Source organism: Podarcis pityusensis (genome assembly GCF_964106645.2).
Source record: "Podarcis pityusensis genome assembly, chromosome: 13".
NCBI classification, from domain to species: Eukaryota; Metazoa; Chordata; class Lepidosauria; order Squamata; family Lacertidae; genus Podarcis; species Podarcis pityusensis.
Window position 1 is genome coordinate 47958799 of NC_138038.1, and position 72089 is coordinate 48030887.

Consider the following 72089-nt stretch of genomic DNA (forward strand, 5'->3'; position numbering starts at 1 on the left):
AGATCCATTCAGGTCATTGTTCTCAATATTGACCAACAGCAATTCCTTTGTTTTCAAGGAACGGGTGCTATCACAGATGCACAGCAGAAATATGCAATCAAAAGGAATTATTCACATCCAAATTATGCATCCAGACAGAGAAGTGACCCCCTATGTCTGCCTCCCTATTTGTTTTCTAGAATCCCCACCTGGTTAAAACCTTTGTGCCAAACAATTACATCCTCATTTATGATGAATCTGTTTGCTTCAAGCGAACTGGGCTCCTCCACCCTTCCAACTTTCACACGAAGGAAGGAATTGTTTGGGAACATGATCATATTAATTATGTCAAATCCACTACCCCATTCCCTTTTTTCATTAAAGAACACTGTTTCTCCAGCTGAGTTGTTAAAGGAAATGCCTTGAAGGAATGGGTGAATCTGAGTAAAAAACATACAGACATGAAATGAATGAACATTTTTGTGCCATAGGTTGCAACTATAACATGCATAAAGAAATGAATATTATATTTAAAATATTAATGTTTTAGACCAGCGATGTCCAACCGGTTGACCACGATTGACAGGTCGATCTCTGGATGATCATGGTCAATTGCAGTCAATCGCAGGATCCTTCTTGATCTGCTGCAGCGAAAATAAATGCAGTGAAAGTCCTTGCCCCCTCCTCTGTCGCTCTTTTACTCCATTGCATCAGTTGGGTGGTTCTTAATCGTAGTTCGCCAACAAGTCAGGAAACAAAAGTAGTCGTTCCCACTGCGTCATTGTTATAGGTGAGCGATCCCCATCCCCAAAAGGCTTTGCCACTCCAAAAAAGGTCAACAACTTTTGCTTCCTACCCCCCCCCAAAAAAAATGGGTAGATCACTGCCAGTCTTTTATACTGGGAGTAGATCACAGTATCTTGGGAGTTGGATGTCCCTGTTTTAGACCTTGAAGGTCATGATAATATATTCAGTTGGCACGCATATTTTTGGTATGAGAAGGTCAAAGTTCACAAAGATTTTCTGAACCATGTAGTAAGGAAATTGGTGGGTGAAGTGTGGGGAAAATATAAAAATTTATTAGAACAAAAGGCACCATGGTGGTTCTCTCCACTTGAATCAATAGCTTTCGGGGAAAATGAAAAACAACTGGGTAACTTATAAAGAACTATTAATAGGAATAACTCAAGAGTTGAAATTAAAGAGGTTTGAAAATGCAAGAGGATTATTGTTTGGTTACAATACCATCAACTCAATCATATATATAAGTTGGACAAAAAGAAAGTTTTCTTAACAGCGACCTTGACATAGCAGCGCCCGCATACCTGTGAAGAAAAGTTAACCTGAAAAATAAGACATTAACTGAGGGTGGGTAGGGTGGGAGAAGCTCTGGAGCCAAGTGAGGATTCCCAGGTAAGATCCCCCCCTCTATTGTGTGGGCAGGTAGTCCCTCCCCTACCTGGCCTGGTCTCCTTGGCAACGCTTCCCCCAGGCGGGATTGGACAACTGACTGAGGTAGGCGGAGATGTCCAGGTATCCCACCTGAGGGAAGGTGAAGCCAGGCCTATGATGATGGAGCCGCTCCAGATCCAGGGACTGCGCACGTCCACGCAAAGGGCGCTGCCTGTTTTTGTGCGGGGAGCGATCATTGTAAAATGTATAAATTATTATTGGAATGGCATACGAAAGATGAACAGGTCAAATCAGTGATGATACACTGCGCAAGAGATTTTGGTTCTAACATCCAACTGCAAGTATGGGAGAGGTTATGGAACCAGGATTTAAAGTATACGGCATGCTATATCCTGAATAAAAATTATGTATTGTTGGCATTTGACCCCTAGGAAACTAGCCAAGATGTATAAATCAAGATCATATGCAGGCTGGTAAAGCAAAGAGAAAAAGTACACGTTTTATCATATATAGTGGATGTGTGAAGTAGTAAAAACATTCTGGCAGATGATATACAATGAGTTGAAAAAAATGTTAAAGATGACCTTCTCTAAGAATCCAGAAGCTTTTCTATTAGGAATTTTATATGCAGAGATTCCAAATGACCAAAAGAGACCATTTGTGTATATGACTACAGCTGCCTGAAATCTTTTAGCTCAGAGAAATACAGTCCTTACCAAGGAACAATGGCAGATAAAAATGATGGACTATGCTGAAATGGCAAAACTGACTGGAAGAATTAGGAACCAGGAAGAATAAAATGTTAAAGAACGGGGAAAGTACATAATGTATCTGAAAATATTATTGTAAACAATTAAAATCATTAGTAGCATTGATATAATACTTGTACATAAAAGTTGAATCATGGACTATTTAAAGTTTTGATAAACTTGGAGTAAAAGAGGAGATGCAGGAGAAAAATGTTGGAATAAGGATCAAAAAGGGAGGAGGGAAGTCAAAGTGGATTTACTGATTATATTCTAATTGTTTTCTTTGTTCTTGTTTACAAACCTGAAAATGCAAAAGGAAACTCATAAGAAAGGAAACGTGTTATTGCATACCCAAAATTCAGAATGAATTTCAATAGCTCTTCACCAGCAAGCAGAAGGTTCACAAAATGCACCCTTGTCCTAGCTGGCAAAAAGTTTTAACCAGCCTGAAATTATTAGAGAGGGTATGGGAGGAATGGACCTAAAACTATGATTCCTCTCCAATATTGTTTAAATGGTTTCATTTAAGAAATACCAAATATGAACAAGAAGGCATTTTGATATGGCAGATGGAAAGTTTGTAATACAGTTGCAGAAAGCTACAATTCTTTCCCATTTCAATGGACAGGAGGAAAGGAGAATCCACAAACCATCATGGAACAAGTGGTTACTGATGGATGGAAATCTGGATATAATGTCACCTTGGATTAAGCCAACATAACTGAAAGAAAAAAGTCCCCAGACATTACCTTCCAAAGCTGCAATACCTGAAGTTCAAAGTTTTTTCCACTCCCCATTGGTCTATAGTTTGACCAAACAGAATATATGGTGTGCAGTGCATGGGCCACAACATAGACAGCATTATAGATACTGTAGCTGTGGGCAGTCATGCGCATTTCAAACTGAGGCCCAGGAAGGCTCTCCAGAGTCTCTTCCCCAGTGCAGGTTTTACTGCCTTCCATTGAATCATGGGATTTTGGAAGTTTACACTCAAATGCTTTCTCCCAGAAGTCCATGAGAAATCCATCTCTCAAGTTACAATAAGGTTTTCTACTCTGAAGAAAATCCTTGAACCACAGATGATCATTTGAGTGAATTGTGAAGCAAATGGCACCTTCAAAATGTTGAAGTTCCCAACCCCTTTGAAAGTCTAATAATATGAAATCAATCTCAGATGTCATAATCCACACTTTTATAATTGATTTAAGTCCATCATCTGCAGCTTCTCGCAAAAATATAACTGTTCTCAACCATGCGATTGCCAAAGATTCTCCATGGATTATGTATGTACTGACGGTATTATCCGTGAATACTGCATACAATCTCAAGCACTTCTCATACATTTCATCAAGGTTATCTAAATGTGGCTCTTGTGGGATTCTCTCTCTGAAGGCTGAACAAATTCCATTCTGGGTAAGCAATGTGTCCATATAATGCAGGAAATATTCTCCAGTGTTATCATCCTCTGCAAAGAGTCCAACCCATGTCCATCCAAAATGTTTAAGCAGTCTTATGATTCCTGTGCACTGAAGAGCTGAGTTGGGAACCATGTAGTAGAAGGATCGCGTATGACTTGTGAGACTTTCCTCTGGAGGAAAGGAGCCGTAGGGGAGCTAGGAGAAAATGAATTGATATTATAGAAGTGTTTCTGGAGGAGAGGGCACAAGGCCAAGTCAGATTGCAGATGACCATTTAGAATCAAAGCTCCTCTGCAGCCACTTGCAAAATTGGCTTGGGTGTAGACCCAAACCAGCAAGAAAATCTCTAACCCTGCAAAACATTGAGGGGAATGAATTACAATTCCAAAACATCTAAAAAGGATCTTACAAACTTTTTTTTCAACTCCAAGAGCAAAGGCAAATTCAAACACAATCATGAGGAAAAGAAGCAGGAAAAATGGTGGAGAGATCAGAGGAACCAAAGCTGGTGACTGAACAGGAGTCAATGGCAGACATAATTTAGAAACCTATTAGCAAAACAACAAGAAATACTTAAAGACACAATTAAGACTCTGCTGTTTCCTTTGGAAGCAACACTTCTGGAATTTAACAGCAAGTTGGAAGTCTTAGTGCAGTCCACAACAACTATAAAACTGTTAGATCAGGTTCAGGATGAAGAAACTGCCCTGCTTACAGGAGAAATGTTGAAATTAACAATAAATTAATGGACTTGGGGTCGTGCCATGGCCCTAGCCACCAGCAAGGGCGTCGGACAGGATCCACGACTGCCGGATTCCTTTACCGGAATACCCATAAAGTGCAGGGGCAAGCGATGGCCACAACCTGCCCTCCAATACACAAACATATCCCAATGCCTAACCGCCAATACTAAAAGTTGTGACAATTTGCTACGAGGTAGGCAGAAAACCAAGTGGCTGGTGCCAATTTGCCAGTTGGATAAAAATTCCTACCAGGCCCCTTGGACAACCAAGGTGACCAACCACAGGTCCATAGCAATGTCAAGAACCAAGCAGTGAACTAAAGGGAGGGTGGGTAGGTGATCCGACGAAAACCAGCAACGGAATGAAAGGGAAGTGCTGCCGCGGCCACATTTAAGCGGCAAAACCCCGCCCCCAAGCCTCCACCTGGTTGGTTGGCTACCTGGGTGCATGGTGTGGCAGCCAGGCCAGCTGGGCAGGGGGCTGGAACGCCCCCTGCCAACGCAGGAAATGGCTCCTGCTCACAACTCCTCCCCTCTGTAAGGAGGAGAGGCTTTAGCATATTTTTTCATGCATAACACGCCCCCATGAATAAGTCACCCTCTATTTTTGGGGACTCATAATTAAGAAAATGGGGGGAGATTGCCTCCGTGAATAAGAATATCTCCCCTTTTACAATTATCTTTAGTATATATATAAAAAACTAGTCATACATAGAAAAGTATGGTGATTGTTTTCTTTGTTGCTGTTTACAAGCTTGAAAATGAAAAAATAAAGTCATAAAAAAAGAAATGTGTTACTGCCTATACTGCCTATAGCTCTTCACCAACAAGCAAAAGGTAATATATTCACAAAAATGCACCCTTCTCCAGGCTGACAAAAAGTTTTAACCAGCCTTTAATTATTAGAGATGGATGGGAGGAATGGAACTAAAACTACCATTCCTCTCTAATATTGTTTGGTTTCATTTAAGAAATACCAAATATGAACAAGGAGGCGTTTTGATATGGCAGATGGAAAGTTTATAACACAGTGGCAGGAAGTTACAATTCTTTCCCGTTTCAATGGACAGGAGAAATGAAGAATCCACAAACCATCATGGAAGAAGTGGTTACTGATGGATGGAAATCTGGATATAGTCTCACCTTGGATTAAGCCAACCAAACTGAAAGAATACAGTTCACATACATTACCTGCCAAGGCTGCAATTCCTGAAGTTCAAAGTTTTTTCCACTCCCCATTGCTCTATAGTTGGACCAAACAGAATACATGGTGTGCAGTGCATGGGCCACAACATAGACAGCATTATAGATACTGTAGCTGTGGGCAGTCATGTGCATTTCAAACTGAGGCTCAGGAAGCCTCTCCAGAGTCTCTTCCCCCGTGCAGGTTTCACTGCCTTCCATTGAGACATGGGATTTTGGAAGTTTACAATCAAATGCTTTCTCCCAGAAGTCCATGAGAAATCCATCTCTCAAGTTACAATAAGGTTTTCTACGCTGAAGAAATTCCTTGAAACCCAAAGGATCATTTGAGTGAATAGTGAAGCAAATGGCACCATCAAAAAGTTGAAGGTCCCAATCCCTTTGAATGTCCAATAATATGAATTCAGTCTCAGATGTCATAATCCACACTTTTGTAATGGATCTAAGTCCATGATCTGCAGGATCCCGCATGAATATAACAGTTCTCAGCCATGCGATTACCAAAGATTCCCCATGGATTATGTATGTACTGACGATATTATCTGTGAATGCTGCATACAAACTCAAGCACTTCTCATACATTTCATCAAGGTTATCTAAATGCGGTTCTTGTGGGATTCTCTCTGTGAAGGCTGAACAAATTCCATTCTGGGTAAGCAATGTCTCAATGTCATGCAGGAAATTTTCTCCAGCGTTATCATCCTCTGCAAAGAGTCCAACCCACGTCCATCCAAAATGTTTAAGCAGTCTTATGATTCCTGTGTACTGAAGAGCTGAGTTGGAAACCATGCAGTAGAAGGATCGCGTATGACTTGTGAGACTTTCCTCTGGAGGAAAGGAGCCGTAGGGGAGCTAGGAGAAAATGAATTGATATTATAGAAGTGTTTCTGGAGGAGAGGGCACAAGGCCAAGTCAGATTGCAGATGACCATTTAGAATCAAAGCTCCTCTGCAGCCACTTGCAAAATTGGCTTGGGTGTAGACCCAAACCAGCAAGAAAATCTCTAACCCTGCAAAACATTGAGGGGAATGAATTACAATTCCAAAACATCTAAAAAGGATCTTACAAACTTTTTTTTCAACTCCAAGAGCAAAGGCAAATTCAAACACAATCATGAGGAAAAGAAGCAGGAAAAATGGTGGAGAGATCAGAGGAACCAAAGCTGGTGACTGAACAGGAGTCAATGGCAGACATAATTTAGAAACCTATTAGCAAAACAACAAGAAATACTTAAAGACACAATTAAGACTCTGCTGTTTCCTTTGGAAGCAACACTTCTGGAATTTAACACCAAGTTGGAAGTCTTAGTGCAGTCCACAACAACTATAAAACTGTTAGATCAGGTTCAGGATGAAGAAACTGCCCTGCTTACAGGAGAAATGTTGAAATTAACAATAAATTAATGGACTTGGGGTCCAGATCAAAAAGATCTAACCTTCATATTTCATTTTTCAAAGAAGATGCAGAAAGACGAGACCCAGCACAATTTATTTTTTCAGAGTTAACAACTTTGATCCTTGACCTAAAGTTGTCAACACTGAATTTAGAAAGAGCAGATAGAGCAACTCACCCTAAACTGAAAATATCCCTTCTCAGAATATTATAATATGCTTTGCTTGTTATAAATAGGAACTATGTTTTTGCACCTTAAAATTACAGGAAGGGAAAATCAAATACAGCTGGGGGTTTCCCTTTAAGCTGATAGTTATGCTAGGATCAGCTTAACTTACTGCTACAAACAGAGAAGCTAATCAAAGTGAGAATTACTGGTTTGTTGTTGATCTTAATTTAAATATGTATTTTGTGGTTTTTATATTGCAGTTTTATCTTTTGAACTGTCCTGTGATCGACACGCAATGAAAGTATACAAATTTAATAAATAACAATTAATAATATATTCACTAGACCCAGAAATACTTGAACTGCAAACTCAAGATTTAGGCTATACAGAACAGAAGAGTAACAGTCAAACTGGATTTATGGATCAAGATAGAGAGTGGGAAACGGTGGTGAAAAATAAACAATTCCGCAAAAATACCAACAAAATAAGTCCAAAGATTTACTACAGACATATCCCTTTGTCTGCAATTCTCAAAGCCCTGCTGTGTGATTGAGTACCTTGTATATTTACCTCTTGAATGCTGCTTCTCTTCAGTTAAAATAATTACTAGTCAACGCAACTGGTACTTGATTAGCTTTCCAAAAGATTCAGTTGTCCTTTTCTTTCCCCTTTTTCATTTCTTTTCTTACTTTCCTCAATTTTGATTCCCCACTTTCAGTTTCTCCACATTCAAGTCTTTATCTTTTAAACCCTCTAAATTCCTTTTCTTTGATTTCCTGTTCACAAGTCCCATTGCGTTAGGTATCATATATTTTTCAGCAGCCCTTCCCCCCCCCCCCCAATAATGTTTAAGAAGAGTCAAGAACATAACAGGTGCAAATGGAGGAGAGCTATGATATGTTATTTAGTTACGTTATTTTAGCATCAACACTTCTACCTCTGTATTCTGTACACTTCAATAAATATGTATACTGCCCCATACCTGCAACTCTCAGGACAGTTTGCAAAATAAAATCACAATATAAGAAGACAAAATACATAATCAAAATTAAAACATAATCAACCCAATAGCACACAAACCCACATACAAACATTTCCTTTGAAATCTCAACTCAACCTATGCACAAATATTGGCAACAAGATTAAAGACAGTTTTGCAGGATTGTATAAATAAAGAGCAGGCAGGGTTCTTGCCGGGCAGGAAAATGAGTGATAATATAAGAACAGTGATTGATATGATCGAATATTTAGACATGAAACCAAGTAAGAAGGTAGCCTTTGTTTTTGTGGACGCGGAAAAGGAGTTTGACAAAGTATCATGGAAATTTCTAAAAATATTATTAGACCAGATGGACATGGGAGACCAAATTACAAGAGGGCTAAAAGCAATTTATGAACAACAAGAAGCAAATATAATAATAAATAATGATACGACTGATTATTTTAAAATACAGAAGGGCACCAGACAAGGATGCCCACTCTCACCTTTATTATTCATTTTGGTTTTGGAAATATTAAATCAAGAAATCAGATTGGATCAAGAAATAAATGGAATATCCCTAGGAGAGAAAATATACAAAATAAGGGCATTTGCAGATGATCTAGTCTTAATGGTGGAAAATCCAAAGGAAAGCATAGCAAAGGCTCTAGAAAAAATGGGAAACTTTGGAAGGGTATCAGGTTTTGCTTTGACTAAAGAAAAAACGAAACTAATGGTAAAAAACATGGGAGATCGAGAGAAAAAGGACCTCGTAGAAAAATTTGGATTACAAATTGTAAAAAAAGTGAAATATTTAGGAATACAAATAACAATGAAAAATATAAATTTGTTTGAAGATAATTCTAAAAAAAATTGGGAAGAAACAAAAAGAGAAATGGAAATTTGGACAAGATTGAATTTAACACTCTGGGGTATACTGCAGTTACAGTCAGTAAGTAGGATGACAATTTCTTGGCTGGTCTCTGTTTCACTACAACAATCTGAATTTTAAGAACATTGACCTAGAACTTTCACAGGGAGTGCAAGCCCTTCCAGGTTAAACCCATCCCCTGGAACTTGGCAACAATCCATCCAATGTCTATGATTAAGCTCTTTCACATCCCTCCCACGTTCTGAAAAGCAGAAGTACTCCTAGAATGGCGAGAGTAAAATTTGTGTGGGTGGGGAATCCCAAAGCCACACTCGTGACTCTTACCTGTGGAATCTTGTAGTGGCCTATGATCTCAGCCATTTGGAAAGAGGTATCAGAGCCAAATCCCCCAATGATGCTTATGAGATTTTTCTGGGAATCACATTTGTAGTTGGGAACAAATTTAGAGGATTTGAAAAGGAGTTTGAGAGTGCTAAGGTAGGTCATCTTTGCATTGTAGTAGCTGTCGTAGATATGGAACCCGAGTGTGACATTTGGCAATATCCTGGGATTCTCATTTATCTCTTTCACAGCAAATGCCAAGGCCAGGATGTGTTGATAGAACTTTGTCACCATACTGAAAGAAGAGTCCATTTATAATTTCAGAGGAGAATTCTGCCCTGCATTAAGTTGGAATACCCCATGGTTGGCCATTTTAGTGTATGACTGATTTAGATGGGGGGGGGGAATCTATTCACTATATGGTCAGATTTCTGAGCTGATTTAAGCCTTCATATTACACTGAAACACCACAGTTATGTCTTATTTGAAATTTCTTTGTAAAAGCAAGTGTGTTGGGCTTTGGGGGTATTATTATTCTTTATCTTTATATACCACCCTTTATCAAATGGGGTATTCATCTGAGTGAGAGTTTCCTTCTATTCAGATCTACGAAGTGAGCTGGTGTCCTGTAAGAATATTTATAACAGGTGAGATTATGTACCAAAAACGTCAATATTATGAGAAATTTCAATGCAGATGATGATTAATTTTTATTATGCCTTTTAAAAAGAAAAATCAAACTGAAGTGCATATATGGAGAACTCAGCTTAAGACTAGAAAATGAGAAACTTAAGCAACATGAAATGAACAAATTTGCTCATCCCTATTTTGAACCCAATGTCCAGTGTTTATTATTCTTTATGTTTGTCAGGATGGATACAACAAGCATGGAGGCTTGGACTGCATTCATTTTTCCTCTAGGTTACAACATGTGAAATTTGCCAGCCATACAACAACATCTTAGGATTTCTATAAATGTTTCTTTTCAACTAGCCAAGCCAAGAAGATGCAGAGAGAGAAAGGATCCTTACTATGGAATGTTAAAGAGCTTCTGCGATGGCTTTTCTTTGAAGGAAACATCATCGAAAATGTAAATGATATGCGAAGCAATCCCACCGATAACAAGGTCACCAGTCTCATACCATTCATGCAGAACAGGGAGGGATTCAGGCATTGGGCCATTCGTATTATCAATTTTGCCCACTACGTGAGGCAACAAAAACAGCATCAGAAAGAACCACGGCATCATCCCATCCATCTCTAGATGGAGAATCTCCTGTGTCCACCCATCAAAACTCCCAGACTTAATCAGGCTATGGTGAGGAATCCCTGCCTCTGGCAACGCAGCTATAAAAGACAAATTAGCAAGCAATGTTTTGCGAACTGAAGGATTACAAATATTTACCTTGATTACTCACTGGGAATGCCAAAAATCTGATTTAAAGTGTGGCCAGCAAGATGAACAAAACTGCTAGAAATCAAATTGACAGAAACATACCTGTTGTTTGAAACCTACTCCCCAGCTCTCCATGATACAGCTGTATATCAATATCTGCTTTAAGGCTTGCTTTTTTATTCATCTCTCCTGCCTTCTAGAAAGCCTATGGAGCTCTCGTCAGGGGAACAAATTATAGTGGATTGGATAATTAAAGGGGGAGATGATTACGTCTTTGGAACGAGGACTGTTGACTGGGATTTCTGTTTCTGTGCTTGAAATCTGACCCCAACAATGTTCTTCTACAGGGGCAGAAACAGTGGCAACTTTCTTACAGCAGGGCTATGGAGAATGTTGATCATGCTCATTACCTCTTTGTGGGTCTGCCACAGTCATCTGCTGGACACCTACAGAGCAGATTGCTGGATGAGATGGGCCTTTGCCTTGAACCAGCAAGGTTCTCTCTCTTTTTTTTTTTTTTTAATAAATGTTTATTAGGATTTAAAATACAAGTAGATATAATAAACAATATAACATATGTCTTAACATAGTTTCACATCTTCTTTGGACTCCCTCACGTCTCCCGCTCCCACTTTCATCGTTATAACTTTTTGCCAGCAATTTATCATCTTGTTTGTATTCTTATGTCCCATCTGTTTATTTTAATCTTGTAATTCTCAAAAAAAATTATATTTTCTCAATCTCACTTATCATCTTAAATCATCTAATTTAGTGGTGCTCAATTGTTTATGATCTAGCATCCTGCTTAACATTCCCTCAAATTACAGTATTTTTGTAGATAAATCTTGAGTTTCTTCCAGTCCTCCTCCATCCTCTCCTCTCCCAGGTCACGGATTCTGCCGGTCATCTCAGCCAGTTCCATATAGTCTATCAGTTGCATCTGCCATTCTTCCAGTGTGGGTAGATCTTGAGCTTTCCAGTGCTTTGCAAGAAGTATCCTTGCTGCTGTTGTTGCGTACATAAAAAATGTCCAATCCTTCTTTACCACCCCTTGGCCGACAATACCCAAAAGAAAGGCCTCTGGTTTCTTTGTGAAGGTATACTTAAATACCTTTTTCAGTTCATTATAAATCATTTCCCAGAACGCCTTCACTTTAGGGCAGGTCCACCAGAGGTGGAAGAATGTTCATTCACTCTCTTTACATTTCCAACACTTATTATCAGACAGGTGGTATATTTTTGCAAGTTTGACTGGGGTCATATACCATCTATATATCATTTTCATTACATTTTCTTTCAAAGCATTGCATGCAGTAAAATTCAACCCCGTACTCCACAACCTTTCCCAGTCCTCAAACATGATATTATACCCAATGTCCTGCGCCCACCTTATCATAGCCGATTTAACCATTTCATCTTGTGTATTCCATTTTAACAGCAAGTTATACATCCTTGAAAGTACCTTAGTCTTTGGTTCTAACAGTTCTGTTTCTAGTTTCGATTTCTCCACCTGGAACCCTAGTTTCTTGTCATTTTTAAAAACTTCTTTAATCTGAGCGTAATGTAACCAGTCTCGCACTTTATCCTTCATTTTCTCCAAACTCTGCAATTTCCAGTTGTCTCCATCTTTTTCTAGTATTTCCCAATATTTTGGCCATTTGGCCTCCATATTGGGTCTTTTTCGGGCCTTAGCTTCCAAAGGTGAAAGCCACCTTGGAGTTTTATTTTCCAACAAGTCTTTATATTTTGTCCAGACATTAAACAGTGATTTTCTGACAATATGAACCAGCAAGGTTCTCACCTACCACAAAAATTAAAACACAACAGCAGTGACCACATGCTCCTGATATCTGAGTGGTGGATCTCCCTTGATAGTTCTTTCAGCTCCTCAAGACACGAGCCCAAGCACTGTGTAATGTAACCCATTGTTCACATTACACCAAAAAGGATGGGTTTGCTGATCAGAGCAATACATAGGCAGAATGCTGCTCAAAGACATAGCAGGTGCTACGCATGCCTACACAAGCAAAGACATTGATCCCACAATGAAACACACCCTGGACCCCCTTTCAAGGGAAATGGGCAGGAACAACTCAGCATGGCAAGGGAGTTGGCTCACTTCCAAGCCCACAGGATCACTTTCTGTGGTCATCTGTGGGCAACTCCTCTTCTCTGTCATAACCCATGAAACAGAAACAGCTTCCAACTTCCCCTTCCAATTCATTTTTTTAAAAAAAGTTTGGAGTAATAAGTGAGCTCTTTAAGTACAGAGCCACACCCACACCCCATGAGTGAGTGATTGGTGATCGATTGGTTTATTCTGTTTCAAAAATTCATTGTAGAAAAGGAAAACCAAAAGCACATTATACATAAATGAATCATTGGAAGGGGAAAACATAAGGAATAATGTATACAAGCAAAATCTTAGAAGTCGGGTCTTCCATCATGGAGGGCACGTGTTGTGGTGAGATCACCAGAAACTGCCTTCCTGTTTTGGGGCGTGACTGTTTGGATGGCCACAACACCCCATTATTTGCCCCTCTGTTGCTGGGGCAGAAATTTGGTCATTTGGGTTGGCTATTGGCTGCTGAGGGGCTACTTAAGCAGCTGCACATCACTGGAGAGTGTCACTTCCTTGCGATGTGCAGCAGATCACCTGCTCTCCTCTCCCAATATTTAGGGTGGTTCTTGTGACCTTGCTATGCCTGTGTAGGGGTCATCTGTTTTGGAACAGGGGCCCGGTAAGAATTTTGCCATTTGGCCGATTGACTGGTGCCACTTGGTTTTTGCCTACCATGTAGCAAATTGTCACAGCTTTCTAAGGTTGGCAGTTAGGCATTTGGTTCCATGTTTTGCGGAGGGGACGTGGTTGGCTGTGCCTGCCCCTCCATTGCTGCTGCTAGGGAATTCCGTTAAAGGAATCCAGGGACTTGCCTTGCTTTCATCCGAACCCTGTCAAAGGGCTAGGGCCACGCCAGAGCCCTTGGGAACATCTGGGGTGAACTGTGAGATCGAAGGAGTTCTTGCTCCCCCAGGATGCTCTCCCTTACTGACATATGGTCATGCCCACTGTCAATCCTGTTCCTGCCACTGTGCAGGTTCAGGTAGTCTAGAACCAATGCATAAGCAACCACTCAAATGCTGTAATCAATAAAGTCACGGCCAAAATCTAATGCCAAAAACCTTAAACTAAAATCTGTGTCTATTGTGTCTTAATTTGGGGGTGGTTTGGGGGGTCTTCACACGCAATACAATTATTACAAGGTAAAATAAAGAAATAAAGTGGGGGGTTTATTAAAAAAAAAACCAACCAAAAACAACCAACAACACTGTACTGTATTGATAAACCTTCAGGTAAACTATAAATTAAATACCTGGAGTGCAGTAAATAAGATTAACAATAACTACAAACACCACTACACCCTGCATTGCCCACTTAAACCCTACCAGCCCTCTATTTAAAACATACTACATTATCATCCACCACTGTTACAAAATTTGGACAAGACCTGGAGACCTCAGAAACCCCTTGTTTCCTTTTTTCTCATTTTACAATCCAGAGATCCCAAACAAGACAAATATTTGCCCTTCATTGAAAGAGGGAGCAGACATGATAGTTCAAATCAAAAATTTATTGCATTCCATAGTCCAGTATCCCTGGATGAATCAAAATAAGAGGAGACCTATGGGAAGTTCAAAATCATTTGGAGGAAGGCTATGCAGCTAATTTGGTGGAATACTCTGCCTGATTTGGGGGGAATCTGCACACTATTTCGTTCGAGAGCTGCATCAAAAAAATCAAATTTAAATTCAAAGATCTTCCAATTTTGAAATACTGGTGTGTTCTGTTGCATCTAATGTTTCAGGACTTGTGAATGAGTTTTATATTAAAATGTTATAGAAGGCTCTTGCATCCTAAGTCTCTTACCCCCACTGATACAGCAATACACTAGCATATACAATTCTTCAATTCTTTTTCCGTATGAGATGCTCCTTACTATTCATCTGAGGCCTCAGCATTATTATGAAGCATTTAGGGGCAAAGATGCAGCCCAGTAATCCAGCACTGGAGGACAGGATGGAGAAGATCTCCACCACTACCATATACTTCCCTTTGGTGCTCAGATAGGTTGGAACAAAGGACAACCAAACACTGCAAAAGAGCAACATGCTAAATGTAATGAACTTGGCTTCATTAAAAGTATCTGGTAATTTGCGGGCTAAGAATGCCACAATGAAGCTGGCAATAGCCAAGAGGCCCAAGTAGCCCAGGACAGAGTAAAATATTGCAACAGAGCCTTCATTACATTGCACAATGATTTCCTGTGCTACAGAGTTCATGTCTAAATCAGGGAATGAGGGAGCAGTGGTCAGCCATACAGTACAAATACTTGCTTGGATGACAGTGCAGGAAAGGACAATGGAGTTGCTCAGTTTTTTCCCCACCCACTTCCTCATGTTGGACCCTGGTTTGGTAGCCATGAAAGCTACAACCACTGTGATGGTTTTGGCCAACACACAAGAAACAGCCATTGAGAAGACAATGCCAAAAGTTGGTTGTCGGAGGAGGCAGGTCACTGTGTTAGGTCTTCCAAGAAACAGCAACGTAGAGAGGAAGCAGAGCAGGAGGGAGATGAGCAGCATGTACGTGAGGTCCCGGTTGTTGGCTTTGACTATGGGCGTATTTCTGTGCCAAATAAAAGTTCCCAACACCCAGGCTGAGATCAGGGAAAAGAAAACAGCAACCACGGCTAAACTAATCCCTAAAAGCTCTTGGTAAGATAGAAAGGTTATTGTCTTAGGGATGCATTCACTTCTGTCTTTGCTTGTATGCTCTTCCTCTGGGCATCTGAAACAGTCATCAATATCTGAAAGAAACATGGAAAGAGATAGAATTTAATGATCAAGTTGTTGTTAATTCCAAATGAGCTGATGGTCATATAACAATGCCGCTTAACATCTATTCAATTCTTCTTTTGCTTCTAGTTGCTTAGTTTATCTTGGGTAATTAGTCAAAATAAAAAAATTCCTTCCAATTCCTTTTTTTTTATTTTGACTATGGCAGACCAACACGGCTACCTATCTGTAATTGGGTAATTAGATCATGCTCAGTGTGATGGAGGTCACCCCCTTATTAGGATGCATTTGACTGCAGCTTTATTGAAAGTCTTCTTCAGCAATCCTGAGAGGCAGAAACTTATTTACACACCATTCTTACTGAACACTTGTAAGTTGCCAATTTGACCCCATAAGGAATTAGCTCTGTATAATGTGGAAACTGATGTACCAAATCACTTACCAATCTGGTTTGAAACCTTCCCTTCTGGACATGGAATGCAATCATAGCAGCAAAATTGTTCTCTTTCTTTCCGTTTCTTCTGATAACCAGGCTGGCAGTGTTCATTACACACAGAAAGGGGAGGCACCTGCAGTTAAACAGGAAAGGATTGCACAGGGAGTTTTTATTTTATTTTTATGTTGTGCAAGTGCTTATCTTCAAATTAAACAACAACAAACAACAACAACCATGAGCAGTCAATCAACCCAGTGTCTTTTGCTTGGGATTATCCCTCATAATCAATGCAGCCATAGATCCATTCAGGTCATTGTTTTCAATATTGACCAACAACAATTCCTGTTTTCAAGGAATGGGTCCTATCACAGATGCAAAGCAGAAATATGCAATCAAAAGGAATTATTCACATCCAAATTATGCATCCAGACAGGAAAGCAATCCCCTCCATCTCCATCCCTAGGAGTGTTCTAGATTCCCCACCTGGTTAAAACCTTTGTGCCAAATAATTACATCTTCATTTATGATGAATCTGTTTGCTTCAAGCGAACTGGAATCCTCCACCCTTCCAGCTTTCACTCGTAGGAAGGAATTATTTGGGAATATGATCGTATTAATTATGTCAAATCCACTACCCCATTCCCTTTTTTCATTAAAGAACACTCTTTCTCCAGCTGAGTTGTTAAAGGAAATGCCTTGGAGGAATGGGTGAATCTGAGTAAAAGAGAAAAACATACAGACAAGGAATGAATGAACATTTTTGTATTATGGTGTGCAACTATAACATCCATAAAGAAACCAAGTATAAAATATAAATTGTTTATAGATTCCAAAGAGAGAGGTGGATTCTCCATGCCTTTGCTGGTTAAAGGAATGGATATTATTTTTTAAAAAATACTGAAGTTTTAGACCTTGAAGGTCATGAAGATAGATTCAGTTGACACACCTATTTGTGGCATGAGAAGGACAAAGTTCACAAAGGTTTTCTGAACCATGTAGTAAGGAAAGTGGTGGGTGAAGTGTGGGAGAAATATAAAAAATTATTACAACAATAAACACAATTGTGGTTCTCTTTGTGGTTCTCTCCACTTGAATCAATAGCTTTCGGGGGAAATGAAAAACGACTGGGTAACTTATAAAGAACTATTAATAGGAATAGCTCAAGAATTGAATTTAAAGAGGTTTGAAAATGTAAGAGGATTATTAACTGTTTAGTTACAATACCATCAACTCAATCATATATTTAAAACAAAGTTTTCTTAAATGAAACCTCTCAATTTGAAAAGGAGCTGTTAGAAAGCAAGATTATTATTTTTTTTATAAATGTTTATTAGGGTTTAACATACAGAATAGATATAATAAACAATATAGCATATGTCTTAACATAGTTTCACATCTTCTTTGGACTCCCTCACATCTCCCGCCCCCACTTTCATCGTTATAACTTTTTGCCAGCAATTTATCATCTTGTTTGCATTCTTATGTCCCATCTATTTATTTATAATCTTGTAATTCTCGAAAAAAATTATATTTTCTCAATCTCACTTATCATCTTAAATCATCTAATTTAGTGGTGCTCAATTATTTATGATCTAGCATCCTGCTTAACATTCACTCAAATTACAATATTTTTGTAGATAAATCTTGAATTTCTTCCAGTCCTCCTCCATCCTCTCCTCTCCCAGGTCACGGATTCTGCCAGTCATCTCAGCCAGTTCCATATAGTCTATCAGTTGCATCTGCCATTCTTCCAGTGTGGGTAGATCTTGAGCTTTCCAGTGCTTTGCAAGAAGTATCCTTGCTGCTGTTGTTGCGTACATAAAAAATGTCCAATCCTTCTTTACCACCCCTTGGCCGACAATACCCAAAAGAAAGGCCTCTGGTTTCTTTGTGTAGAAAGCAAGATTAAATTACTTTCTAAACTGTGTAAACTATTATTGGAATGGCATACGAAAGATGAACAGGTCAAATCAGTGATGATACACTGTGCAAGAGATTTTGGTTCTAACATCCAACTGGAAGTATGGGAGAGGTTATGGAACCAGGATTTAAAGTTTACAGCATGCTATATCCTGAAAGAAAAATATATGAAAATGATGTAATGGTATTTGACCCCTAGGAAACAAGCCAAAACGTATAAATCAAGATCATATGCAGGCTGGTAATGTAAAGAGAAAGAGTGCAACTTTTATCATATGTGTTGGATGTGTGAAGTAGTAAAAGCATTCTGGGAGATGATATACAATGAGTTGAAAAAAAATGTTAAAGATGACCTTCTCTAAGAATCCAGAAGCTTTTCTTTTAGGAATTTTAGATGTAGAGATTCCAAATGGCAAGAAGAGACTATTTGTTTATGTGATTACAGTTGCCCAGAATTTTTTAGCTCAGAGAAACACAGTCCCTACCAAGGAACAATGGGATATAAAACTGATGGACTATGCTGAAATGGCAAATCTGACCGAAAGAATTAGGAACCAGGAAGAATAAAATTTTAGTAAGGAATGGAGAAGGTACATAATGTATCAGAAAAATTACTGTAAACAATTAAAATCATTAGTAGCATTGATAGAATAGTTGTTGGTAAAAGTTGAATTATGGACTTTTTAAAGTTTTGTTGGAATTGGAGTAATAGAGGAGATGCAGGAGAATAATGTTGGAATGAGGATCAAAAAGGGGAGGAGGGAAGTCAAAGGGGATTTACTGATTATATTTTGTGATTTAAGGACCCGCCAACTGCTTGGGGATAAGAAAGACACATGGACACAGTATATTAGGTTAATGGGCTAAAAAAGGCCACAACTTTATTGATTAGAGCATGTGAGAGGTATTGGCTTAGGCATTGGATAAAACAACAGAGCGTGACTCCACCCCCTCAGGAAAGGGTGAGTCTAACAAGGGTTAACCACCAGTGGGAGGAGCCTGTTGATGCAAATACAACTGAAAGCTCTCCCTGATGTCACCAGAGGTCGTGCCATGGCCCTAGCCACCAGCAAGGGCGTCGGACAGGATCCACGACTGCCGGATTCCTTTACCGGAATACCCATAAAGTGCAGGGGCAAGCGATGGCCACAACCTGCCCTCCAATACACAAACATATCCCAATGCCTAACCGCCAATACTAAAAGTTGTGACAATTTGCTACGAGGTAGGCAGAAAACCAAGTGGCTGGTGCCAATTTGCCAGTTGGATAAAAATTCCTACCAGGCCCCTTGGACAACCAAGGTGACCAACCACAGGTCCATAGCAATGTCAAGAACCAAGCAGTGAACTAAAGGGAGGGTGGGTAGGTGATCCGACGAAAACCAGCAACGGAATGAAAGGGAAGTGCTGCCGCGGCCACATTTAAGCGGCAAAACCCCGCCCCCAAGCCTCCACCTGGTTGGTTGGCTACCTGGGTGCATGGTGTGGCAGCCAGGCCAGCTGGGCAGGGGGCTGGAACGCCCCCTGCCAACGCAGGAAATGGCTCCTGCTCACAACTCCTCCCCTCTGTAAGGAGGAGAGGCTTTAGCATATTTTTTCATGCATAACACGCCCCCATGAATAAGTCACCCTCTATTTTTGGGGACTCATAATTAAGAAAATGGGGGGAGATTGCCTCCGTGAATAAGAATATCTCCCCTTTTACAATTATCTTTAGTATATATATAAAAAACTAGTCATACATAGAAAAGTATGGTGATTGTTTTCTTTGTTGCTGTTTACAAGCTTGAAAATGAAAAAATAAAGTCATAAAAAAAGAAATGTGTTACTGCCTATACTGCCTATAGCTCTTCACCAACAAGCAAAAGGTAATATATTCACAAAAATGCACCCTTCTCCAGGCTGACAAAAAGTTTTAACCAGCCTTTAATTATTAGAGATGGATGGGAGGAATGGAACTAAAACTACCATTCCTCTCTAATATTGTTTGGTTTCATTTAAGAAATACCAAATATGAACAAGGAGGCGTTTTGATATGGCAGATGGAAAGTTTATAACACAGTGGCAGGAAGTTACAATTCTTTCCCGTTTCAATGGACAGGAGAAATGAAGAATCCACAAACCATCATGGAAGAAGTGGTTACTGATGGATGGAAATCTGGATATAGTCTCACCTTGGATTAAGCCAACCAAACTGAAAGAATACAGTTCACATACATTACCTGCCAAGGCTGCAATTCCTGAAGTTCAAAGTTTTTTCCACTCCCCATTGCTCTATAGTTGGACCAAACAGAATACATGGTGTGCAGTGCATGGGCCACAACATAGACAGCATTATAGATACTGTAGCTGTGGGCAGTCATGTGCATTTCAAACTGAGGCTCAGGAAGCCTCTCCAGAGTCTCTTCCCCCGTGCAGGTTTCACTGCCTTCCATTGAGACATGGGATTTTGGAAGTTTACAATCAAATGCTTTCTCCCAGAAGTCCATGAGAAATCCATCTCTCAAGTTACAATAAGGTTTTCTACGCTGAAGAAATTCCTTGAAACCCAAAGGATCATTTGAGTGAATAGTGAAGCAAATGGCACCATCAAAAAGTTGAAGGTCCCAATCCCTTTGAATGTCCAATAATATGAATTCAGTCTCAGATGTCATAATCCACACTTTTGTAATGGATCTAAGTCCATGATCTGCAGGATCCCGCATGAATATAACAGTTCTCAGCCATGCGATTACCAAAGATTCCCCATGGATTATGTATGTACTGACGATATTATCTGTGAATGCTGCATACAAACTCAAGCACTTCTCATACATTTCATCAAGGTTATCTAAATGCGGTTCTTGTGGGATTCTCTCTGTGAAGGCTGAACAAATTCCATTCTGGGTAAGCAATGTCTCAATGTCATGCAGGAAATTTTCTCCAGCGTTATCATCCTCTGCAAAGAGTCCAACCCACGTCCATCCAAAATGTTTAAGCAGTCTTATGATTCCTGTGTACTGAAGAGCTGAGTTGGAAACCATGCAGTAGAAGGATCGCGTATGACTTGTGAGACTTTCCTCTGGAGGAAAGGAGCCGTAGGGGAGCTAGGAGAAAATGAATTGATATTATAGAAGTGTTTCTGGAGGAGAGGGCACAAGGCCAAGTCAGATTGCAGATGACCATTTAGAATCAAAGCTCCTCTGCAGCCACTTGCAAAATTGGCTTGGGTGTAGACCCAAACCAGCAAGAAAATCTCTAACCCTGCAAAACATTGAGGGGAATGAATTACAATTCCAAAACATCTAAAAAGGATCTTACAAACTTTTTTTTCAACTCCAAGAGCAAAGGCAAATTCAAACACAATCATGAGGAAAAGAAGCAGGAAAAATGGTGGAGAGATCAGAGGAACCAAAGCTGGTGACTGAACAGGAGTCAATGGCAGACATAATTTAGAAACCTATTAGCAAAACAACAAGAAATACTTAAAGACACAATTAAGACTCTGCTGTTTCCTTTGGAAGCAACACTTCTGGAATTTAACACCAAGTTGGAAGTCTTAGTGCAGTCCACAACAACTATAAAACTGTTAGATCAGGTTCAGGATGAAGAAACTGCCCTGCTTACAGGAGAAATGTTGAAATTAACAATAAATTAATGGACTTGGGGTCCAGATCAAAAAGATCTAACCTTCATATTTCATTTTTCAAAGAAGATGCAGAAAGACGAGACCCAGCACAATTTATTTTTTCAGAGTTAACAACTTTGATCCTTGACCTAAAGTTGTCAACACTGAATTTAGAAAGAGCAGATAGAGCAACTCACCCTAAACTGAAAATATCCCTTCTCAGAATATTATAATATGCTTTGCTTGTTATAAATAGGAACTATGTTTTTGCACCTTAAAATTACAGGAAGGGAAAATCAAATACAGCTGGGGGTTTCCCTTTAAGCTGATAGTTATGCTAGGATCAGCTTAACTTACTGCTACAAACAGAGAAGCTAATCAAAGTGAGAATTACTGGTTTGTTGTTGATCTTAATTTAAATATGTATTTTGTGGTTTTTATATTGCAGTTTTATCTTTTGAACTGTCCTGTGATCGACACGCAATGAAAGTATACAAATTTAATAAATAACAATTAATAATATATTCACTAGACCCAGAAATACTTGAACTGCAAACTCAAGATTTAGGCTATACAGAACAGAAGAGTAACAGTCAAACTGGATTTATGGATCAAGATAGAGAGTGGGAAACGGTGGTGAAAAATAAACAATTCCGCAAAAATACCAACAAAATAAGTCCAAAGATTTACTACAGACATATCCCTTTGTCTGCAATTCTCAAAGCCCTGCTGTGTGATTGAGTACCTTGTATATTTACCTCTTGAATGCTGCTTCTCTTCAGTTAAAATAATTACTAGTCAACGCAACTGGTACTTGATTAGCTTTCCAAAAGATTCAGTTGTCCTTTTCTTTCCCCTTTTTCATTTCTTTTCTTACTTTCCTCAATTTTGATTCCCCACTTTCAGTTTCTCCACATTCAAGTCTTTATCTTTTAAACCCTCTAAATTCCTTTTCTTTGATTTCCTGTTCACAAGTCCCATTGCGTTAGGTATCATATATTTTTCAGCAGCCCTTCCCCCCCCCCCAATAATGTTTAAGAAGAGTCAAGAACATAACAGGTGCAAATGGAGGAGAGCTATGATATGTTATTTAGTTACGTTATTTTAGCATCAACACTTCTACCTCTGTATTCTGTACACTTCAATAAATATGTATACTGCCCCATACCTGCAACTCTCAGGACAGTTTGCAAAATAAAATCACAATATAAGAAGACAAAATACATAATCAAAATTAAAACATAATCAACCCAATAGCACACAAACCCACATACAAACATTTCCTTTGAAATCTCAACTCAACCTATGCACAAATATTGGCAACAAGATTAAAGACAGTTTTGCAGGATTGTATAAATAAAGAGCAGGCAGGGTTCTTGCCGGGCAGGAAAATGAGTGATAATATAAGAACAGTGATTGATATGATCGAATATTTAGACATGAAACCAAGTAAGAAGGTAGCCTTTGTTTTTGTGGACGCAGAAAAGGAGTTTGACAAAGTATCATGGAAATTTCTAAAAATATTATTAGACCAGATGGACATGGGAGACCAAATTACAAGAGGGCTAAAAGCAATTTATGAACAACAAGAAGCAAATATAATAATAAATAATGATACGACTGATTATTTTAAAATACAGAAGGGCACCAGACAAGGATGCCCACTCTCACCTTTATTATTCATTTTGGTTTTGGAAATATTAAATCAAGAAATCAGATTGGATCAAGAAATAAATGGAATATCCCTAGGAGAGAAAATATACAAAATAAGGGCATTTGCAGATGATCTAGTCTTAATGGTGGAAAATCCAAAGGAAAGCATAGCAAAGGCTCTAGAAAAAATGGGAAACTTTGGAAGGGTATCAGGTTTTGCTTTGACTAAAGAAAAAACGAAACTAATGGTAAAAAACATGGGAGATCGAGAGAAAAAGGACCTCGTAGAAAAATTTGGATTACAAATTGTAAAAAAAGTGAAATATTTAGGAATACAAATAACAATGAAAAATATAAATTTGTTTGAAGATAATTCTAAAAAAAATTGGGAAGAAACAAAAAGAGAAATGGAAATTTGGACAAGATTGAATTTAACACTCTGGGGTATACTGCAGTTACAGTCAGTAAGTAGGATGACAATTTCTTGGCTGGTCTCTGTTTCACTACAACAATCTGAATTTTAAGAACATTGACCTAGAACTTTCACAGGGAGTGCAAGCCCTTCCAGGTTAAACCCATCCCCTGGAACTTGGCAACAATCCATCCAATGTCTATGATTAAGCTCTTTCACATCCCTCCCACGTTCTGAAAAGCAGAAGTACTCCTAGAATGGCGAGAGTAAAATTTGTGTGGGTGGGGAATCCCAAAGCCACACTCGTGACTCTTACCTGTGGAATCTTGTAGTGGCCTATGATCTCAGCCATTTGGAAAGAGGTATCAGAGCCAAATCCCCCAATGATGCTTATGAGATTTTTCTGGGAATCACATTTGTAGTTGGGAACAAATTTAGAGGATTTGAAAAGGAGTTTGAGAGTGCTAAGGTAGGTCATCTTTGCATTGTAGTAGCTGTCGTAGATATGGAACCCGAGTGTGACATTTGGCAATATCCTGGGATTCTCATTTATCTCTTTCACAGCAAATGCCAAGGCCAGGATGTGTTGATAGAACTTTGTCACCATACTGAAAGAAGAGTCCATTTATAATTTCAGAGGAGAATTCTGCCCTGCATTAAGTTGGAATACCCCAATGTTGGTCATTTTAGTGTATGACTGATTTAGATGGGGGGAAATCTATTCACTATATGGTCAGATTTCTGAGCTGATTTAAGCCTTCATATTACACTGAAACACCACAGTTATGTCTTATTTGAAATTTCTTTGTAAAAGCAAGTGTGTTGGGCTTTGGGGGTATTATTATTCTTTATCTTTATATACCACCCTTTATCAAATGGGGTATTCATCTGAGTGAGAGTTTCCTTCTATTCAGATCTACGAAGTGAGCTGGTGTCCTGCAAGAATATTTATAACAGGTGAGATTATGTACCAAAAACGTCAATATTATGAGAAATTTCAATGCAGATGATGATTAATTTTTATTATGCCTTTTAAAAAGAAAAATCAAACTGAAGTGCATATATGGAGAACTCAGCTTAAGACTAGAAAATGAGAAACTTAAGCAACATGAAATGAACAAATTTGCTCATCCCTATTTTGAACCCAATGTCCAATGTTTATTATTCTTTATGTTTGTCAGGATGGATACAACAAGCATGGAGGCTTGGACTGCATTCATTTTTCCTCTAGGTTACAACATGTGAAATTTGCCAGCCATACAACAACATCTTAGGATTTCTATAAATGTTTCTTTTCAACTAGCCAAGCCAAGAAGATGCAGAGAGAGAAAGGATCCTTACTATGGAATGTTAAAGAGCTTCTGCGATGGCTTTTCTTTGAAGGAAACATCATCGAAAATGTAAATGATATGCGAAGCAATCCCACCGATAACAAGGTCACCAGTCTCATACCATTCATGCAGAACAGGGAGGGATTCAGGCATTGGGCCATTCGTATTATCAATTTTGCCCACTACGCGAGGCAACAAAAGCAGCATCAGAAAGAACCACGGCATCATCCCATCCATCTCTAGATGGAGAATCTCCTGTGTCCACCCATCAAAACTCCCAGACTTAATCAGGCTATGGTGAGGAATCCCTGCCTCTGGCAACGCAGCTATAAAAGACAAATTAGCAAGCAATGTTTTGCGAACTGAAGGATTACAAATATTTACCTTGATTACTCACTGGGAATGCCAAAAATCTGATTTAAAGTGTGGCCAGCAAGATGAACAAAACTGCTAGAAATCAAATTGACAGAAACATACCTGTTGTTTGAAACCTACTCCCCAGCTCTCCATGATACAGCTGTATATCAATATCTGCTTTAAGGCTTGCTTTTTTATTCATCTCTCCTGCCTTCTAGAAAGCCTTTGGAGCTCTCGTCAGGGGAACAAATTATACTGGATTGGATAATTAAAGGGGGAGATGATTACGTCTTTGGAACGAGGACTGTTGACTGGGATTTCTGTTTCTGTGCTTGAAATCTGACCCCAACAATGTTCTTCTACAGGGGCAGAAACAGTGGCAACTTTCTTACAGCAGGGCTATGGAGAATGTTGATTGTGATGGGACGATGAGCTGCTTGTGTGTAAAATCCTAGTCCCTCAGAGTTTGGTCAAGTTTGCAAACCTCTGTCTGTAACGGAGCCCCTTAAACATGGCTCCGTCAGTCGCTGGCAGATTCCGACAGTGGTTGCTTTCGGAATCGCTTCCAACATAAAAGCTCCTTAACGGAAACACGTCTTCTGGACTCTCTGCGTGACAGTTTCCGGCGAGGAGTGGGTGTCCCTACAGGAGGTCCTGAAACCTCCCCACTGTTTTCGCTGGAAGTGTCTCTGAGCCATCCCTCCAGCTCCCTTTCCCTCAGCTCAGCTCCTCTCCCCCTACTGGTTCCCTCTTCAGCTGCTGAGTCTCTCCCAACCTGTGTGAGCCCTTTCACTTCCCTTCCTTCCGATGGCAGTTCCCTGACATCCACCTCCCCTCCAGGGCCCCCTTCATCCCCTCTCGCCCCCTCCTCTACGGGCGGTGAGGAGGCAAAACCCCGGAATGAACTTCCTTCATCTTCCGATGTCCCGAACACTTCTCTCCACCTGTTGCGGTTCCTGGTCTCGAAGTACTCCTCCTCCTCAGAGTCCATCTCCCCTTCCCCTTCCGATTCCGAGAATCCTTCCAACTCCTCCTCCTCATCGGTGGTCCCAAAGTATTCCCTCCGGAACCTCTCCACAGGCTGAGGTTTCCTTGGGAACCTTTGATGGAACGTTTCTATCAATACCTCGTCATTGATATCTTCTGCCATTACCCAAGTGTTTTCTGACTCCGGTTCTCCTTCCCACGCTACCAAATACTCCACCTGATCCCCCTTCCATCTGGCGTCGAGGATTTCTGCCACATGGCTGCTGCATTCCCTTTCTTCTATGACCGGTCCCCGAGTGGCCATCCCTTCTCGTCCCCCCTCATACGGTGACAGTAACGACCTGTGAAATACTGGGTGCAGTTTCATGTGGTTGGGTAACCGGAGCCTGAAAGCCACTGGGTTGACCTGTTGAATGACCTCAAAGGGACCCAATCTCCTGGGTCTTAATTTCTTACAACCTCCTTTGAACGGCAACCCTTGGGTTGACAGCCACACCCTATCTCCCACCCTTATGGTTTCACCTTCCCTTCGGTTCTTGTCTGCCTGCCTCTTGTATTCTTCCTTCGCCCTTTCTAAGTTGAGTTGGAGCTGACGATGGATTGCTTCCATTTCTTCTACAAAATGCTCGGCTGCCGGGACACCCCATCTCTCCCCTTCTCCCCCTGGGAAAGCCCTGGGATGACACCCATAATTAGCCAAGAAGGGGCTCATCCCTGTGGACACATTCTCGGCATTGTTGTAGGCAAATTCCGCCAGCGCCAACTTTTCTACCCAGTCATTCTCTCTGTCATTGACATAACACCTCAGGTATTGCTGGAGGACCCCGTTTGCTCTTTCCGCCTGCCCGTTGGTTTCAGGGTGCCGGGCAGTCGAAAAGTTGACCTCCACCTGCAGTAAGCTCATGAGCTTCCTCCAGAACCTGGAAGTAAATTGTTTTCCTCGGTCTGAGACCACCCTCAATGGCACCCCGTGCAACCTAAAAATGTGTTCTACAAATAACTTCGCTGTCTCTTCCGCCGTGACTGCATGCGAGCAGGCTACAAAGTGGCACATCTTTGTTAGTAGGTCTACCACCACCATGATGGCTGTTTTCCCCTTGGACTTCGGCAGATCAGTCATAAAATCTATCGACACTGCCTCCCAAGGTCGTTCTGGGGTTGGTAAGGGTTCTAATAGCCCCGCCGGTGCCCGCCTCTCCCCTTTGGCTCGCTGGCATTGCTCACACCCTCTTACATACTCCCGTACATCTTCCCTCACCTTAGGCCACCAAAATTCCCTGGTGACCAACCACATGGTTTTGTGTTGTCCAAAATGCCCCGCCGTGGGGCTGTCGTGCAACTGCTTGAGTACCCTCCCCCTTAAGTCTCCTTCAGGGATATACAGTGCCCCTTTGTAATACAAAGCTCCATTTCTTTCCTCGAAACCCCCTGGTTCCTCTCCCTCACCCCTAAGACCTCTGAGCTTATTCTGGGCGTATTCATCATTCTCTGTTTCCTCTACCAGTTCTCTTTGTCCCACCAATGCCGCCCCACACACCCAGCGGTCCTCTGGAATGACATGTCTCTCTTCGGGTGCTCCCTCCCCCTCCAAATATTCAGGTTTGCGTGAGAGAGCGTCCGCCCTAATGTTCTCTGGGCCTGGCACGTAACAAATCTCAAAGTTAAATTTGGAGAACTCCTGGGCCCATCTCACTTGCCGTTGGTTGAGCACTCGTGCCGTCCTCCAATACTCTAGGTTCTTGTGGTCAGTGCACACTTGCACCTTATGTTGTGCGCCAATTAGCAGGTGCCTCCATCTCCGGAACGCCTCATGAATGGCTAGTAGTTCTCGGTCATACACCGTGTAGTTCCTCTCGGATTTGTTCAGCTTTCGCGAAAAAAAGGCACACGGTCTCCACTCTGACTCCTCCTTCCCTGGCTGCAGAAGCACCGCCCCAATAGCTCTGTCTGATGCGTCAGTTTCCACTCTCATCGGTTTTTGTAAATCCACATGCAGGAGTTGTTGTTCCGAGGCGAAGGCCCTTTTTAGTTCCTCAAATGCTCGCTCCGCCTCCTCAGTCCAAACGAACTTCTTCTTACTGCTGAGACAGTCCGTAATGGGCGCCGTCAGGTGGGCAAAGTTTCGGATGAACTTACGATAGAAGTTCCCAAATCCTAGGAACCTCTGCACATCCTTCCTTGTTTTGGGTGTTTTCCATTCCAGCACCGCCTGGACCTTGCCGGGATCCATGGCCAATCCCTTGTCTGACAGGCGATACCCCAGGAATTCCACCTCCTTGGTATGAAACTGACACTTCTCCAGTTTCACCCACAGCTGGTTGGCTTGCAGCCTGCTCAACACTTCTCTGACGTCTCTCACATGCTGCTCCTCATTCTCAGAATACACCAACACGTCGTCTAAGAAGGCCACACAATTCTTGTAAAGCAAAGGCCCCAGGACGTGGTTCATAAACGATTGAAAGCACGCGGAGCCTCCTTGTAGGCCGAAGGGCATAACTAAATATTCAAATGCCCCCAAAGGGGTGAACATGGTGGTTTTCCATTCATCCCCCTTCCTTATTCGTATCAGGTTGTACGCCCCCCTTAGGTCCAGTTTAGTAAAAATCTTTCCCTTCCTGACCCTTGTCAAAATGTCGTCAATCCTGGGCATAGGGAAAGCCACTGGTTCTGACACTGCATTTAAGGCCCTGAAGTCACACACAAGCCTCGGCTTGTTCGTGTTTTTTTTATCCACAAAAAACACTGGGCTGCCCCCCACCGCCCTGGACTCTCTGATGAACCCTCTCTTCAGGTTCTTGTCAATGAACTCTCTTAGCTCCTGCATCTCTCTGTCTGACATGGCGTACAGCTTGCCTACAGGGAGCTGTGCCCCAGGGAGTAAATTGATTTGACAGTCAAAGGGTCTATGCGGGGGTAGTTGGTCAGCTTCCCTTTCGCTGAAGACGTCGCGGAGATCTGCGTATTGTCGTGGTACCTTCACGTTCTCCGTTACTTCAGTCCCTGCTAGGGTGGCTTGGGCCCCTGCCAAACCCTTTCCCTCTTTGCAGTGTTCTAAGCAATGTGCTGAACCAAAAGAAACCACTCTCTGATGCCAGCCCACCAGCGGATCATGTAACGCTAGCCAGCTCATCCCCAATATAATGGGAGCTCCTCCCAAGGTGGCCACATTAAACGCTATCAGTTCGGTGTGCCTTGCCACCTTCATTATCATTGGGACGGTCTGCAAGCTGACTTCTCCTCCCAACAGCTCCCTGCCATCGATCGTGGTCACCTGCAGGGGGTTGCTTAAAGGGATCGTCTGTATCTGGTGTTCAGCTGCAAACTCTTTGCTCATGAAATTGCAGGAGCTGCCTGAGTCCAACAGCGCCTTTATCTTTAGAGGGTGTCCGTTTGGCAGCTCTAGCGCCACTTCTATCACTAGGGCGGGTTTAGGAGGTTCTGGCGTGGGCACTTTCACTGCTCTTTGGCCTGGCTGCTGTGCCCCGACGGTGGCAGCCAGGCGTTGGCTTTTACTTGCTTCGGTATTTCTTCCTCTCTTCCCTCCACAGCTCCTACCATCCCTTGCCATTCCTTCCTCTGGGGGCAGACTCTGGCAAAGTGACCTGGCTGTTGGCAGAGATAGCATTTCCGGGCGCCTTTTCCCTCCTTCTTTCCCCCCTCACTGGGCTTTGAAACTGCGCGCGCGCGCGCTGTTCCGATTTCCATCGGCTCTGCCGGCGGGAAAGTTGGCTCTGGAATGTCTGGAATGCGGAACTCCTTCCAACGTTCCCCCTTCCCTTCCCGCCTCTCCAATGCTCTCGCCTCCTGGCGCGCTCCTATGGTCAGCGCTGATTTGGTCAGCTGGTCCATAGACTCCGCCCTGGGCGCCCGGGAAAGTTCGTCTTTCACAGCCGAAGAAAGCCCTTCTTCAAAGAGCATTTGAATGGGTTCCGCCGATAGATCCCACCCCAATTTATGGATCAACATGGTGAACTCAGTCCAGTACTCACGGACAGATCGGCTCCCCTGTTTGCAAGCCATTAACTGTCTGCGGACCACTCCCTGTTCAATATCGCTGGAAAACATCAGATCCATGGCGCGAAAGAACTTCATCGTGTCCTTTAGGACGTCACTATTCGCTGCCATCAGGGGTCTAACCCAGTCTCTCGCCCCCTTTTCAAGATGCCCAATCACGAAAGCCACTCGTGATTCCTCGTCAGGGAATTCATCAAACTGCAGATTGAGAGCATATTGCATCTCTGTCCGAAAGCCATGATAGTCTTTGGGCTCCCCCCCAAACTTCTGCACCAATCCTGGTACCTTTCTGACGAGCTGGGTGTCTTTCCCCTTTTTGTCTGCATCCTGAGCCCTCCTCTCCTCAAGCCTCGCCGTCTGCAGCGCTAGCTGGACCTCCAACACCCGGTACCTTTCTTCCAGGCTTGGACCCGCTCCAGCTCCTGCTTCTCCGGTTCCGGCTGGGTTGCTCATGATGCCTTCTCCTGCACAAGCTGCTCACGAAGACTGTCGGAATGCTGTGATGGGACGATGAGCTGCTTGTGTGTAAAATCCTAGTCCCTCAGAGTTTGGTCAAGTTTGCAAACCTCTGTCTGTAACGGAGCCCCTTAAACATGGCTCCGTCAGTCGCTGGCAGATTCCGACAGTGGTTGCTTTCGGAATCGCTTCCAACATAAAAGCTCCTTAACGGAAACACGTCTTCTGGACTCTCTGCGTGACAGTTTCCGGCGAGGAGTGGGTGTCCCTACAGGAGGTCCTGAAACCTCCCCACTGTTTTCGCTGGAAGTGTCTCTGAGCCATCCCTCCAGCTCCCTTTCCCTCAGCTCAGCTCCTCTCCCCCTACTGGTTCCCTCTTCAGCTGCTGAGTCTCTCCCAACCTGTGTGAGCCCTTTCACTTCCCTTCCTTCCGATGGCAGTTCCCTGACATTGATCATGCTCATTACCTCTTTGTGGGTGTGCCACAGTCATCTGCTGGACACCTACAGAGCAGATTGCTGGATGAGATGGGCCTTTGCCTTGAACCAGCAAGGTTCTCACCTACCACAAAAATTAAAACACAGCAGCAGTGACCACATGCTCCTGATATCTGAGTGGTGGAACTCCCTTGATAGTTCTTTCAGCTCCTCAAGACACGAGCCCAAGCACTGTGTAATGTAACCCATTGTTCACATTACACCAACAAGAATGGGTTTGCTGATCAGAGCAATACATAGGCAGAATGCTGCTCAAAGACATAGCAGGTGCTACGCATGCCTACACAAGCAAATACATTGATCCCAGAATGAAACACACCCTGGACCCCCTTTCAAGGGAAATGGGCAGGAACAACTCAGCATGGCAAGGGAGTTGGCTCACTTCCAAGCCCACAGGATCACTTTCTGTGGTCATCTGTGGGCAACTCCTCTTCTCTGTCATAACCCATGAAACAGAAACAGCTTCCAACTTCCCCTTCCAATTCATTTTTTTTTAAAAAAGTTTGGAGTAATAAGTGAGCTCTTTAAGTACAGAGCCACACCCACACCCCATGAGTGAGTGATTGGTGATCGATAGGTTTATTCTGTTTCAAAAATTCATTGTAGAAAAGGGAAACCAAAAGCACATTATACATAAATGAATCATTGGAAGGGGAAAACAAAAGGAATAATGTATACAAGCAAAATCTTAGAAGTCGGGTCTTCCATCATGGAGGGCACGTGTTGTGGTGAGATCACCAGAAACTGCCTTCCTGTTTTGGGGCGTGACTGTTTGGATGGCCACAACACCCCATTATTTGCCCCTCTGTTGCTGGGGCAGAAATTTGGTCATTTGGGTTGGCTATTGGCTGCTGAGGGGCTACTTAAGCAGCTGCACATCACTGGAGAGTGTCACTTCCTTGCGATGTGCAGCAGATCACCTGCTCTCCTCTCCCAATATTTAGGGTGGTTCTTGTGACCTTGCTATGCCTGTGTAGGGGTCATCTGTTTTGGAACAGGGGCCCGGTAAGAATTTTGCCATTTGGCCGATTGACTGGTGCCACTTGGTTTTTGCCTACCATGTAGCAAATTGTCACAACTTTCTAAGGTTGGCAGTTAGGCATTTGGTTCCATGTTTTGGGGAGGGGACGTGGTTGGCTGTGCCTGCCCCTCCATTGCTGCTGCTAGGGAATTCCGTTAAAGGAATCCAGGGACTTGCCTTGCTTTCATCCGAACCCTGTCAAGGGGCTAGGGCCACGCCAGAGCCCTTGGGAACATCTGGGGTGAGCTGTGAGATCGAAGGAGTTCTTGCTCCCCCAGGATGCTCTCCCTTACTGACATATGGTCATGCCCACTGTCAATCCTGTTCCTGCCACTGTGCAGGTTCAGGTAGTCTGGAACCAATGCATAAGCAACCACTCAAATGCTGTAATCAATAAAGTCACGGCCAAAATCTAATGCCAAAAACCTTAAATTAAAATCTGTGTCTATTGTGTCTTAATTTGGGGGTGGTTTGGGGGGTCTTCACACGCAATACAATTATTACAAGGTAAAATAAAGAAATAAAGTGGGGGGTTTATTAAAAAAAAACCAACCAAAAACAACCAACAACACTGTACTGTATTGATAAACCTTCAGGTAAACTATAAATTAAATACCTGGAGTGCAGTAAATAAGATTAACAATAACTACAAACACCACTACACCCTACATTGCCCACTTAAACCCTACCAGCCCTCTATTTAAAACATACTACATTATCATCCACCACTGTTACAAAATTTGGACAAGACCTGGAGACCTCAGAAACCCCTTGTTTCCTTTTTTCTCATTTTACAATCCAGAGATCCCAAACAAGACAAATATTTGCCCTTCATTGAAAGAGGGAGCAGACATGATAGTTCAAATCAAAAATTTATTGCATTCAATAGTCCAGTATCCCTGGATGAATCAAAATAAGAGGAGACCTATGGGAAGTTCAAAATCATTTGGAGGAAGGCTATGCAGCTAATTTGGTGAAATACTCTGCCTGATTTGGGGGGAATCTGCACACTATTTTGTTCGAGAGCTGCATCAAAAAAATCAAATTTAAATTCAAAGATCTTCCAATTTTGAAATACTGGTGTGTTCTGTTGCATCTAATGTTTCAGGACTTGTGAATGAGTTTTATATTAAAATGTTATAGAAGGCTCTTGCATCCTAAGTCTCTTACCCCCACTGATACAGCAATACACTAGCATATACAATTCTTCAATTCTTTTTCCATATGAGATGCTCCTTACTATTCATCTGAGGCCTCAGCATTATTATGAAGCATTTAGGGGCAAAGATGCAGCCCAGTAATCCAGCACTGGAGGACAGGATGGAGAAGATCTCCACCACTACCATATACTTCCCTTTGGTGCTCAGATAGGTTGGAACAAAGGACAACCAAACACTGCAAAAGAGCAACATGCTAAATGTAATGAACTTGGCTTCATTAAAAGTATCTGGTAATTTGCGGGCTAAGAATGCCACAATGAAGCTAGCAATAGCCAAGAGGCCCAAGTAGACCAGGACAGAGTAAAATATTGCAACAGAGCCTTCATTACATTGCACAATGATTTCCTCTGCTACAGAGTTCATGTCTAAATCAGGGAATGATTTAGATTTAGTACTGTCAGCCATACAGTACAAATACTTGCTTGGATAACAGTGCAGGAGAGGACAATGGAGTTGCTCAGTTTTTTCCCCACCCACTTCCTCATGTTGGACCCTGGTTTGGTAGCCATGAAAGCTACAACCACTGTGATGGTTTTGGCCAACACACAAGAAACAGCCATTGAGAAGACAATGCCAAAAGTTGGTTGTCGGAGGAGGCAGGTCACTGTGTTAGGTCTTCCAAGAAACAGCAACGTAGAGAGGAAGCAGAGCAGGAGGGAGATGAGCAGCGTGTACGTGAGGTCCCGGTTGTTGGCTTTGACTATGGGCGTATCTCTGTGCCAAATAAAAATTCCCAACACCCAGGCTGAGATCAGGGAAAAGGAAAAAGCAATCATGGCTGAACTAATCCCTAAAAGCTCTTGGTATGATAGAAAGGTTATTGTCTTAGGGATGCAGTCACTTCTGTCTTTGCTTGTATGCTCTTCCTTTGGGCATCTGAAACAGTCATCAATATCTGAAAGAAACATGGAAAGAGATAGAATTTAAAGATCAAATTGTTGTTAATTTCAAATGAGCTGATGGTCATATAACAATGCCGCTTAACATCTATTCAATTCTTCTTTTGCTTCTAGTTGCTTGGTTTATCTTGGGTAATTAGTCAAAATAAAAAAATTCCTTCCAATTCCTTTTTTTTTATTTTGACTATGGCAGACCAACACGGCTACCTATCTGTAATTGGGTAATTAGATCATGCTCAGTGTGATGGAGGTCACCCCCTTATTAGGATGCATTTGACTGCAGCTTTATTGAAAGTCTTCTTCAGCAATCCTGAGAGGCAGAAACTTATTTACACACCATTCTTACTGAACACTTGTAAGTTGCCAATTTGATCCCATAAGGAATTAGCCCTGTATAATGTGGAAACTGATGTACCAAATCACTTACCAATCTGGTTTGAAACCTTCCCTTCTGGACATGGAATGCAATCATAGCAGCAAAATTGTTCTCTTTCTTTCCGTTTCTTCTGATAACCAGGCTGGCAGTGTTCATTACACACAGAAAGGGGAGGCACCTGCAGTTAAACAGGAAAGGATTGCACAGGGAGTTTTTATTTTATTTTTATGTTGTGCAAGTGCTTATCTTCAAATTAAACAACAACAAACAACAACAACCATGAGCAGTCAATCAACCCAGTGTCTTTTGCTTGGGATTATCCCTCATAATCAATGCAGCCATAGATCCATTCAGGTCATTGTTTTCAATATTGACCAACAACAATTCCTGTTTTCAAGGAATGGGTCCTATCACAGATGCAAAGCAGAAATATGCAATCAAAAGGAATTATTCACATCCAAATTATGCATCCAGACAGGAAAGCAATCCCCTCCATCTCCATCCCTAGGAGTGTTCTAGATTCCCCACCTGGTTAAAACCTTTGTGCCAAATAATTACATCTTCATTTATGATGAATCTGTTTGCTTCAAGCGAACTGGAATCCTCCACCCTTCCAGCTTTCACTCGTAGGAAGGAATTATTTGGGAATATGATCGTATTAATTATGTCAAATCCACTACCCCATTCCCTTTTTTCATTAAAGAACACTCTTTCTCCAGCTGAGTTGTTAAAGGAAATGCCTTGGAGGAATGGGTGAATCTGAGTAAAAGAGAAAAACATACAGACAAGGAATGAATGAACATTTTTGTATTATGGTGTGCAACTATAACATCCATAAAGAAACCAAGTATAAAATATAAATTGTTTATAGATTCCAAAGAGAGAGGTGGATTCTCCATGCCTTTGCTGGTTAAAGGAATGGATATTATTTTTTAAAAAATACTGAAGTTTTAGACCTTGAAGGTCATGATGATAGATTCAGTTGACACACCTATTTGTGGCATGAGAAGGACAAAGTTCACAAAGGTTTTCTGAACCATGTAGTAAGGAAAGTGGTGGGTGAAGTGTGGGAGAAATATAAAAAATTATTACAACAATAAACACAATTGTGGTTCTCTTTGTGGTTCTCTCCACTTGAATCAATAGCTTTCGGGGGAAATGAAAAACGACTGGGTAACTTATAAAGAACTATTAATGGGAATAGCTCAAGAATTGAATTTAAAGAGGTTTGAAAATGTAAGAGGATTATTAACTGTTTAGTTACAATACCATCAACTCAATCATATATTTAAAACAAAGTTTTCTTAAATGAAACCTCTCAATTTGAAAAGGAGCTGTTAGAAAGCAAGATTATTATTTTTTTTATAAATGTTTATTAGGGTTTAACATACAGAATAGATATAATAAACAATATAGCATATGTCTTAACATAGTTTCACATCTTCTTTGGACTCCCTCACATCTCCCGCCCCCACTTTCATCGTTATAACTTTTTGCCAGCAATTTATCATCTTGTTTGCATTCTTATGTCCCATCTATTTATTTATAATCTTGTAATTCTCGAAAAAAATTATATTTTCTCAATCTCACTTATCATCTTAAATCATCTAATTTAGTGGTGCTCAATTATTTATGATCTAGCATCCTGCTTAACATTCACTCAAATTACAATATTTTTGTAGATAAATCTTGAATTTCTTCCAGTCCTCCTCCATCCTCTCCTCTCCCAGGTCACGGATTCTGCCAGTCATCTCAGCCAGTTCCATATAGTCTATCAGTTGCATCTGCCATTCTTCCAGTGTGGGTAGATCTTGAGCTTTCCAGTGCTTTGCAAGAAGTATCCTTGCTGCTGTTGTTGCGTACATAAAAAATGTCCAATCCTTCTTTACCACCCCTTGGCCGACAATACCCAAAAGAAAGGCCTCTGGTTTCTTTGTGTAGAAAGCAAGATTAAATTACTTTCTAAACTGTGTAAACTATTATTGGAATGGCATACGAAAGATGAACAGGTCAAATCAGTGATGATACACTGTGCAAGAGATTTTGGTTCTAACATCCAACTGGAAGTATGGGAGAGGTTATGGAACCAGGATTTAAAGTTTACAGCATGCTATATCCTGAAAGAAAAATATATGAAAATGATGTAATGGTATTTGACCCCTAGGAAACAAGCCAAAACGTATAAATCAAGATCATATGCAGGCTGGTAATGTAAAGAGAAAGAGTGCAACTTTTATCATATGTGTTGGATGTGTGAAGTAGTAAAAGCATTCTGGGAGATGATATACAATGAGTTGAAAAAAATGTTAAAGATGACCTTCTCTAAGAATCCAGAAGCTTTTCTTTTAGGAATTTTAGATGTAGAGATTCCAAATGGCAAGAAGAGACTATTTGTTTATGTGATTACAGTTGCCCAGAATTTTTTAGCTCAGAGAAACACAGTCCCTACCAAGGAACAATGGGATATAAAACTGATGGACTATGCTGAAATGGCAAATCTGGCCGAAAGAATTAGGAACCAGGAAGAATAAAATTTTAGTAAGGAATGGAGAAGGTACATAATGTATCAGAAAAATTACTGTAAACAATTAAAATCATTAGTAGCATTGATAGAATAGTTGTTGGTAAAAGTTGAATTATGGACTTTTTAAAGTTTTGTTGGAATTGGAGTAATAGAGGAGATGCAGGAGAGTAATGTTGGAATGAGGATCAAAAAGGGGAGGAGGGAAGTCAAAGGGGATTTACTGATTATATTTTGTGATTTAAGGACCCGCCAACCGCTTGGGGATAAGAAAGACACATGGACACAGTATATTAGGTTAATGGGCTAAAAAAGGCCACAACTTTATTGATTAGAGCATGTGAGAGGTATTGGCTTAGGCATTGGATAAAACAACAGAGCATGACTCCACCCCCTCAGGAAAGGGTGAGTCTAACAAGGGTTAACCACCAGTGGGAGGAGCCTGTTGATGCAAATACAACTGAAAGCTCTCCCTGATGTCACCAGAGGTCGTGCCATGGCCCTAGCCACCAGCAAGGGCGTCGGACAGGATCCACGACTGCCGGATTCCTTTACCGGAATACCCATAAAGTGCAGGGGCAAGCGATGGCCACAACCTGCCCTCCAATACACAAACATATCCCAATGCCTAACCGCCAATACTAAAAGTTGTGACAATTTGCTACGAGGTAGGCAGAAAACCAAGTGGCTGGTGCCAATTTGCCAGTTGGATAAAAATTCCTACCAGGCCCCTTGGACAACCAAGGTGACCAACCACAGGTCCATAGCAATGTCAAGAACCAAGCAGTGAACTAAAGGGAGGGTGGGTAGGTGATCCGACGAAAACCAGCAACGGAATGAAAGGGAAGTGCTGCCGCGGCCACATTTGAGCGGCAAAACCCCGCCCCCAAGCCTCCACCTGGTTGGTTGGCTACCTGGGTGCATGGTGTGGCAGCCAGGCCAGCTGGGCAGGGGGCTGGAACGCCCCCTGCCAACGCAGGAAATGGCTCCTGCTCACAACTCCTCCCCTCTGTAAGGAGGAGAGGCTTTAGCATATTTTTTCGTGCATAACACGCCCCCATGAATAAGTCACCCTCTATTTTTGGGGACTCATAATTAAGAAAATGGGGGGAGATTGCCTCCGTGAATAAGAATATCTCCCCTTTTACAATTATCTTTAGTATATATATATAAAACTAGTCATACATAGAAAAGTATGGTGATTGTTTTCTTTGTTGCTGTTTACAAGCTTGAAAATGAAAAAATAAAGTCATAAAAAAAGAAATGTGTTACTGCCTATACTGCCTATAGCTCTTCACCAACAAGCAAAAGGTAATATATTCACAAAAATGCACCCTTCTCCAGGCTGACAAAAAGTTTTAACCAGCCTTTAATTATTAGAGATGGATGGGAGGAATGGAACTAAAACTACCATTCCTCTCTAATATTGTTTGGTTTCATTTAAGAAATACCAAATATGAACAAGGAGGCGTTTTGATATGGCAGATAGAAAGTTTATAACACAGTGGCAGGAAGTTACAATTCTTTCCCGTTTCAATGGACAGGAGAAATGAAGAATCCACAAACCATCATGGAAGAAGTGGTTACTGATGGATGGAAATCTGGATATAGTCTCACCTTGGATTAAGCCAACCAAACTGAAAGAATACAGTTCACATACATTACCTGCCAAGGCTGCAATTCCTGAAGTTCAAAGTTTTTTCCACTCCCCATTGCTCTATAGTTGGACCAAACAGAATACATGGTGTGCAGTGCATGGGCCACAACATAGACAGCATTATAGATACTGTAGCTGTGGGCAGTCATGTGCATTTCAAACTGAGGCTCAGGAAGGCTCTCCAGAGTCTCTTCCCCCGTGCAGGTTTCACTGCCTTCCATTGAGACATGGGATTTTGGAAGTTTACAATCAAATGCTTTCTCCCAGAAGTCCATGAGAAATCCATCTCTCAAGTTACAATAAGGTTTTCTACTCTGAAGAAATTCCTTGAAACCCAAAGGATCATTTGAGTGAATAGTGAAGCAAATGGCACCATCAAAAAGTTGAAGGTCCCAATCCCTTTGAATGTCCAATAATATGAATTCAATCTCAGATGTCATAATCCACACTTTTGTAATGGATCTAAGTCCATGATCTGCAGGATCCCGCATGAATATAACAGTTCTCAGCCATGCGATTACCAAAGATTCCCCATGGATTATGTATGTACTGACGGTATTATCCGTGCATACAATCTCAAGCACTTCTCATACATTTCTTCAAGGTTATCTAAATGTGGCTCTTGTGGGATTCTCTCTCTGAAGGCTGAACAAATTCCATTCTGGGTAAGCAATGTGTCCATATAATGCAGGAAATATTCTCCAATGTTATCATCCTCTGCAAAGAGTCCAACCCATGTCCATCCAAAATGTTTAAGCAGTCTTATGATTCCTGTGCACTGAAGAGCTGAGTTGGGAACCATGCAGTAGAAGGATCGCGTATGACTTGTGAGACTTTCCTCTGGAGGAAAGGAGCCGTAGGTGAGCTAGGAGAAAATGAATTGATATTATAGAAGTGCTTCTGGAGGAGAGGGCACAAGGCCAAGTCAGATTGGAGATGACCATTTAGAATCAAAGCTCCTCTGCATCCAATTGGCTTGAGCATAGACCCGAACCAGCAAGAAAATCTCTAACCCTGCAAAACATTGAGGGGAATGAATTACAATTCCAAAACATCTAAAAAGGATCTTACAAACTTTTTTTCCAACTCCAAGAGCAAAGGCAAATTCAAACACAATCATGAGGAAAAAAAGCAGGAAAAATGGTGGAGAGATCAGAGGAACCAAAACTGGTGACTGAACAGGAGTCAATGGCAGACATAATTTAGAAACCTATTAGCAAAACAACAAGAAATACTAAAAGACACAATTAAGACTCTGCTGTTTCCTTTGGAAGCAACACTTCTGGAATTTAACATCAAGTTGGAAGACTTAGTGCAGTCCACAAGAACTATAAAACTGTTAGATCAGGTTCAGGATGAAGAAACTGCCCTGCTTACAGGTGAAATGTTGAAATTAAAAATAAATAATGGACTTGGGGTCCAGATCAAAAAGATCAAACCTTCATTTTTCAAAGAAGATGCTGAAAGAAGAGACCCAGCACAATTTATTTTTTTCATAGTTAATGACTTTGATCCTTGACCTTAAGTTGTCAGCACCAGGAAGGGGTTGCATTCCCTGTGAAAGTTCTAGGTTAATGTTCTTAAAATTCAGATTGTGAAACAGAGACCAGCCAAGAAATTGTCATCCTACTTAGTGACTGTAACTGCAATTTAGGACTGTCCTTGTATGGTGCAATAAAAAGCAAGCTTGAGTTGAGATTTCAAAGGATATGTTTGTGTGTGGGTTTGTGTGTTATTGGGTAGATTATGTTTTAATTTTGATTATGTATTTTGTGTTCTTATATTGTGGTTTTATTTTGCGAACTGTCCTGAGAGCTGCGGGTATGGGGCAGTATACAGATTCAATAAATAAATTCAATATCTCAAAAGGTGTTGGATTCAAGTATCCCAAGACCTATTGATTGCTTCAAGGAATATTTGTTGTATCAAAAATAATGCTGCAAAAATAGGTGGTTGGTTTTTTTTTTAAAAAAGAATATATTTAGATATATGACATGCAACAGTTTTACGTAAAATGATAATTTAAAACAACCACTGTATATGCTCAGATTTTTCTTTAAAAAAATGAAAAGGAATATTTTTAAAACCAGAAATTTTAAAGCAATAACCATGGAGATGAATATAAGCAAAAATTGGACTTTTAGGCATCCTGCACAGCGATCTACACCTTTAGCTAGTTTAATGAGTGCTGCTCAAAAAGCAGATCCCCTACTCTGCTACTTGTGGTGGGAGGTAATAAGTACAACTTCACCAAACTCACCTAAGGAATCTAGTGTATCGTCATGAAAAACAATCTCAACATTAACACGGTGGAGGTAGAAGTGTTGATGCTAAAATAACGCAACTAAACAACAATCCATCCAATGTCTATGATTAAGCTCTTTCACATCCCTCCCATGTTTTGAGAAGCAGAATTACTCCTAGAATGGAGAGAGTAAAATTTGTGGGGGTGGAGAATCACAAAGCCACACTGCATGACACTGCATGTCATATATCTAAATGTATTCTTTTTTTAAAAAAACAAACACCTATTTTTGCAGCATTCTTTGTGTGCATATATCTTTTGATACAACAAATATTCTTTGAAGCAATCAATAGGTCTTGGGATACTTGAATCCAACACCTTTTGAGTTATTAAATTTATTTATTAAATCTGTATTTTGCCCCATGCCTGCAGCTCTCAGGACAGTTTGCAAAATAAAATCATAATATAAGAACACAAAATACATAATCAAAATTAAAACATAATCAACCCAATAACACACAAACCCACATACAAACATTTCCTTTGAAATCTCAACTCAACTTTGCTTTTTATTGTATCATACAAGGGCAGTCCTAAACTGCAGTTACAGTTGCTAAGTAGGATGACAATTTCTTGGCTGGTCTCTGTTTCACTACAACAATCTGAATTTTAAGAGCATTGACCTAGAACTTTCACAGGGAGTGCAACCCCTTCCAGGTTAAAACCCATCTCCTGGAACTTGGCAACAATCCATCCAATGTCTATGATTAAGCTCTTTCACATCCCTCCCATGTTCTGAAAAGCAGAATTACTCCTAGAATGACAAAAGTAAGATTTGTGGGGGTGGGGAATCCCAAAGCCACACTCGTAACTCTTACCTGTGGAATCTTGTAGTGGCCTATGATCTCAGCCATTTGGAAAGAGGTATCAGAGCCAAATCCCCCAATGATGCTTATGAGATTTTTCTGGGAATCACATTTGTAGTTGGGGACAAATTTAGAGGATTTGAAAAGGAGTTTGAGAGTGCTAAGGTAGGTCATCTTTGCATTGTAGTAGCTGTCGTAGATATGGAACCCGAGTGTGACATTTGGCAATATCCTGGGATTCTCATTTATCTCTTTCACAGCAAATGCCAAGGCCAGAATGTGTTGATAGAACTTTGTCACCATACTGAAAGAAGAGTCCATTTATAATTTCAGAGGAGAACTATACACTGCATTAAGTTGGAATACCCCATGGTTGGCCATTTTAGTGTATGACTGATTTAGATGGGGGGGGGGGAATCTATTCACTATATGGTCAGATTTCTGAGCTGATTTAAACCTTCATATTACACTGAAACACCACAGTTATGTCTTATTTGAAATTTCTTTGTAAAAGCAGGTATGTTGGGCTTTGGGGGTATTATTATTCTTTATCTTTATATACCACCCTTTATCAAATGGGGTATTCATCTGAGTGAGAGTGTCCTTCTATTCAGATCTACCAAGTGAGCTGATGTCCTGCAAGAATGTCTATAACAGGTGAGATTATGTAACAAAAACATCAATATTACGAGAAATTTCAATGCAGGTGATGATTAATTTTTATTATGCCTTTTAAAAAGAAAAATAAAACTGAAGTGCATATGTGGAGAACTCAGCTGAAGACCAGAAAAATGAGAAACTTAAGCAACATGAACTGAACAAATTTGCTCATCCCTATTTTGAACCCAATGTCCAATGTTTATTATTCTTAATGTTTGTCAGGATGGATACAACAAGCATGGAGGCTTGGACTGCATTCATTTTTCCTCTAGATTACCAACATGTGAAATTTGCCAGCCATACAACATCTTAGGATTTCTATAAAGCGTGTTCTCATTAAAGGAGAGCACGTGTTGCGGCTGGGGCCAGGCAAAGCACCCTGTAGTTGCCAGGCAAAATTGAAGGAAAGGGCCTGGCAAGGATTGGTGATGGTGTTGCTGGGGCAATTTGTATGTTGCCACTTTGGGGGTGGAGATCAGAGGATATTTAAGGAAGGCCCACAGAGAGTTGCTTTCTCTTTCGCTGTGGGCATCGGATCGAACACAGCTAAAGACCGGTTGTATAAATCTATATCTCATTCCTCATTTTCTCCTATTTTATTTTATTTATTTATTTGATCTTGGCCTTTTGTGTTTATCTCCCCAAAGTCTACCCCCCCCTTCTTTAATTTATTTTCCAGGTTCTTTGTCTTTAGTTTTCAATTTTTATTTGTTTTTGTTCTGACTCTTGTTTCCATTTTACTAGCCTTCCCCCCCCAACTTTCCTCGTGGGCTTTTGGTCCCGTGGGGCTGCTGGGGGTGGCCGGGAGGGGGGGGCGGACCCTAGGCCTTTCGGCCCGGTTCGTAGCCGAGGCGCCGGGGACGGGGCTGGTTGACCTTCGGGCCCTCGGAGCTTTACCATTCCCCCCCCCCCACTTCGTAGGGTTACTAGAGAAAAAAGCGGGTGCTTACCGTAGTCCTCCCCTGGCCTCTCACGGCGGCGGCCCCCTTTTTGCGCGCTTCGGCGCGCTCTTACTAGCCGGGGCGGGCCGGCTGGCGCGGAGGCTCCGCGCAGGCGCCGTTGGAGCCGCCGATTCGCACGCGGCGCTCGGCGCTTGCTTATTCGGCCCTGTTCGGGCCGGGCTTGGGGAGGCTTAGTCAAGCCTTTCCCCTCTTGGCCCGGGTATAGCGGGGAGTGCCTGGGGGAGCTGGGGGAGGCCGTGGGACGTGCCTTGGGCTCGGGGCCTATTTGGGCACCCCCCCCACCCGGCTCCGAGCGGTAGCGGCTTTTGCCGCGCTTCGGCGCCTGCGGCCTGCGGAGTTGGGCCGTTTTAGGCTGCGGGGGGGCCCTCCTCGGATGTTCCAGCTTTAGCCGGTGGCGCTTAGCGCGCACAGCGGCTTTGGTGGTTGGAGGCCTGCTTGCGGCCTGCTTTGGGCATTGGGGGAGGCCTTCTGCCTGAAGTCAGTTGGGAGGCCTCCATTTTGGGGAATTTTGGCGGGAGCGCCATTTTCTACTGCCTCCTCATTGCGTGCTGGCCTCTAGTGGCCGTTTATTGAAACACAGCTATACCATTGGCCTTGATTACTGGCTGCGCCACCTGCTGGTGAGCCATATAGTTGCACCTATCGGGATTGATTGTTTTTCAGGCTGATTGACTATTCATTATAACAAAGAGCACTGGTGTAGCCTTGCATTAATTCTATTATTTGTCTTTTTTACTAGTAGCAGGTATGGCTCCAAAGAAGAAGGTGTCACGGAGGCTTGATCTCGCTTCCTCAGCGAAGCGGCCCATAAAAGGCCCGTCCCAAGCTTTGCGTTCTCCAGTGCCACAGCGATCTTTGAGACGCCTTCAGTCCATGGTCACTGGCTTGGCCAGTGACCCAGTGGTGTTAGCACGTGTTGAGGCTGAAATGGATGGTTTGATTCAACGCTGCTCGACTCCGACGACTTCTTCTGCTAGTCCAGCTCCGCCTGTTGACGCACCTCCTTCGGTGTCATCTTCGGCTGAAGATGAGGGGGAGGATTTGTTAGCTGGGGGTCTTTCGCGTACTAATCAATTGTCCCAGTCGTCGGTCTCACCTGTCTCCCAGGCTGCAGCGCCAAGGGTACGGGGCGGCCCCAGGGGTCCGACCAGGCGGAGGTCATCCGCCCGGATTCGGGCGGCACGGGGTTCAGTTGTACAGTCCTCATCAGTGGTGAGGTCTGTTCCTGGTCATTCACCTGTAGTCTCTTCTCAGTCAGTTCCAGGCGTTGTGCTGCAAGGCGACGCATCTGAGTCTTCGGTGGAGGACAGCCTTCCTCTCCCTCCAAAGTCGTCTTCTGGTGGGCTCCGTCGCCGGAAAAAGAGTTCCAAGAAGCGTGCTAAGAGGAGACGGAGAGACACCTCATCCTCTTCCGCAGGTACTTTGTCTCAAACCTCCAGTAGTGATGAGGAAGCTTCGCTTTCGCTATACTGGGGCTTTGGGGAGACATCAGGACTTCCAAAATGGGCTTGGGAGCGGAGGGCAAACTCTCACAGGACAAAGTATGGGGCGGTGCAGGACTGTCTGGAAGGGGTCCTCATGCCTGATGTGAAAGTTTCCACCAACTCAGCTAGGGATATTATACCAGGTGCCCACTTGACTACAAAGCTGCGATCTAGGATTCTGGATGGCCGTTACATTGATATATTTAGCTTGGCACCCCCTCAGGAGTGTCAGGACTCCCAGGATAGAGGTTTGGCAGCCACGAAAAAGAGGGTGGTTTTGCCAAAGGTTGAAAGGACCTTCGAGCGATGGCTGGATAGTTTCCAGGTGTTCGCTGGAGTGGTGGCAGCGGCCTACCCACGGAGGTCCATGCATTTATGGGTTTATTTGTCCATAGTTCGCTCAGCATTTACGATGGCTGGAGCGTCTGCTGCGATTTCTTATGATGAGAATTTCAGACGCAGGGCTGCCAAGATCCCCACTGCCCGCTGGGACCGAAAGGATTTAGATGTATGGACCACTTATGTGGCTCCACGTATTGACAATAAGATCCCTGAATCGCAAAAAACTAGGATTGTGCCAGCTAAGACGGGTCGCAAGTTCTTTTGTTGGGATTTTAACAAAGGAACCTGTCAGCGCCAATTCTGCAGATATTCTCATAGTTGTGAGAAGTGTTCAGGGAACCATCCAGCTTCTGCCTGTGCAGGGGTTCGACGGCCCTTTCGGAAGGGGTGGGGCTCACAGCAGCCCCCGAAAGCCGCGCCCCAGGCTGCAGCCGCCGGTGCAGGAAAATAGTGTACTTTCCTCCTTAGCTCATACCCCGGTTAGGCTACAGCCGTTGTTGTCATTGTTACAGTTATACCCTCTTCAGGAGGCAGCATCTTATTTGCGTGACGGTTTTTCCCTGGGTTTTCGAATCCCAGTGGCGGCAAATCCTGTAGCTAGAAACCCTTCAAACCAGAAGTCTGTGAAGGATATGCCTGACGTGGCGCGTAAGAAAATTGGGAAAGAACTGGCTCTACGCCGTATGGCAGGCCCTTTTGCCGTTCCACCCTTTCCTAATCTGCATATTTCACCCTTAGGTATGGTTCCTAAAAAAGCTCCGGGGGAATTTCGCCTGATACACAACCTTTCACACCCTAGGGGCACATCAGTAAATGATGTTATTCCCCCGGAGCTTTGTTCGGTGAAGTATGCCTCGCTTGATCAAGCGATCAAAATGATAAGAAAATTTGGACAGGGTGCCCTGCTAGCCAAATGTGACATTGAGTCTGCATTTCGGCTGCTTCCAATTCATCCTGATGACTTCTGGTTGCTGGGATTTCAGTTCGACGGGGAATTTTACTTTGATAAGGCCATGGGCTGCTCGGTAGCCTATGCGGCCTTCGAGTGTTTTAGTTCATTTCTGGGCTGGGCTCTGCGCAAAAGAACTGGTTTGGGCGGAGTCACTCATTATTTGGATGGTTTTTTGTTGGCCTCAGCTAGCGATACGGGGAATTGCGTGGTGTTGCTGCTGGCCTTTGCTGCCTTAACCGAGGAACTGGGCGTGCCGTTAGCTGCGGAGAAAACTGAAGGTCCTTCTACGCAGCTGACTTACCTGGGTATTTCGTTGGATACGGTGGCGCAAACTTCCAGTTTGCCGGCGGATAAGATACTCACGCTGAAGGGCGTCATCGCTGAACTCATTCCCATGAAAAAAGTTACTCTGCGGCAGCTGCAGTCCTTGCTGGGCCACCTAAACTTTGCTTGCAGGGTGATCGCCCCAGGGCGACCTTTCTGTTCCCGCTTGGCCAGGCTTATGTCAGGTTTGAGGTCCTCGAGGCATAGGGTGCGCCTGTCAGCTCAGGTGCGTGCTGACCTTCGTATTTGGTTGGAATTCCTGGAGGAATTCAATGGGGTGTCTCTTTGGCAGGACACCTTGAACCTTTATACCGATTTTCAGGTGCACTCTGATGCTGCGGGGTCGTTGGGTTTTGGTTTGTATTGGGATGGCAGGTGGTGTGCCGAGCGTTGGCCTTCAGCTTGGCGTGGGGAAGCTATAACTCGGGACTTAACTTTTCTTGAGTTTTTTCCCATTGTAGTGGCAGTCCATTTATGGGTCGAGCATTTCAGGGACCGTCGTGTATGTTTTTGGACAGATAACCTGGCGGTGGTGAACGTGCTAGCCAAGCAGTCTTCACGATCACCTAGGGTATCAGCCCTGCTGAGGGTCTTTGTTTTGCATTGCTTACGTTTTAACATTGTATTTTCTGCTCGTTTTGTTCCTGGAGTGTCTAACGAGATTGCTGATGCTCTGTCCCGTTTTCAGATGCAGCGGTTCAGGTCCCTGGCGCCAGTGGCTCGAGACCGTCCGGAATTTTTCCCGGATCATCTCTGGAACCTTGGCAGCACTTAGTTTTACAGGGAGTAGCTGCATCTATTGCCCCCTCCACATTGAGGTCCTATAAGAAGGCTTGGACCGATTTTTTTTGCATTTCACTGGGCAATCCGTGGTAGGGGGAACATGCACACCTCATTCTACTGCACAGGTGCTCCAATATTTGGCGCATCTATTTCAGATGCGGAGGGCAGCCAGGACGCTGAGATTGCATGCGGCTGCAATTTCCTTCTTTAGCAAAGTTTATTTTAATAATGATCCATGTGGGAAGTTCGTGGTGCGCAAGGCTTTGGAGGGGTGGGGGAGGCTTTGCCCCTCCAGACCAGCTACAAGGAGGCCTATAACGTTTGGATTGTTGACCAGGATGCGAAGTAAACTAAAGGGCATCTGTTGGTCCAGGTTTGAGGCGCGGTTATTTTCCGCAGCCTATTCGTTAGCCTTTTTTGGAGCCCTGAGGGTTGGGGAGGTGGTGTGTGAACCTAAGCAGGATGGAGGTTCGAGAGGTTTGTTGCTGCAGGACGTGAGCTTGTCTCAGTCAGAATTGCAGATCCTTGTCAGGAGTTCCAAAACTGATCAACTGGGTAGAGGGGCAGTTATTCGGCTCCCAGCAACTGGGCTGGGGGGCCTTGCCCAGTCAAGGATCTCCAGAAATATATGGCGTTGCGGCCTCCTGGGGGAGGGGCCCTGTTCATTCATGAAGATGGGCGTCCATTGGCACGCCATCAATTCACTGGTGTTTTGCGCAAGGTCGTTGCTGCTTGTGGCCATGCAGCCTCTGAGTTTGCTCCGCATTCCTTCAGGATTGGGGCTGCAACAACAGCCGCCCATTGGGGCTTGTCGGCAAGGAGGATTAAAGACCTGGGTCGCTGGAAGTCGGACGCATATAAGGGTTATGTGCGGAAATGATGTTGATCTCGTGTACTCACATCTTTTGTTTTACCCTAGGTCTACCCACTGTCCGGGTTTGGATAGTGGGGCACAGTATTGTGCATTGGGCCGCTTGCAGAGCTCGGCAATCTGAACTGGGAGTTGGCCTCGGCCTTCCGCAGCACGTGCGAGTGTCCTGGATCTCCAGAAGGGGGATGCGGTGGAAGGAGTTCTTACCGCTAATGCAGAGGCGTGTTCTTCTGGAGGGCCCCCCTACGGCGATTGTGGTGCAGCTTGGGGAAAATGATATGGTTTCTTTTTCCTGTTATGTTTTACGTGCTGTTATTTTGCAGGATTTGAGGGACCTGGCGGCCTTGGTGCCCGCTACTAAGCTAATTTGGTCACAGTTGCTTCAGCGTTGCATCTGGAGGGGTAGTCCCTGCCCTGCGGCCACCGAAAGGGTGCGAAAGCGTATTAATTCAGCTGCGAGCAAGCTGGTGTCTGATCTGGGTGGGCTTGTGATTCCCCACCCAGATATTAATGTTAAAGCCACTGATTGCTACAGGTTTGATGGGGTTCATCTTACCTCTGTTGGGAATGATGTATGGTTGAGGTCAGTGGTGGCTAAGTTGAGAGTGTGTTTAGGTTTGTGAGTGGCTGGCGGTGAGCGTAAGGGCTCAGGTGGCGGTTAGGCATTGGTTTAAATTGGTTGGTGGAGGGGTATGGATTGGCTGTGCCTGCCCCTCAGGTGATGCTGCTGCACGGGAATTCCGTTAAAGGAATTCAGGGGCTTACCATCCTTTCGTCCAAACCCCTGGAATCGGGTTTGGGCCGTGTAAGCCCCTAGGAGCATGTGGGGAGAAGCTGAGGGTCTGTGTCGCAGCTCCAGTTATCCCCTGATCTTGTTCCTCCACACTGGCTTTCGCTGGAATCCGGAAGTCAGTGCTGTCCCCATGGCGGGGGGACAGCTAGTCTTAACCAATGCCTAAGCAACCACTCACAATTTTGTATGATAATAAAGTTGTGGCCAAAAAATTATGCCAAAAAACCTTAAACAAAAATTATGTGTGAAGTGTGAGTTATTTGGGATAAGGGTGTTTTGGGGGACCTCAGCACGCAAAGCGTGTTCTCATTAAAGGAGAGCACGTGTTGCGGCTGGGGCCAGGCAAAGCACCCTGTAGTTGCCAGGCAAAATTGAAGGAAAGGGCCTGGCAAGGATTGGTGATGGTGTTGCTGGGGCAATTTGTATGTTGCCACTTTGGGGGTGGAGATCAGAGGATATTTAAGGAAGGCCCACAGAGAGTTGCTTTCTCTTTCGCTGTGGGCATCGGATCACCCGCCCGCCCTCCCTTGTTGGGCTTCCGCTTGACCTTGCTATGCCTGTCATGGGGTCGTTTGCATTGGTGCGAGGGCCTGGTAGGAATTTTGCCATTTGGCTGATTAGTGTGTGCCATCTGGTTTTTTGCCTACCGCGTAGCAAATCGTCACAACTTGTAAGGTTGGCGGTTAGGCATTGGTTTAAATTGGTTGGTGGAGGGGTATGGATTGGCTGTGCCTGCCCCTCAGGTGATGCTGCTGCACGGGAATTCCGTTAAAGGAATTCAGGGGCTTACCATCCTTTCGTCCAAACCCCTGGAATCGGGTTTGGGCCGTGTAAGCCCCTAGGAGCATGTGGGGAGAAGCTGAGGGTCTGTGTCGCAGCTCCAGTTATCCCCTGATCTTGTTCCTCCACACTGGCTTTCGCTGGAATCCGGAAGTCAGTGCTGTCCCCATGGCGGGGGGACAGCTAGTCTTAACCAATGCCTAAGCAACCACTCACAATTTTGTATGATAATAAAGTTGTGGCCAAAAAATTATGCCAAAAAACCTTAAACAAAAATTATGTGTGAAGTGTGAGTTATTTGGGATAAGGGTGTTTTGGGGGACCTCAGCACGCAAATGTTTCTTTTCAACTAGCCAAGCCAAGAAGATGCAGAGAGAGAAAGGATCCTTACTATGGAATGTTAAAGAGCTTCTGCGATGGCTTTTCTTTGAAGGAAACATCATCGAAAATGTAATAATAATAATAAATAATAATAAATTTTATTTATATCCCGCCCTCCCCAGCCGAAGCCGGGCTCAGGGCGGCTAACAACAATCAATGATATGCGAAGCAATCCCACCAATAACTAGGTCACCAGTCTCGTACCATTCATGCAGAACAGGGAGGGATTCAGGCATTGGGCCACTTGTATTATCAATTTTGCCCACTACGTGAGGCAACAAAAACAGCATCAGAAAGAACCACAGCATCATCCCATCCATCTCTAGATGGAGAATCTCCTGTGTCCACCCATCAAAACTCCCAGACTTAATCAGGCTATGGTGAGGAATCCCTGCCTCTGGCAACGCAGCTATAAAAGATAAATTAGCAAGCAATGTTTTGCGAACTGAAGGATTACAAATATTTACCTTGATTACTCACTGGGAATGCCAAAAATCTGATTTAAAGTGTGGCCAGCAAGATGAATAAAACTGCTAGAAATCAAATTGACAGAAACATACCTGTTGTTTGAACTCTACTCCCCAGCTCTCCATGATACAGCTGTATATCAATATCTGCTTTAAGGCTTGCTTTTTAATTTATTTCTCCTGCCTTCTAGAAAGCCTTTGGAGCTCTCGTCAGGGGAACAAATTATAGTGGATTGGATAATTAAAGGGGGAGATGATTACGTCTTTGGAACTAGGACTGTTGACTGGGATTTCTGTTTCTGTGCTTGAAATCTGACCCCAACAATGTTCTTCTTCTACAGGGACAGAAATTGCGGCAACTTTCTTACAGCAGGGATATGGAAAATGTTGACCATGCTCCTTACCTCATTGTGGGTGTGCCACAGTCATCTGCTGGACACCTACAGAGCAGATTGCTGGATGAGATGGGCCTTTGCCTTGAACCAGCAAGGTTCTCACCTGCCGCAACAATTAAAACACAACAGCAGCGACCACATGCTCCTGATATCTGAGTGGTGGAACTCCCTTGATAGTTCTTTCAGCTCCTCAAGACACGAGCCCAAGCACTGTGTAATGTAACCCATTGTTCACATTACACCAACAAGAATGGGTTTGCTGATCAGAGCAATACATAGGCAGAATGCTGCTCAAAGACATAGCAGGTGCTACGCATGCCTACACAAGCAAATACATTGATCCCACAATGAAACACACCCTGGACCCCCTTTCAAGGGAAATGGGCAGGAACAACTCAGCATGGCAAGGGAGTTGGCTCACTTCCAAGCCCACAGGATCACTTTCTGTGGTCATCTGTGGGCAACTCCTCTTCTCTGTCATAACCCATGAAACAGAAACAGCTTCCAACTTCCCCTTCCAATTCATTTTTTTTAAAAAAAGTTTGGAGTAATAAGTGAGCTCTTTAAGTACAGAGCCACACCCACACCCCATGAGTGAGTGATTGGTGATCGATAGGTTTATTCTGTTTCAAAAATTCATTGTAGAAAAGGGAAACCAAAAGCACATTATACATAAATGAATCATTGGAAGGGGAAAACAAAAGGAATAATGTATACAAGCAAAATCTTAGAAGTCGGGTCTTCCATCATGGAGGGCACGTGTTGTGGTGAGATCACCAGAAACTGCCTTCCTGTTTTGGGGCATGACTGTTTGGATGGCCACAACACCCCATTATTTGCCTCTCTGTTGCTGGGGCAGAAATTTGGTCATTTGGGTTGGCTATTGGCTGCTGAGGGGCTACTTAAGCAGCTGCACATCACTGGAGAGTTTCACTTCCTTGCGATGTGCAGCGGATCACCTGCTCTCCTCTCCCAATATTTAGGGTGGTTCTTGTGACCTTGCTATGCCTGTGTAGGGGTCATCTGTTTTGGAACAGGGGCCCGATAAGAATTTTGCCATTTGGCCAATCGACTGGTGCCACTTGGTTTTTGCCTGCCATGTAGCAAATTGTCACAACTTTCTAAGGCTGGCAGTTAGGCATTTGGCTCCATGTTTTGGGGAGGGGACGTGGTTGGCTGCGCCTGCCCCTCCATTGCTGCTGCTAGGGAATTCCGTTAAAGGAATCCAGGGACTTGCCTTGCTTTCATCCGAACCCTGTCAAGGGGCTAGGGCCACGCCAGAGCCCTTGGGAACATCTGGGGTGAGCTGTGAGATCGAAGGAGTTCTTGCTCCCCCAGGATGCTCTCCCTTACTGACATATGGTCATGCCCACTGTCAATCCTGTTCCTGCCACTGTGCAGGTTCAGGTAGTCTGGAACCACAATGCATAAGCAACCACTCAAATGCTGTAATCAATAAAGTCACGGCCAAAATCTGATGCCAAAAACCTTAAACTAAAATCTGTGTCTATTGTGTCTTAATTTGGGGGTGGTTTGGGGGGTCTTCACACACAATACAATTATTACAAGGTAAAATAAAGAAATAAAGTGGGGGGGGGTTATTAAAAAAAAAACCAACCAAAAACAACCAACAACACTGTACTGTATTGATAAACCTTCAGGTAAACTATAAATTAAATACCTGGAGTGCAGTAAATAAGATTAACAATAACTACAAACACCACTACACCCTACATTGCCCACTTAAACCCTACCAGCCCTCTATTTAAAACATACTACATTATCATCCACCACTGTTACAAAATTTGGACAAGACCTGGAGACCTCAGAAACCCCTTGTTTCCTTTTTTCTCATTTTACAATCCAGAGATCCCAAACAAGACAAATATTTGCCCTTCATTGAAAGAGGGAGCAGACATGATAGTTCAAATCAAAAATTTATTGCATTCAATAGTCCAGTATCCCTGGATGAATCAAAATAAGAGGAGACCTATGGGAAGTTCAAAATCATTTGGAGGAAGGCTATGCAGCTAATTTGGTGAAATACTCTGCCTGATTTGGGGGGAATCTGCACACTATTTTGTTCGAGAGCTGCATCAAAAAAATCAAATTTAAATTCAAAGATCTTCCAATTTTGAAATACTGGTGTGTTCTGTTGCATCTAATGTTTCAGGACTTGTGAATGAGTTTTATATTAAAATGTTATAGAAGGCTCTTGCATCCTAAGTCTCTTACCCCCACTGATACAGCAATACACTAGCATATACAATTCTTCAATTCTTTTTCCATATGAGATGCTCCTTACTATTCATCTGAGGCCTCAGCATTATTATGAAGCATTTAGGGGCAAAGATGCAGCCCAGTAATCCAGCACTGGAGGACAGGATGGAGAAGATCTCCACCACTACCATATACTTCCCTTTGGTGCTCAGATAGGTTGGAACAAAGGACAACCAAACACTGCAAAAGAGCAACATGCTAAATGTAATGAACTTGGCTTCATTAAAAGTATCTGGTAATTTGCGGGCTAAGAATGCCACAATGAAGCTGGCAATAGCCAAGAGGCCCAAGTAGCCCAGGACAGAGTAAAATATTGCAACAGAGCCCTCATTACATTGCACAATGATTTCCTGTGCTACAGAGTTCATGTCTAAATCAGGGAATGAGGGAGCAGTGGTCAGCCATACAGTACAAATACTTGCTTGGATAACAGTGCAGGAAAGGACAATGGAGTTGCTCAGTTTTTTCCCCACCCACTTCCTCATGTTGGACCCTGGTTTGGTAGCCATGAAAGCTACAACCACTGTGATGGTTTTGGCCAACACACAAGAAACAACCATTGAGAAGACAATGCCAAAAGTTGGTTGTCGGAGGAGGCAGGTCACTGTGTTAGGTCTTCCAAGAAACAGCAACGTAGAGAGGAAGCAGAGCAGGAGGGAGATGAGCAGCATGTACGTGAGGTCCCGGTTGTTGGCTTTGACTATGGGCGTATTTCTGTGCCAAATAAAAGTTCCCAACACCCAGGCTGAGATCAGGGAAAAGAAAACAGCAACCACGGCTAAACTAATCCCTAAAAGCTCTTGGTAAGATAGATAGGTTATTGTCTTAGGGATGCATTCACTTCTGTCTTTGCTTGTATGCTCTTCCTCTGGGCATCTGAAACAGTCATCAATATCTGAAAGAAACATGGAAAGAGATAGAATTTAATGATCAAGTTGTTGTTAATTCCAAATGAGCTGATGGTCATATAACAATGCCGCTTAACATCTATTCAATTCTTCTTTTGCTTCTAGTTGCTTAGTTTATCTTGGGTAATTAGTCAAAATAAAAAAATTCCTTCCAATTCCTTTTTTTTTTATTTTGACTATGGCAGACCAACACGGCTACCTATCTGTAATTGGGTAATTAGATCATGCTCAGTGTGATGGAGGTCACCCCCTTATTAGGATGCATTTGACTGCAGCTTTATTGAAAGTCTTCTTCAGCAATCCTGAGAGGCAGAAACTTATTTACACACCATTCTTACTGAACACTTGTAAGTTGCCAATTTGACCCCATAAGGAATTAGCTCTGTATAATGTGGAAACTGATGTACCAAATCACTTACCAATCTGGTTTGAAACCTTCCCTTCTGGACATGGAATGCAATCATAGCAGCAAAATTGTTCTCTTTCTTTCCGTTTCTTCTGATAACCAGGCTGGCAGTGTTCATTACACACAGAAAGGGGAGGCACCTGCAGTTAAACAGGAAAGGATTGCACAGGGAGTTTTTATTTTATTTTTATGTTGTGCAAGTGCTTATCTTCAAATTAAACAACAACAAACAACAACAACCATGAGCAGTCAATCAACCCAGTGTCTTTTGCTTGGGATTATCCCTCATAATCAATGCAGCCATAGATCCATTCAGGTCATTGTTTTCAATATTGACCAACAACAATTCCTGTTTTCAAGGAATGGGTCCTATCACAGATGCAAAGCAGAAATATGCAATCAAAAGGAATTATTCACATCCAAATTATGCATCCAGACAGGAAAGCAATCCCCTCCATCTCCATCCCTAGGAGTGTTCTAGATTCCCCACCTGGTTAAAACCTTTGTGCCAAATAATTACATCTTCATTTATGATGAATCTGTTTGCTTCAAGCGAACTGGAATCCTCCACCCTTCCAGCTTTCACTCGTAGGAAGGAATTATTTGGGAATATGATCGTATTAATTATGTCAAATCCACTACCCCATTCCCTTTTTTCATTAAAGAACACTCTTTCTCCAGCTGAGTTGTTAAAGGAAATGCCTTGGAGGAATGGGTGAATCTGAGTAAAAGAGAAAAACATACAGACAAGGAATGAATGAACATTTTTGTATTATGGTGTGCAACTATAACATCCATAAAGAAACCAAGTATAAAATATAAATTGTTTATAGATTCCAAAGAGAGAGGTGGATTCTCCATGCCTTTGCTGGTTAAAGGAATGGATATTATTTTTTAAAAAATACTGAAGTTTTAGACCTTGAAGGTCATGATGATAGATTCAGTTGACACACCTATTTGTGGCATGAGAAGGACAAAGTTCACAAAGGTTTTCTGAACCATGTAGTAAGGAAAGTGGTGGGTGAAGTGTGGGAGAAATATAAAAAATTATTACAACAATAAACACAATTGTGGTTCTCTTTGTGGTTCTCTCCACTTGAATCAATAGCTTTCGGGGGAAATGAAAAACGACTGGGTAACTTATAAAGAACTATTAATAGGAATAGCTCAAGAATTGAATTTAAAGAGGTTTGAAAATGTAAGAGGATTATTAACTGTTTAGTTACAATACCATCAACTCAATCATATATTTAAAACAAAGTTTTCTTAAATGAAACCTCTCAATTTGAAAAGGAGCTGTTAGAAAGCAAGATTATTATTTTTTTTATAAATGTTTATTAGGGTTTAACATACAGAATAGATATAATAAACAATATAGCATATGTCTTAACATAGTTTCACATCTTCTTTGGACTCCCTCACATCTCCCGCCCCCACTTTCATCGTTATAACTTTTTGCCAGCAATTTATCATCTTGTTTGCATTCTTATGTCCCATCTATTTATTTATAATCTTGTAATTCTCGAAAAAATTTATATTTTCTCAATCTCACTTATCATCTTAAATCATCTAATTTAGTGGTGCTCAATTATTTATGATCTAGCATCCTGCTTAACATTCACTCAAATTACAATATTTTTGTAGATAAATCTTGAATTTCTTCCAGTCCTCCTCCATCCTCTCCTCTCCCAGGTCACGGATTCTGCCGGTCATCTCAGCCAGTTCCATATAGTCTATCAGTTGCATCTGCCATTCTTCCAGTGTGGGTAGATCTTGAGCTTTCCAGTGCTTTGCAAGAAGTATCCTTGCTGCTGTTGTTGCGTACATAAAAAATGTCCAATCCTTCTTTACCACCCCTTGGCCGACAATACCCAAAAGAAAGGCCTCTGGTTTCTTTGTGTAGAAAGCAAGATTAAATTACTTTCTAAACTGTGTAAACTATTATTGGAATGGCATACGAAAGATGAACAGGTCAAATCAGTGATGATACACTGTGCAAGAGATTTTGGTTCTAACATCCAACTGGAAGTATGGGAGAGGTTATGGAACCAGGATTTAAAGTTTACAGCATGCTATATCCTGAAAGAAAAATATATGAAAATGATGTAATGGTATTTGACCCCTAGGAAACAAGCCAAAACGTATAAATCAAGATCATATGCAGGCTGGTAATGTAAAGAGAAAGAGTGCAACTTTTATCATATGTGTTGGATGTGTGAAGTAGTAAAAGCATTCTGGGAGATGATATACAATGAGTTGAAAAAAAATGTTAAAGATGACCTTCTCTAAGAATCCAGAAGCTTTTCTTTTAGGAATTTTAGATGTAGAGATTCCAAATGGCAAGAAGAGACTATTTGTTTATGTGATTACAGTTGCCCAGAATTTTTTAGCTCAGAGAAACACAGTCCCTACCAAGGAACAATGGGATATAAAACTGATGGACTATGCTGAAATGGCAAATCTGGCCGAAAGAATTAGGAACCAGGAAGAATAAAATTTTAGTAAGGAATGGAGAAGGTACATAATGTATCAGAAAAATTACTGTAAACAATTAAAATCATTAGTAGCATTGATAGAATAGTTGTTGGTAAAAGTTGAATTATGGACTTTTTAAAGTTTTGTTGGAATTGGAGTAATAGAGGAGATGCAGGAAAATAATGTTGGAATGAGGATCAAAAAGGGGAGGAGGGAAGTCAAAGGGGATTTACTGATTATATTTTGTGATTTAAGGACCCGCCAACCGCTTGGGGATAAGAAAGACACATGGACACAGTATATTAGGTTAATGGGCTAAAAAAGGCCACAACTTTATTGATTAGAGCATGTGAGAGGTATTGGCTTAGGCATTGGATAAAACAACAGAGCGTGACTCCACCCCCTCAGGAAAGGGTGAGTCTAACAAGGGTTAACCACCAGTGGGAGGAGCCTGTTGATGCAAATACAACTGAAAGCTCTCCCTGATGTCACCAGAGGTCGTGCCATGGCCCTAGCCACCAGCAAGGGCGTCGGACAGGATCCACGACTGCCGGATTCCTTTACCGGAATACCCATAAAGTGCAGGGGCAAGCGATGGCCACAACCTGCCCTCCAATACACAAACATATCCCAATGCCTAACCGCCAATACTAAAAGTTGTGACAATTTGCTACGAGGTAGGCAGAAAACCAAGTGGCTGGTGCCAATTTGCCAGTTGGATAAAAATTCCTACCAGGCCCCTTGGACAACCAAGGTGACCAACCACAGGTCCATAGCAATGTCAAGAACCAAGCAGTGAACTAAAGGGAGGGTGGGTAGGTGATCCGACGAAAACCAGCAACGGAATGAAAGGGAAGTGCTGCCGCGGCCACATTTAAGCGGCAAAACCCCACCCCCAAGCCTCCACCTGGTTGGTTGGCTACCTGGGTGCATGGTGTGGCAGCCAGGCCAGCTGGGCAGGGGGCTGGAACGCCCCCTGCCAACGCAGGAAATGGCTCCTGCTCACAACTCCTCCCCTCTGTAAGGAGGAGAGGCTTTAGCATATTTTTTCGTGCATAACACGCCCCCATGAATAAGTCACCCTCTATTTTTGGGGACTCATAATTAAGAAAATGGGGGGAGATTGCCTCCGTGAATAAGAATATCTCCCCTTTTACAATTATCTTTAGTATATATATATAAAACTAGTCATACATAGAAAAGTATGGTGATTGTTTTCTTTGTTGCTGTTTACAAGCTTGAAAATGAAAAAATAAAGTCATAAAAAAAGAAATGTGTTACTGCCTATACTGCCTATAGCTCTTCACCAACAAGCAAAAGGTAATATATTCACAAAAATGCACCCTTCTCCAGGCTGACAAAAAGTTTTAACCAGCCTTTAATTATTAGAGATGGATGGGAGGAATGGAACTAAAACTACCATTCCTCTCTAATATTGTTTGGTTTCATTTAAGAAATACCAAATATGAACAAGGAGGCGTTTTGATATGGCAGATGGAAAGTTTATAACACAGTGGCAGGAAGTTACAATTCTTTCCCGTTTCAATGGACAGGAGAAATGAAGAATCCACAAACCATCATGGAAGAAGTGGTTACTGATGGATGGAAATCTGGATATAGTCTCACCTTGGATTAAGCCAACCAAACTGAAAGAATACAGTTCACATACATTACCTGCCAAGGCTGCAATTCCTGAAGTTCAAAGTTTTTTCCACTCCCCATTGCTCTATAGTTGGACCAAACAGAATACATGGTGTGCAGTGCATGGGCCACAACATAGACAGCATTATAGATACTGTAGCTGTGGGCAGTCATGTGCATTTCAAACTGAGGCTCAGGAAGCCTCTCCAGAGTCTCTTCCCCCGTGCAGGTTTCACTGCCTTCCATTGAGACATGGGATTTTGGAAGTTTACAATCAAATGCTTTCTCCCAGAAGTCCATGAGAAATCCATCTCTCAAGTTACAATAAGGTTTTCTACTCTGAAGAAATTCCTTGAAACCCAAAGGATCATTTGAGTGAATAGTGAAGCAAATGGCACCATCAAAAAGTTGAAGGTCCCAATCCCTTTGAATGTCCAATAATATGAATTCAATCTCAGATGTCATAATCCACACTTTTGTAATGGATCTAAGTCCATGATCTGCAGGATCCCGCATGAATATAACAGTTCTCAGCCATGCGATTACCAAAGATTCCCCATGGATTATGTATGTACTGACGGTATTATCCGTGAATACTGCATACAATCTCAAGCACTTCTCATACATTTCTTCAAGGTTATCTAAATGCGGCTCTTGTGGGATTCTCTCTCTGAAGGCTGAACAAATTCCATTCTGGGTAAGCAATGTGTCCATATAATGCAGGAAATATTCTCCAATGTTATCATCCTCTGCAAAGAGTCCAACCCATGTCCATCCAAAATGTTTAAGCAGTCTTATGATTCCTGTGCACTGAAGAGCTGAGTTGGGAACCATGCAGTAGAAGGATCGCGTATGACTTGTGAGACTTTCCTCTGGAGGAAAGGAGCCGTAGGTGAGCTAGGAGAAAATGAATTGATATTATAGAAATGTTTCTGGAGGAGAGGGCACATGGCCAAGTCAGATCGGAGATGACCATTTAGAATCAAAGCTCCTCTGCATCCACCTGCACAATTGGCTTGGGTATAGACCCAAACCAGCAAGAAAATCTCTAACCCTGCAAAACATTGAGGGGAATGAATTACAATTCCAAAACATCTAAAAAGGATCTTACAAACTTTTTCTCAACTCCAAGAGCGAAGGCAAATTCAAACACAATCATGAGGAAAAGAAGCAGGAAAAATGGTGGAGAGATCAGAGGAACCAAAGCTGGTGACTGAACAGGAGTCAATGGCAGACATAATTTAGAAACCTATTAGCAAAACAACAAGAAATACTAAAAGACACAATTAAGACTCTGCTGTTTCCTTTGGAAGCAACACTTCTGGAATTTAACACCAAGTTGGAAGTCTTAGTGCAGTCCACAACAACTATAAAACTGTTAGATCAGGTTCAGGATGAAGAAACTGCCCTGCTTACAGGAGAAATGCTGAAATTAAAAATAAATAATGGACTTGGGGTCCAGATCAAAAAGATCAAACCTTCATTTTTCAAAGAAGATGCTGAAAGAAGAGACCCACCACAATTTATTTTTTTCATAGTTAATGACTTTGATCCTTGACCTAAAGTTGTCAGCACCAGGAAGGGGTTGCATTCCCTGTGAAAGTTCTAGGTTAACGTTCTTAAAATTCAGATTGTTGTAGTGAAACAGAGACCAGCCAAGAAATTGTCATCCTACTTAGTGACTGTAACTGCAATTTAGGACTGTCCTTGTATGGTACAATAAAAAGCAAGCTTGAGTTGAGATTTCAAAGGATATGTTTGCGTGTGGGTTTGTGTGTTATTGGGTAGATTATGTTTTAATTTTGATTATGTATTTTGTGTTCTTATATTGTGATTTTATTTTGCGAACTGTCCTGAGAGCTGCAGGTATGGAGCAGTATACAGATTTAATAAATAAATTCAATATCTCAAAAGGTGTTGGATTCAAGTATCCCAAGACCTATTGATTGCTTCAAAGAATATTTGTTGTATCAAAAATAATGCTGCAAATATAGGTGTTTTTTTTTTTTAAAAAAAGAATATATTTAGATATATGACATGCAACAGTTTTACGTAAAATGACAATTTAAAACAACCACTGTATATGCTCAGATTTTTCTTTAAAAAAAATGAAAAGGAATATTTTTTAAACCAGAAATTTTAAAGCAATAACCATGGAGATGAATATAAGCAAAAATTGGACTTTTAGGCATCCTGCACAGCGATCTACACCTTTAGCTAGTTTAATGAGTGCTGCTCAAAAACAGACCCCCCCCCCACTCTGCTTCTTGTGGTGGGAGGTAATAAGTACAACTTCACCAAACTCACCTAAGGAATCTCATGTGTATCGTCATGAAAAACAGTCTCAACATTAACACAGTGAAGGTAAAAGTGTTGATGCTAAAATAACGTAACTAAACAACTATCCATCCAATGTCTATGATAAAGCTCTTTCACATGCCTCCCATGTTTTGAGAAGCAGAATTACTCCTAGAATGGAGAGAGTAAAATTTGTGGGGGTGGAGAATCACAAAGCCACACTGCATGTCATATATCTAAATGTATTCTTTTTTAAAAAAAACACACCTATTTTTGCAGCATTCTTTGTGTGCATATATCTTTTGATACAACAAATATTCTTTGAAGCAATCAATAGGTCTTGGGATACTTGAATCCAACACCTTTTGAGTTATTTAATTGATTTATTAAATCTGTATATTGCCCCATGCCTGCAGCTCTCAGGACAGTTTGCAAAATAAAATCATAATATAAGAACACAAAATACATAATCAAAATTAAAACATAATCAACCCAATAACACACAAACCCACATACAAACATTTCCTTTGAAATCTCAACTCAACTTTGCTTTTTATTGTATCATACAAGGGCAGTCCTAAACTGCAGTTACAGTCGCTAAGTAGGATGACAATTTCTTGGTTGGTCTCTGTTTCACTACAACAATCTGAATTTTAAGAACATTGACCTAGAACTTTCACAGGGAGTGCAACCCCTTCCAGGTTAAAACCCATCTCCTGGAACTTGGCAACAATCCATCCAATGTCTATGATTAAGCTCTTTCACATCCCTCCCACGTTCTGAAAAGCAGAATTACTCCTAGAATGACAAAAGTAAGATTTGTGGGGGTGGGGAAGCCACACTCGTAACTCTTACCTGTGGAATCTTGTAGTGGCCTATGATCTCAGACATTTGGAAAGAGGTATCAGAGCCAAATCCCCCAATGATGCTTATGAGATTTTTCTGGGAATCACATTTGTAGTTGGGGACAGATTTAGAGGATTTGAAAAGGAGTTTGAGAGTGCTAAGGTAGGTCATCTTTGCATTGTAGTAGCTGTCGTAGATATGGAACCCGAGTGTGACATTTGGCAATATCCTGGGATTCTCATTTATCTCTTTCACAGCAAATGCCAAGGCCAGGATGTGTTGATAGAACTTTGTCACCATACTGAAAGAAGAGTCCATTTATAATTTCAGAGGAGAATTATAAACTGCATTAAGTTGGAATACCCCATGGTTGGCCATTTTAGTGTATGACTGATTTAGATGGGGGGGGGGGAATCTATTCACTAGATGGTCAGATTTCTGAGCTGATTTAAGCCTTCATATTACACTGAAACACCACAGTTATGTCTTATTTGAAATTTCTTTGTAAAAGCAAGTGTGTTGGGCTGTGGGGGTATTAATATTCTTTATCCAATTTATATACCACCCTTTATCAAATGGGGTATTCATCTGAGTGAGAGTGTCCTTCTATTCAGATCTACCAAGTGGGCTGATGTCCTGCAAGAATGTTTATAACAGGTGAGATTATGTAACAAAGACATCAATATTACGAGAAATTTCAATGCAGGTGATGATTAATTTTTATTATGCCTTTTTTAAAAAAAAATCAAACTGAAGTGCATATGTGGAGAACTCAGTTGAAGACCAGAAAAATGAGAAACTTAAGCAACATGAAATGAACAAATTTGCTCATCCCTATTTTGAACCCAATGTCCAATGTTTATTATTCTTAATGTTTGTCAGGATGGATACAACAAGCACGGAGGCTTGGACTGCATTCATTTTTCCTCTAGGTTACCAACATGTGAAATTTTCCAGCCATACAACAACATCTTAGGATTTCTATAAATGTTTCTTTTCAACTAGCCAAGCCAAAAAGATGCAGAGAGAGAAAGGATCCTTACTATGGAATGTCAAAGAGCTTCTGCGATGGCTTTTCTTTGAAGGAAACATCATCGAAAAAGTAAATGATATGCGACGCAATCCCACCGATAACTAGGTCACCAGTCTCGTACCATTCATGCAGAACAGGGAGGGATTCAGGCATTGGGCCATTCGTATTATCAATTTTGCCCACTATGTGAGGCAACAAAAGCAGCATCAGAAAGAACCACAGCATCATCCCATCCATCTCTAGGTGGAAAATCTCCTGTGTTCACCCATCAAAACTCCCAGACTTAATCAGGCTATGGTGAAGAATCCCTGCCTCTGGCAACGCAGCTATAAAAGACAAATTAGCAAGCAATGTTTTGCGAACTGAAGGATTACAAATATTTACCTTGATTACTCACTGGGAATGCCAAAAATCTGATTTAAAGTGTGGCCAGCAAGATGAACAAAACTGCTAGAAATCAAATTGACAGAAACATACCTGTTGTTTGAAACCTACTCCCCAGCTCTCCATGATACAGCTGTATATCAATATCTGCTTTAAGGCTTGCTTTTTTATTCATCTCTCCTGCCTTCTAGAAAGCCTTTGGAGCTCTCGTCAGGGGAACAAATTATAGTGGATTGGATAATTAAAGGGGGAGATGATTACGTCTTTGGAACGAGGACTGTTGACTGGGATTTCTGTTTCTGTGCTTGAAATCTGACCCCAACAATGTTCTTCTTCTACAGGGGCAGAAACAGTGGCAACTTTCTTACAGCAGGGCTATGGAGAATGTTGATCATGCTCATTACCTCTTTGTGGGTCTGCCACGGTCATCTGCTGGACACCTACAGAGCAGATTGCTGGATGAGATGGGCCTTTGCCTTGAACCAGCAAGGTTCTCACCTACCACAAAAATTAAAACACAACAGCAGTGACCACATGCTCCTGATATCTGAGTGGTGGAACTCCCTTGATAGTTCTTTCAGCTCCTCAAGACACGAGCCCAAGCACTGTGTAATGTAACCCATTGTTCACATTACACCAAAAAGGATGGGTTTGCTCATCAGAGCAATACATAGGCAGAATGCTGCTCAAGGAAAATCAAAAGCACTATATACATAAATGAATCATTGGGAGGGAAAAACATTAGGAGTAATGTATACAAGCAAAATCTTAGAATTTAATTAATACAAGGTACAATGAGGAAATAAAGTGGTTTTTTTAAAAACAACAACAACAACAACAACCCTGTATTGATAACCTTTCAGGTAAACTATAAATTACATAGCAGGAGTGCAGTATATAATATTAACAATATCTACAAACTGCAAACACCACTACACTCTACATTGGTCCACTTAAACTCTACCAGCCCTCTATTTAAAACTTACTGCACTATCATACGCCACTGTTACAGAATTTGGACAAGATCACAGAAACCCCTTGTTTCCTTTCCTTCTCATTTTAAAATCCAGAGGTCCCAAAGAAGACAAATATTTGCCCTTCATTGCAACAGGGAGCAGACATGACGTTTAGGACCCACATTTCAAATCAAAAATTTATTACATTCCATAGTCTAGTATCCCTGGATCAATCAAAATAAGAGGAGACTTATGGGAAGTTCAAAATTATTTGGAGGAAAGCTATGCACCAGATTTGGTGAAATACTGAATCCAAAACCAAATCTGCCTGATTTGGAGGGATCCGAACTTTGACTGAGTTGGATGAAGACAGATTGCCACAGATTGGGGCATCCACAGTGATCCAGAGCAGTCAAGGGCATGACAACAGGCAGGAAAGATTGGGAAGAATTTGGTGGAATGAAGGAGAAACTGAAAAAAGGGTTAGAAGAGATCAACTGGACCAGCTGCATTTCCACAGTAGAAGGTATGAGTCAGGATGTGTATTGTGTTCATAAGCATTTATTTCAGTCACTCTCCTTCTTCCTGTCTGATATCAGCTCCTTCCCTTCCAGTGTGGTGTAGTGGTTAAGAGAGGTAGACTCGTAATCTGGGGAACCGGGTTCGCGTCTCTGCTCCTCCACATGCAGCTGCTGGGTGACCTTGGGCTAGTCACACTTCTTTGAAGTCTCTCAGCCCTACTCACCTCACAGAGTGTTTGTTGTGGGGGAGGAAGGGAAAGGAGAATGTTAGCTGCTTTGAGACTCCTTAGGGTAGTGATAAAGCAGGATATCAAATCCAAACTCCTCCTCCTCTTCTTCTTCTTCTTCTTCTTCTTCTTCTTCTTCTTCTTCTTCTTCCCCCCAAGCCTACACTTCATTCCTACATGTAAAATCCACCTCATTAAGTGGCACCCCATAAATCTGAATCTGTTGCACACCAAGCAATGTGGGCTGCCAGACCCACTTCCTTTGTTACTTTAATGGCCAAAACTTAGTGGGTCATTACCTCACTAGAAAGCTACCCTGGCTATTACAGGAAATGAACCACGCTAGAACCAGGAATTAGAATGCTAAGGCATACAGCCTACCCACACACACACCACGCAAATTCATATCACAATCCTATATTCAAAAATTTCTAGGGTGGGGTGAACAACTTTCAGTGGAGATCCTGCAGAATGTAAGTCCCTACATGTGGTACAGGAGGAGACATTGCATCCCCTTCGGATCTTCCTGGCCATACATTTACTTACATTTATAATAATAATAATTTCAGTACTAAATTATGTAAGCGGCATACTCCAGTTTAAAGGGCTTCTACCTGTATTTCGCAATCAATTTGGGCTGAAAAAAATTCCTCAGAAAGATCCATCAATAATGTACACCTTTTCTTGCATACAAGAATTTGCATATATTTATCATGGGTATATTTCATTTCATGTAGCTTTCTTCTTAAGCTGCACACTATTTCGTTTGAGAGCTGCATCAAAAAATTCCAAATTTGAATTACGTGTGTGTTCTGTTGCATCTAATGTTTCAGAACTTGTGAATGAGTTTATATTAAAATGTTATAGTGGGCTCTTGCATCCTAAGTCATTATCCCCATTTATATAGCAGTACACTAGTATACACTATTCTTCAGTTCTTTCTCCATATGAGTTGCTCCCTACTATTCATCTGAGGCTTTAGCATTATGATGTAGCATTTAGGGGCAAAGATGCAGCCCAATAAGCCAGCACTGGAGGACAGGATGGAGAAGATCTCCACCACTACCATATACTTCCCTTTGGTGCTCAGATAGGTTGGAACAAAGGACAACCAAACACTGCAAAACAGCAACATGCTGAATGTAATGAACTTGGCTTCATTAAATGTATCTGGTAATTTGCGGGCTAAGAATGCCACAATGAAGCTGGCTGTAGCCAAGAGGCCCAAGTAGCCCAGGACAGAATAAAGCATTGCAACGGAGCCTTCATTACATTGCACAATGATTTCCTCTGCTACAGAGTTCATGTCTAAATCAGGGAATGAGGGAGCAGTGGTCAGCCATACAGTACAAACACTTGCTTGGATAACAGTGCAGGAAAGGACAATGGAGTTGCTCAGTTTTTTTCCCACCCACTTCCTCATGTTGGACCCTGGTTTGGTAGCCATGAATGCTACAACCACCGTGATGGTTTTTGCCAACACACAAGAAACAGCCATTGAGAAGACAATGCCAAAAGTTGGTTGTCGGAGGAGGCAGGTCATTGTGTTAGGTCTTCCAAGAAACAGCAATGTAGAGAGGAAGCAGAGCAGGAGGGAGATGAGCAGCGTGTACGTGAGGTCCCGGTTGTTGGCTTTGACTATGGGCGTATCTCTGTGCTTAATAAAAGTTCCCAACACCCCGGCTGAGATCAGGGAAAAGGAAACAGCAACCACGGCTAAACTAATCCCTAAAAGCTCTTCGTAAGATAGAAAGGTTATTGTCTTAGGGATGCAGTCACTTCTGTCCTTGCTTGCATGCTCTTCCTCTGGGCATCTGAAACAGTCATCAGTATCTAAAAGAAACATGGAAAGAGATAGAATTTGATGATCAAATTCTTGCAAATTCCAAATGAGCTGATTGTCATATAACAATGCCACTCAACATCTATTCAATTCTTCTTTTACTTGTAGCTGCTTAGGTCATCCCGGGTAATTAGATAATGTTGGCTGCAATGGAGATTACACCCAAATTAGGATGCGTTAGACTGCCACTTTATTGGTTTCTTAAAGTCCGCTTGAGCAAATCCTGGGAGGTAGAATCTTATGCACCATTATTATTTAACACTTGTAAATTGACAATTACTTGACTCCATAAGGAATTAACTCTGTATAACGGGGAATCTTACCAGTCTGGTTTGAAACCTTCCCTTCTGGACATGGAATACAATCATAGCAGCAAAATTGTTCGCCTTCCTTCCTTTTCTTCTGATATCCGTGGTGGCAGTGCTCATTGCACACAGAAAGGGGAAGCAACTACCCTTAGAGAGAAAAGAAATTGTGTAGGTAGTTTTTTATTTTTATTTTTGCATCATGCAAGTGCCAATCGTCTTTCTTTCTTTTTTTTTAAAGGCCAGTCAATCAACCCAGTGACTTTTGCCTGGGATGATGTAGTGTTGAAGCTACCTGCTCCAGCGCAGGGAGTGGCGTACATCTGGGGGGGGGGGTTGCACACGTTCCAGGGGGCATGGTGCACGACATGGGTACACCACAAGCAGTGCATGTCCCGGGGCGTGCGCAGTGTGCTGCGAGCGTGCCGGGGGTGCGTGGTGAGCAGCGAGTGTCCAGGGGGACGGGGCGGCCACAATGTCACCTTCCAGGATAGCACCCAGGGCGGACCACACCCCACTCCTGCACCTTAGTCCGCCAATGGGATGATGCTTTTTACCCAGCCACATCATTGGATCTTCTATTGCATTGTTGTCCACATCAAATAGCAGCAGCTGTCTGGTTCTATTGCATTCAAAGAACGGGCAGTTTCACAAACATGCAGCACAACTATGCAGTGAAAGGGAATGCTTGGAATCCAATTGACACATCCAGCTGTGAAGCCGCTTCCCTCACTCTCCATCCCCAAGAATATCTAGATTTCCCACCTTGTTAAAGCTCCTGTGCCAAACAATTAGATCTTCATTTATCGTGAATCCGTTTTCTTCAAGAGCTCTAGGATCCTCGACCCTTCCAACTCTCACGCGAAGGAAAGAATTGTTTGGAAACATGATCATGTTCATTACATCAAATCCACCGCTCCTTTCCCCTTTTTCATTAAAGAACACTGTCTCTCCGGCTGAGTTGTTAAAGGAAATGTCTTGAAGATATGAGTGCATCTAGTTGAAAGAGAAGAACATACAAGGAGACCAGAAACTAATGGAGTTTGTTTTGCAGGAGATATATGATACTGGATACACAAATAATAAACTTCTATGTTCCTCCACCAGTAAGAAAAAGGATGATGTATTCACAAAGATAAACCCTTATTTCACCTCACTGGAAAATTTAACCAACCCTAAATTATGTGGAATATAAAGAAGTAGTAAACCTAGAACAGCCATTCCTACCTGATATTGTTTAGATAGTATCAAAGAAATGCAGAATATAAAAAGTGGGATGTTACATTATGGCAAGTGGAAAATTTGTGATACAGTAGCAAGTAACTTTCTTCTCAGTCTCAATAACAGGAGAAATGAAAAATCCACAAACCATCATCAAATAAGATGCTTAGCATTCGTTACTAATAGATGCTTAATAGTGGTTACCGATGGATGGATTGAACCAAAAATCTGCTGGGGGGGGGGGCAGTTCACACACATTACCTGCCAAGGCTGCACTTCTGGAAGTTCAAACCTTTTTCTGCTCATCATTGATCTATAGTTGGATCGATATGAGTACATGACGTGAAGAGCATGGGCCACCACATAGACAGCATTATAGATACTATAGCTGTGGGCAGTCATGCGCATTTCAAACTGAGGCCCAGGGAGCCTTTCCAGAGTCTCTTCCCCAGTGCAGGTTTCTCTGCCTTCTATTGAGACATGGGGTTTTGGAAGTTTACAGTCAAATGCTTTCTCCCAGAAGTCCATGAGAAATCCATCTCTCAAGTTACAACAAGGTTTTCTACTCTGAAGATATTCCCTGAAGCCCAGAGGATCATTTGAGTGAATTGTGAAGCAAATGGCACCTTCGAAATGTTGAAGGTCCCAACCCCTTTGAAAGTCAAATAATATGAAATCAATCTCAGATGTCATAATCCACACTTTTCTAATTGATCTAAGTCCATGATCTGCAGGATCTCGCATGTATATAACAGTTCTCAGCCATGCAATTGCCAAAGATTCTCCATAGATTATAAATGTACTGACTGTATTATATGTGAATGCTGCATACAATCTCAAGTACGTCTCATACATTTCATCAATACGATCTGAATGAGGTTCTTGTGGGATTCTCTCTGTGAAAGCTGCACAAATTCCATTCTGTCTAAGCAAGATCTCTATTTCATGCAAGAAAGATTCTCCACTGTTTCCATCATCTGCAAAGAGCCCAACCCATGTCCATCCAAAATGTTTAAGCAGTCTGATAATCCCTGTGTACTGAAGAGCTGAGTTGGGCACCATGCAGTAAAAGTAACGGGTAAGAGTTGTGAGACTTTTCTCTGGGGGAAATGAGCCATAGATGAGCTGGAAGAAATTAAGAAATACTGTAGAACTGGTTTTAGATTATTTTTTGTGTATATAGCTCTTTTGATACAACAGATATTCTTTGAACTAATCAATTGATCTTATGAAAGTTGAATCCAAGTTATGGTAATACAGTGGTACCTCGGGTTACAGACACTTCAGGTTACAGACTCCCCCACCCAGAAATAGGACCTCAGGTTAGGAACTTTGCTTCAGGATGAGAACAGAAATCGTGCAGCAGTGGCGTGATGACAGCGGGAGGCCCCATTAGCTAAAGTGGTACTTCAGGTTATGAACAGGTTCCGGTTAAGAACGGACCTCCAGAACTAATTAAGTTCTTAACCCGAGGTACCACTATATTATATACTTTATGTGAGTTTTCATCCATCAAACTTTTTAAATTATTATTAAGGAGCAGTCCTGTATTGAAGCTACAAGCACTTAATGGGATTAGGGTTTCTTGGCAGGTCTCCAAACACAAGAACAAGCCCCTGCCTCTAACTCTAATTTACTTCAACTGTTTGACTTGTAATTTCCACATGGAGTGCACACCTGCAGGGTTAAAACCCATGTCCACTGTCTGTCATATTCCTTTCATGTTTTGAAACACAGAATTACACCTAGAATGGCAAGAGTAAAATTTGTGGGTGGTGGGGATCTCAGAACCACATTGGTAGACCTTACCTGTGGAATCTTGTAGTGGCCTGTGATCTCAGCCATTTGGAAAGAGGTATCAGCCCCCAATCCCCCAATGATGCTTATGAGATTTTTTTGGGTGTCACATTTGTAGTTGGGGACAAACTTAGAGGATTTGAAAAGGAGTTCAAGAGTGCTATGGTAGGTCATCTTTGCATTGTTGTAGCTGTCATAGATATGGAACCCCAGTGTGATATTCGGCAAGATCCTGGAATTCTCATTTATCTCTTTCACAGCAAATGCCAAGGCAAGGACGTGCTGATAGAACTTTGTCACCATACTGAAAGAAGAGCCCATTTTTAATTTCAGAGGAGAATTCTACAATGCATTAAATGTGCATGCAATGATAGTGGTCATTTCTTCCTCTGACTCACTTAGATTGTAATAAAACTATATTATTTTATTGTCAGGTTTCTGAGGTAATCTAAACCTCCCTCTTCAGCTCAAATATACTTCAGGAAACCTAAAGGGATAGTTTCTAAATACCGCTTGGTTGTTCTCTGAGCTTTCCCAAGCAGAAAAAAACAAGACATAGCTTTCATTATCTGTCTCCTGCCAAAATGTGCATAATATTGACATTTTTGTACAAAAGGTATCAGAAATTCTGGTGCAGATGGTGATTAATTTTTATGAGTACTAATAAAAAAAATCAAACTGATGTGCAAATTGGGGAAAACCAATATTAAGACTCAAAAAAGGAGAAATTTGGAGAATATGAATTGGACACATTTGCCAATGTCTATTATGAACCCAACATGAATTGGACACATTTGTCAATGTCTATTATGAACCCAACACAGTTACAAACATGTAAAATTCAGCACACTGCAAAACATTTCCCACAACAACATTTTAGCACTTATATGTGTTTATTTTTTAATAAATCATTTTCATAACTGTTCTCATTTCCCAAACATAGATCCACCCAAATCCAAATTTTTATTAATAACATTTTAAAAAACATTTGCCCTGAATCGTGGATCCCCTTGTTTGGATTGATTACTCCTGTGCTTTCTGGTGATTCATTGCATTGTTCTTTGTGAACCACACAAGCCAAGAAGATATAGGCAGGGAAAGGATGCTTACTATGCCGTGTCAAAGACCTGCTGTGATGGCTGTTCTCTGAAGGAGACTTCATAGAGAGAGTAAATGATATGCGAAGCAATCCCACCAATGTGAAGGTCACCTGGCTCATACCATTCATGTAGAACAGGGAGGGAATCAATTATTGGGCATTTCATAGTGTCTGCTTTGCCCACTATGGGTGGCAACAAAAGCAGCATCAGAAAGAACCACAGCATCCTAGACTTCTTTTTAGATCAGGGTATGGTGGATAGTGCTGGGTTCTGGAAATGCAGCAGGTATTGAAGCTATTGAACAAGCAAAATTTTGAGAACTGAAGAACTTCAAATGTGTGCCTTGATTAGTAGCTGAAATTGCCAGCACTCTGTTATCAAGTGTGGCTCAGCAGATGAAGAAAAGCAGAAACTGTTGGAAAGCAAACTAACAGAAAGTTGCCTGCCTTTGGCCCTCTACTCCCAAGCTCTCAATTTGGCTAAAGTATATTTATAACCACTTTCAGAATGGCTTCTTAATTTCTTTCTCCTGACTTCTATAAAGCAGTTGGAGTTTTTACCAGTTGAAGAGATTATAGTCTTCTGGTTAATTATAGGGAGACATAATTACTTCCTAAGAGCTAAGGCTCTCGACTGGCACTCTTGGAAGCAAACATGTTGTTTTCTTGC

The 72089-nt window shown here is 42.0% G+C and overlaps 1 protein-coding gene across 1 annotated transcript; it reads left to right on the forward strand.

Moving 5' to 3' along the window:
- The first annotated feature begins 44339 nt into the window (after positions 1-44339).
- Positions 44340-48990, forward strand: LOC308461043 (uncharacterized protein). The gene is made up of 2 exons (XM_080977628.1): positions 44340-45024; positions 48412-48990. Exons 1-2 carry the CDS (start codon positions 44355-44357, stop codon positions 48984-48986), a joined length of 1245 nt encoding a protein of 414 aa, XP_080833754.1. The 5' UTR covers positions 44340-44354; the 3' UTR covers positions 48987-48990.
- The last annotated feature ends 23099 nt before the right edge of the window (positions 48991-72089 follow it).

Coding starts and splice junctions, on each gene's coding strand:
- LOC308461043 (XM_080977628.1), top strand. CDS start 44,355: ATGGCTCCAAAGAAGAAGGTGTCACGGAGGCTTGATCTCGCTTCCTCA. Junction 45,025..48,411: donor CACCTCATCCTCTTCCGCAG/GTACTTTGTCTC, acceptor GTTTTACCCTAG/GTCTACCCACTGTCCGGGTT.